This window comes from Castor canadensis, chromosome 2, assembly GCF_047511655.1.
Source record: "Castor canadensis chromosome 2, mCasCan1.hap1v2, whole genome shotgun sequence".
Lineage (NCBI taxonomy): Eukaryota > Metazoa > Chordata > Mammalia > Rodentia > Castoridae > Castor > Castor canadensis.
The window spans coordinates 175,161,248-175,233,336 of NC_133387.1; the positions used below are offsets into that span (position 1 = coordinate 175,161,248).

Here is a 72,089-nt window from a genome sequence, read left to right on the forward strand (position 1 = left end):
CTAGGTAGAACAAAAGTGGGAAATGAAGACTGATTTAACACAGAAAACCATTATTTAGGGGTCTCACATCTTCTCTATCTTCAACCAGAAAAAGAAAAGGCTATCCATTATAGAGACAGAAAATATTTCCAGCTGATTGCTATGCCTCTTGATTTCCTTACCCAGAGTTATGGTTTGGAGAATAATATTATTTCTAGAGTTAATAATGAGGATCAAGGGTTGCTGAGGACAATAACATAGCAAGTCTTATAGGCAAACAAAGTATATTGCTTTCAGATGAAGTATTTTCTAGTATGTGTTACTTATTTAAGAGTAGCAAAAGAGGTGAATATCCAGAGACAATAAATTTTAAATCCATTACAAACTGCATAGTTCATTTCCTAGACAAAAGCCCTGCATTTTGCAATACGCTTTTTCAGAGATCTTTTCACTTCTTTGTTCCTTAAGGAATAGATTAGTGAGTTCAGCATTGGTGAAACAATATTATTTAATATTTGAACCACAGCACCAAACAGGGGGTTGGGTGTGCCCTGCAGATAGATGATGATCACAGGTCCATAGGCACAGAGGATTGCAGTGAGGTGAGCACTGCATGTAGAGAAAGCTTTCTGTCTCCCCTTTGCTGAAGGGATTCTTAAAATGGCAATCCCAATATGAACATAGGAGATACAAACACTGAATAAAAGTATTAGAGCCAGAAAACCAACATTAATGGAACCTACTTTCTGAGCCAAGGAGCTATCAGTGCAAGCCAAGGATAAAACTGCAGGAATGTCACAGAAGAAATAGTCCATGTGGTTGAGGCCACAGTAAGTTAACTGAAAGGTAAAGGTTGTCAGGATGGTGGCTTGAAGACACCCCACCAACCAAGCCACCATGAGCAAGCTGGCACAGACTCCAGGTTTCATGATGAGCATGTATCTCAGTGGGTGACAGATGGCAACAAAGCGATCATAAGACATCACAGAATAGAGGCATCCTTCACTAGATCCCAGAAAATGATAAAAGAAGAGCTGTGCAACACATCCCTTATAAGAGATGGCATGGCTCTGGCCAGAGAGATAAAGTAGCATCTTGGGACAGGTTACTGAAGGAAACGACATGTCAAAAATGGATAGAAGTCCCAAGAAGAAATACATGGGGGTATGAAGGGTAGAAGAAGAAATGATTGCTATAAATATGAGCAAATTTCCAAATAGGGTAAAGCTGTAGATGAATGAGAAGATGACAAAGAGCACAGTCTCCAGTCCTTCTGTCTGAGGTATTCCAAGTAGAATGAACTCATCCAGCAGTGTCTGATTTCTCATGCTGTAACAGTGGTCTGTGTTTTTATAAAGAAAATGAAAATACAAACATGGAAGCTGATCTTGACAGACATAATACCAATACACTTGTTGCCACCAACTTTTGTTTAAATATAAAGGTGAAATTGACAATAACAATTAGTATTTCTTTCAAAAACATTAAGGTGCTAGTTGAGCATACCTATGACTTCACATCTGGAAATGAATTCCTTCACAAATATGATGACAAAGCAAAAGGACACATTAGCAAAGTGAAATATTGGGTAAGATAAGAAAACAATGGAACATTATTTAGTTAATGTCCATAGGCCCATTATAGAGCATGAATTCCATATTATAATACAACTTGGGAGACTCTTTTTACTAATTCTTTTTTCAGAACATTTGAAGTTACTCAAAGATGTCATTGAATACCCTAAATATTCATCAAAGTTCAACTTGGGTACTCACACTTCTGATTAGAACAATGTATTGTTATGCAATATAATGAACAATAGGATTTGTACTGTATTAATATTATTCTATTTAGATATTATTGCTAGTTTGAACATTTTCTTTTTCTTTTTTTGTTTTCTTTAATTTTCTTTATTCATATGTGCATACAATGATTGGGTCATTACTCCCCCCTTTCCCTCACCCCCTCCTTTTCTCCCCACCTCATCCCTCTCGCCCCCACCCCCTTGCTTCCAAGCAGATACCATTTTGCCCTTTCTCTACTGAACATTTTCTTATATGAGAATGTAATATGTGAGCTTAAAATTATGAAAATATAGGGGATAAAAACAGACAGAGCTGCAGTTGGTTGTTGGAAATCATGATAAAGCAAATGAGAAAATATAATTGAAAATGTGAGATGTTCCTATAGTTGTGCTTGGTAAATAGTGGGTATTCACTAAATGCTTGTTATTGATCAAGTAAGGTAATATTTCTCCACCAGAAATATTAAGTAAGATTAAAGACTAAAGATATGACCTTCATGATATACCTTGGATGTGATAGAGAATTCCAATACTATCTGTCTGGGAGAGAGAAGTTAAGGGAGCGTGGTAATTAGAAAAAGAGATAATTTTTATGGTGAGCAGATTTGCTCTAATATTTAGACTGTTTTTGACTACTCATTTTATGCTTTGCTTTGCCTTCACTTAACATATATCTAAAACAAGAGTTAGATTCTATGGCTGCTGCTAGGTAAAACTGGGTAATATTCTATGAGGTATTGCATTTTACAGGTAATTGGTGACTGGTATTCCTTTCACTCCTGGCAAGGGAAAACACTTTTGTGATACTCATGTTAATACAAGCATGAGCACAGCTAACCATAAATAATCAGTTTGGGGACATGTTTAGAAAACATCTTTGGGACCCCATGCGAACTACTAAATATTTCTGAGGTCCAAAAATAACATGTGATTAAGAGTATCGGGCATAATGGCTTAAGTGCTTACTCCATCCTTCACAGTCCACACACAAACATCCTCCAAACCATTCAAAACAGAGTGAATTTTGAATTATGTTAGAGCCTGATAGTGTTACACAAGAAGATACATGAGTCAAATTTCTGCTGATTCTAAAGCAATGTAAGCATGATTTTCAATAAGATTAAAATTCAAAACAAAAAAAGTCTATGATAAAAATCTCACAAAATATTGTTAGAGACTTTGAGATTTTTATTGTATACCATTATAAGTTACTATTTGTCCTTATAATTTTATGTCATTTAAAAATATTAAATATTATCTCATCTTCTATACTCACCATGGAAAAAATATAATTCATATAGTAATTTAACACTGTGTCCTAGTAAAAATGGGAAGAGTTTCTAGAAGATTGAACTGAAATTCAAACATTTGTCTATGAAAGAGACAACATGGCATATACAAGAGAACTCAGAAGTTCAAAAACTCAAGTTCAAATACTGACTTTTGTTTTGGAGTGGTGGGGATGGAACCCAGAGCCTCATGCATGCTAGGCAAATGCTGTACCAGTGAGCAATATTCCCAAACCCCAAATTCTGATTTTTGATGGTGTGACTATGGGTTATAAATTTGAACCTCTAAAGTCAGCTACTTATCTTGAAGAAGCAGGAAGATGTGTATTAATAGCTTCAATCCAAACTCCTCATTTAAAATTTTTCATTCAAACTAGGATTCTTTTGAGAGTAAATAGTAGTTTTATTAATAATAAAAGCAGAAAATAAGGACAAAATAGGAAAGTTCATGCCATTCCACTGAACCGTCTTTATTTGCTCTTGAACTGAACTTCATTGAGTCCCACATGGGTATTTGACACCCAGCACTACAATTGTGCTCCATAAACACGTGGAATGTTCTTATAATTGCATATGGTAAATAGTGAGCACCCAGTAAATATTTTTTGTTAAATGAAATAATGTTTACCTCACAGAATAACTGTAAAGATTTAATATGATGATGTTCTGGAAATATTTTTGATATATAAGATGATGCTACACACTGACTCATAATTATTACATTTATTGTGGGCATCCTATGCCAAAGAATTTGGGAAGTTACCTGAACGGTGATGATAGTTCATGTCCTAAGCTTGGATGAGATCACTACGAAAGACAGGGTAATCTGAGGAAACACAGGACTGGAGGGGATAGCTCAGCTCTGAGCACTTAACATAGTCAAAATGTTCATACTGGCTCAGAAAAGGAAAACATGTTCATTTTCTTCTCTGGAGTTGTAGAGTTCTCCATCCCGAGGGCCTCTCTTCACTAGATTTGGATTTGGGCTTGGGTTCTGTAGCTGCAGAACCCAAGTGGTTATCTTTTGCATTCAGAATCAGAGAGAGAGGATGCCTTAGATTCTAGGTGACAGGATAGTTTGCTTAGATCTAGCAGAAATAAAAGATTCTCTTTTTTTTTTAATGGTCTCACTTCACTATCCCTGTGGAGCCTCATCCATGATATACCCTGAAACTCAGAGATCAGGAGCCCTCTGAGCATAGGGAGCAATTAAATGCTAATTGGGGAAAAAATTTCAGAGTTACAATACAAAACTCAATAATCAATATAATTCTTAAAGGAATTGGGAATCAAATAGTTTGTGACTCTCTCTTGACCACTTCATTTTTCACTTTGGGCTTAATATATCAATGACTCCCTTTGTTCTTTTAAAAATTTTATTATTTTTTCTTTCTTTTTCTCTTTTTTATTATATTATTGTGGTACTGGGGGTACATTGTGACATTTACAAAAATTCTTACAATGTATCGTAGTTGAATTCACCCCTCCCACCATTCTCCTTTAGAGTTTGAAGATTTGGTCTGCCAAATATGTCTTATTTCCTGTTTCTACATATTCCCCTATCTCTTGAAGTTTCCTGTTTCCTTTTGGTTACAACGTATTCCCAAGGTCACACCAGTTTTAAGGAACACTAGAAAATGTCTTTATTCTCTATGTCCATAGACTGAGCTCCACTTGGGTTTCTTATTAATATAAAAAAGTAGGTGAGAACCAACACTGGAGGATATCTAGCAATACAAAGTAACAAGGAGAGACCTTTGGATGAAGATATCTATTGTAAAGTGGCTTCTCTTTGTTCTGTATTACACTACATTACAATCATGGATTCATGCACTGCAGAAAGTTTCTGTGAAAAACCAGAGAGACCACATCTATAATGCAATACCACATTATTATTATTATTGAGCTGAAAGATTCCTTTTCCTAGTGACATCATAGGCATAATAACGACATAGTTTATATTGGGTGCTAATGTATAAATAAACCTATTGCACTGTCAGTCATGTGCAAGTAGATACTACATACAGTCATGACACACATAAAGATGTTTCTATTAACAACTACTAAGTAGGTCACATCCATGATATAGCCCCATAAGATTATTATGCAGCTGAAATATTCCTATTTGCCCAGTACTGTCATGGCCATGATAACCTCAGAGCACAATGCATCGTGTTTTGTGACACTGATACAAACAACCTACTGTGCTGCCAATCCTGCACAAGTATTAGTGAATACAATTACATAAGGTACATAAAACTTGATAATGATAATATTATTGGTTTATATAGGATTATACTGTAATTTTCAATCACTATTTTAGGATGTACTCCTTTACTTATAAAAATAATCTTACTTTAAAACAATATGCCATGCTGGCTAGCAGTAGCTTCACTCATCTTGTATCAATGCATCTTTTCATTGCACTAATATCCCAAATGGAGTGACTGCCATATACAAACTCGGTTTCTGTAGGTACACACTGTGATGTTCTCACCATGAAAATTAATGGGGCTTAATCTGATTAAAGTACAATGTATGAAATACCAAGGCAAACTCCCCAAAGCTATCAATTTACATTTAAAAAAATGAAGGGAATGAAGGTCCTGACTGGGTATGGATATCAGTGGGAGGAAGAAAAGGACATAAGGAAAGGGCAAATAAGTTCCAATATGGTGGATACATTTTGTATCATGTATGAAGACAGAAAAATGAAACCTATTGAAGTCGTTCTAAGAAGGGGAAAGGGGTGATGAGGGTGAACAATGGAGCAGATGAAGCTAATTAAGATATATTGTAAGCACATATGTAAATGTCACAACATATCACCCTTGTATAACTATTATATACTAATAAAATATTTTAAAAAGAAATCACTAAATGATGCATTTTTAGAACATGTCCCATGGTTCAGCAAGACATGATGGTATTTTCCTTACTTTAAGTATTTTCACTACCAAATATTTTCTTATTTACATAATTGTTTTTTTATTGGATATTTCCTCCTCTTACAAGATAAGCTCCTTGGGGGTTATGGTTTTTGTCTGTTTTGCTCATTGCCATAAAGCCAATGTGAAGAACACTGCCTTGTATACAGAAGCCCAATAAATACATGTTGACTGACAAAATGAATAACATGAAGTTTTTGGGGTGAGAAACCATGCCAGTTCTCCTCTTTACCAAGGGAAAAGGATCATTCCCACTCACAGTTAGTTGGTATACATAAAAAACCACATTTCTAGTGCCTAGTAGTGGTAAAATTGAATTTGTGTATATGCAGTGCTTTACTGTATATGTGCATATATGTATGAATATAGTCATGTGTGTATGTTTATATTCATAGATGTACATATGTGTATGCATCTATTAAGATCCTTCAAGCCTTAAAGCAACCCAATGACATAAGTATGCCATTATGTTCTTTTTACAGACCTAAGAACATAGGGATTTGGATGTATTTACCAAAACAAGTCCATTGCAAAGACCAAACCATACCAAGTCTTCCATAGGAAAAGATATATACTTGTATTTGGCAGTACTGGAGTTTGAACTCAGGGTCTCACTCTTGCAAGGCAATTGATCTACCATGTAGCCACACCCTCAGTGCTTGCTTTAATTTTTTTTCAGATAGGGTCTTAAGTTTTTGCAAGGTGCCAGCCTTGGACTGCAATCTTCCTACCTCCACCTCCACAAATCTTGAATTATACACATGTATCACAATGCCTGACTTATTTGTGAGTCATTGCTAACTTTTACCCAGACATAGTTAAAACTGTGATCCTCCTGTCTTCTACTCCCAGCTGGGATTGCAGGCATAGGCACCATACCCTGCCACCATATATATTCTTTACACAGATTCTCAATAGTCATTATGACTTTAAGTATCAGATTTTATTGATCATTTTCATACAGAGAAAATATAGAGAAATTGATCAAGTACAGTGTCTTTCAGCCAAAAAAATGAGGACAGATACTCTTGGCTACTTACACTATTATCTATAACACTTGGTTTTGACATCTTCATGAAATACTCATAAGAGACCCACACCAGTAAGACTGGGTCCTTTGAGACTGGACGTTGTATCATTGAAGCAGAAGTGTGTGCATTGAGTGACTCCCCATACAAACTTGGGAAAGATGACTCAAGTTAGTGATGAGGAGTCAATGATGGAATGCCCATAAAGTTCCTATTAGCAGACTTGAGCACAAAGGAAGCCCTTAGTAATTAAGACTGTTACAGAAGCCTGCAGTTTTTTTGTAACATTGTGGATGCTATTGTTACAACATTTTCACCTAAAAAACAAATCCCTTCAATTTGGCTACTCACAATTACTTGTTTGTGGAAAAAAAGCCACAAATATTCTAAAATTGAACACATTTCATTCTTTCCAGAGAAAAACAGAAATTTGAATATTTGTCCAACAACTTTTAATGAATCCTTTAGCCATATAATTGCTCCTTTATAACTTGTCCCTAGAAGGAGAAAGATCTTCTGGCAAAAATTAAACTGTAACTGGTCTCACTTTATAGCTACTTATAGGACTACGCACTTTCAGAAAAGGTTGGTGGCCAAGCTGTCTTAAGACCAGCACTGGGGCAGGATCCCAGCTGCCCTGTACCGCAGATCTGTTGAGGCTTTGTTATTTGAGCAAGGGGTGGGAAATTAGTCTTGGTGTGTGCTCCCTGAAACTTTCTTAAGGTTTTCCAGTTTAGGATAATCTTGAGGGGGCTGTAGGGGAGAGTAAGCCATGAACCAATAATTTTGAGGATCCTCTTCTTACTATGTTTCTCTTTTACTTTGGTTTCTCTTTCTCTCTCTCTTCCCCCTTTCTCCTATGTTTACTCAATTTAATTCATATAAGTTTCTGTTGTGGAAATGAGGCTTTAGTTAGGTCTTCATCCATCCCAATCAATTTTAGCCCCTAAAAACTTCTAGATAGAAACTTAAGAGTGTAATGCTGTCCTATTGTAAATACCTGGGCACTGAAAATTGGGCATATTCTATTTCAAGCCTCTCTCTGCATCCCAAATCTCTTCTTTACTGGATCTTAGCTCCTCCACTTCTCCCTGCAACACGATGTTGGAGGGTGGCCAGCTGCTCTACCCAGCTCCTTCCCCCTCCATGCCTTTAGTTGAGTTTCTCAAAGCTCTTATTCTACCAATCCTGAGAGTTCCACACCACAGGCAGCTCCCTCATTCAATGAGAACCCTCAGTCCCCAATCTGCCTCAAAGATAAGGCTTTGGCCTTGGTTACCCTTGGGCCTGACTTTACTGTTTGTATAGCTTGGTGGCTTTCTGAACTTCCATCCTGTGAAATAGAATTAATTCTGACTCTAACTAAGGCTGTTTTTACTGGGAAGGGTGGAGGAGAGGGTGCAGTATAGCAAGTTTCTGTCATTGAGGTATTTGTTCTGAGAAAATAAATCTAAACATAAGCAAACTGCCCTGTCATTTTAATAAAATCAAATATTAGTAAAGAAATAAAATGTCTTATCATGAGTAAATTGACTATGCCATCAATTATTGATGTCTCATTATGCAGATACCAAAATAATGTAAGTTAACAGATTGAAATAATTTGTAAGAGGAAAAAAAGGCCTCTAGTGAGTAGTAAGTAAAAGTAAGTCAGACAGATTATCACTAAAAAATAAACCATGTATTACAATTTATCATATAAAACCATTAGAAGGATACAAGTACTAATTGTTATTAGATCAAAACAGTTTAGCTTCTTAATTTAATTTTATTCAATAAATAACTTTTGCTAATTAATTCATTGCCCCTACATGTAATCTCATGTGTAGTTGTTTTCTTATTCTTAATTTTTCTGTGATAAGTACCAAAATGCAACAAATTTTATCCTTTTTCCCCACATCCATGCCAACACCTGTTGTTAGTGGTGTTTTTAATGATGGCTATTCTAACAGGGGTGAGGTAGAATCTTAGTGTGGTTTTGATTTGCATTTCCTTTATGGATAGAGATGGTGAACATTTTTTCATGTGTTTTTTTGGCTATTTGAATTTCTTCCTTTGAGAATGTTTTGTTTAGTTCAATTGCCCATTTCTTTATTGGTTCATTGATTTTTTTGAAGAGTTTAGTTTTTTGAGCTCCCTGTATATTCTGGTTATCAGTCCTTTGTCTGATATGTAGAAAGCAAATATTTTTTAGTCCTCTGTGGGTGGTCTCTTCAATTTAGAGACCATTTCTTTTGTTGTACCAAAACTTTTTAATACCGTGAAGTCCCATCTTTTCTCTAAATTGCAGGGCTGCTGGAGTTCTACTGAGGAAGTCCTTGCCTATACCTATTGTATCCAGAATATTCCCTGCTCTTTGTTATTAAGGTCCTTAATCCACTTTGAGTTGATGTTAGTACAAGGTGACAAGCATGGATCCAGTTTCAGTTTTCTCCAGGCAGATAACCACTTTAACCAGCAACATTTGTTCAAGAGGCTGTCTTTTCTCCATTGCATGTTTTTGGAAACTTTGTCAAAAATTAGGTGGGCATAGCTGTGTAGATTCATATCTGGGTCCTTTATTCTGTTTCACTGCTTATCATATCTGTTTTCATGCCAGCACCATGCTGCTTTTATTGCTATGGTTCTGTAGTATAGTTTCAAGTTGGGTATTGTGATACCTCCAGCTTTGCTCTTTTTGCTCTGTATTGCTTTGTCTATTCAAGGTCTTTTGTATTTCCAAATGAATTTTATGGTAGAATTTTTAATCTCTGTGATGAATATCATTGGGATTTTGATGGGAATTGTGTTGAATATTGAGATTACTTTTGGTAGTAGAGCCATTTTTACTATGTTGATTTTGCACCGATGAGCATGGGAGATCTTTCTACCTTTTGTAGTCTTCTTCGATCACATTCTTCAGTGGTTTGTACTTCTCTATGTAGAGGTCATTTACATCCTTTGTTAAGTTTATTCCTAGGTATTTGATTTTTTTGAGACTATTGTAAGTGAATTGTTTTCCTATATTTTTTCTCAATTTATTCATTGTCGTTGTATGGAAAGGCTGCTGATTTTTGTAAGTTGCTTTTGTATCCTGTTGCATTGCTGAAGCTGTTTATGATGTCTAGGAGTTTTTGAGTGGAGCTTTTTGGGTCTATAAGGTATAAGATCATGTCATTTGCAAATAGGGATACTTTGACTATTTCTTTACCTATTTATATTCCTTTTATTTGTTTTTCTTGCCTTATTGCTCTGGCTCAGAATTCCAGGACTATGTTGAATAGGAGTGGGGAGAGTGGGCATCCTTGTCTCCTTCCTGACTTTAGGGGAGATGGTTTCAGTTTTTCCCCATTAAGTATAATGTTGGCTATAGGTTTTCTATATATAGTCTTTATAATGTTGAGGTACATTCCTTTTATTCCTAGTTTTCTTAGTGCTTTTATCATGAAATGTTGTTGAATCTTATCAAAGGCTTTTTCTCCATCTATCGATCATCTCAATATTTCTATTAAAGTGTTGTATTACATTTACTGATTTTCATATGTTGAACCATCCTTGCATCCCTGGGATGAAGCCAACTTGGCCATGGTGAATGATCTTTCTGATATGTTCTTGGATTTCATTTGCCATTATTTTATTGAGGATTTTTGCATCGATGTTCATTAAGGAGATTGGCCTATAGTTCTCTTTTTTGGGATGTATCCTTGTCCAGTACTGGGATGAATGTAATACTAGCTTCATAGAATGAGTTAGGTAGTGTTCCTTTCCTTTCTATTTTGTGGAAAAGATTAAGGAGTGTTGGTATTAGTTTTTCTTTGAAGGTCTGGTAGAATTCAGCAGAGAATCTGTCAGGTCCTGGACTTTTCTTTTTTTGGGAGACTCATTATTGCTGCTTAAATTTCATTACATGTTATAGATCTGTTTAGGTGGTTAATATCCTCTTGGTTCAGTTTTGGATGGTCATAAGTATCTAGAAATTTGTCCATTTCTTCAAGATTTTCCAATTTGTTGGAATATACATTCTCAAAGTAGTCTCAGATGGTTCCCTGGATGTTCTTCGTATTTGTTGCTATCTCCCCTTTTGGTTTCTGATTTTACTACTTTGGGTCTTTTCCCTCTTCACTTTATTTGGATTTTCCAAGGGCTTGTCAATCTTGTTTATTTTTTCAAAGAACCAGCTTTTTGTTTCATTGATTCTTTGTATGCTTTTTTGTTCTCTATTTCATTAATTTTGGCCTTTATTTCTCTCCTTTGCTTGTTTTGGATTTTGCTTGTGCTTGTTTTTCTAGGAGTTTGAGGTGTAGCATTGGGTCATTGATTTGAGATCTTTCTGTCCTTTTAATATATGCACTCATTGCTATAAACTTTCCTCTTAGGACTGCCTTTGCTGTATCCCATAGGTACAGGTAGGTTGTGTTTTGTTTTCCATTAACTTCCAGGAATCTTTTGATTTATTCTCTTATTTCTTTTATGACCCACTGATCACTGAGGAATGTGTTATCCAGCCTCCAATTATTTGCATATTTTCTGCTGTTGTTGTTGTTGTTGAGTTCTAGTTTTAATACATTATGATCAGGTAGAATGCCGGGGGTTATTTCTATTTTCTTGTATTTGCTAAGGCTTGCTTTGTGCCCTAAGATATTATCTATTTTGGACAAAGTTCCATGGGCTGCTGAGAAGAATGTTTATTGTTTGGATGTTGGTTGAAATATTCTGTACACATCAGTTATGTCCATTTGATCTATGGTGTCATTTAGTTCTAGGATTTCTATGTTAATTTTTGTTTGGATGACCTATATATTGGTGATAGAGGAGTATTAAAGTTTCCTAGTACAACTGTGTTGGAGTCTATATGTGCTTTTAGGTCCTTTAGTGTATGTTTGATGACATTGGGAGCACTAACATTGGATGCATAAAGGTTGATAATTTTTATTTCCTTTTGGTATATTGCCCTTTTTATTAGTATGAAGGATCCTTCTTTGTCACCTTTGAGCAATGTAAGTTTGAAGTCTACTTTGTCTGATATAAGTATTGCTACTCCTGCCTGTTTTCAGGGCCATTGGCTTGGTAAATTTTGTCCCAGTCTTTCACTCTAAACCAGTGTTTATTTCTATCAATCAGATGGGTCCCTTGTAAACAACAGATTATTGGATATTCCTTTTTAATCCAACTTGCCAAACAGTGTCTTATGATAGGGGAGTTAAGTCTATTGACAGTCAGTATTAATATTAATAGGTATGTTGTGATCCCTGCCACTTGGTTGATTTATTGTTTAAGGAATTGATTGTGTGCAGCCAAATCATTGCTACTCTCTGATTCCTTGTCTTTTCTTCTGTGGTTTGATAATTCCCATCATTTTGTCATTTTATTTGCTTCATCATCTGTGCACAGAATTCCTCATAGAATCTTCTGTAGTGGTGACTTGGTGGTCATATACTGTATTAGTTTCTGTTTATTGCGGAAGATTTTTATTGCTCTGTCCATTTTGAATGATAGTTTTGCTGGGTAGAGTATCTTAGATCTGAAATTATTTTCACTCAGTACACAAAATACTTCACTCCATGCCTTCTTGTTTTTAAGGTTTCCATTGAGAAATCTGTTATTTTGATGAATTTGCCTTGATATGTATTAGTATTTTCTCTCTTACAGCCTTCAGTATTCTTTCTCTGTTCTCTGTGCTTGCCATTTTAATGATAATATGCTGTGGGGAGGTTCTATTTTGGTCAAGTCTATTTGGTATTCTGGAAGATTCCTGTACCTGATTGGGTAAAACTTTCTCAAGATTTGGGAAATTTTAAACAAATTATTTATCCCTTTGGCTTGCACCTTTTCTCTTTCATAAATGCCTGTGATTCTCAGGTTTGATCTTTTGATTGAGTCACTGAGTTCTATCATATTCTGTTCACAGCTCTTGAGTTTTTGACTAAAATTTCTTCTGTTTTTTCTTTAATTTCTATTTTAGCTTCAGACTCTGAGATTCTGTCTTCCACTTGTTTTAGTCTGCTGGAGTGGGATTCTACTGTGTTTTTTTATTTGACTAAAGGGTCTTTATATTTCCAGGACTTGCATTTGATTCTTTTTTCTGAGGTTTTCCATATTTTTGTTCAATTCCTCTCTTATATTTTGTGTTGTTCTCTTTAATTCGTATATCTCTTTTCTTATAGTGTCCTTTTTTCACTTTGGTGTTTGTTGAAGTCCTCTCTGAGTTCCATTATTTGATTCTGTATCTTCTCATGTTCTTTATTTTTGGTGTCTTGACATTTCCTGAGTGCATCTTGTACATTCTGGTAAAGCATGTCTAGTATCTTCTCCATGAATTTCTCAGTGATTTCTTCCAAGATTTCTTCTTTGAGTGTTTTTTTGTGGATGCCATTGGGCTCCTTAGTGTCATTTATTGCTGTTTTGTTGGGGTCAGAAACTGGGTATCCATTTTCTTCATTTTCCACTGAGTATTGAATTATTTTTTTGAGAGAGTGGTTTCCATCCCTTCTTCTTTCCATTGCTTCACTTGCTCCTAAGTTCTTGATAAGCAAATTGGTGGTTTTAATTTCCTGTTTTCTTTCCCTTGGTTCAATTTTTATGTTGTGTCTGTCTTTGTTGTTAGCTAGGTTGATGTGCTCTTTCTGTCCCTTGTCTAGAGGTGTAATTTAGCAATAACAAGTCCAGAGGCTCAATGCCAGACCAGTTATTTACATAGTATACAGAAAACTCCTTGGTGATAATATCTATAAACAGTGGGAGTTGGGGGGGGGTAACAGTTATTAGGCTAGATATAGATATTTGGGAAATTGAAGGTGGCAGAAAAAGGAGGAATGGGAAAAGGGGTGGGTGGATGCAGAAGAGGTATGGGGGCTGCTGGGTTTTGTGGCCCCTGTGAGTGTTTGGGCATATTTCTGCTGTTGTAATGGAGGTTGATTTTGTCAGGGATTACAGTGGGCTGGTGTCGTGTATAGTTGGTACAGTAGGCTTATCAGAGAGTGGTGAGTGTGTAGGAGTGAAAGGTGGTGTGGTGATAGGTAGGCGGAGGGATAGGAGGGGCAGGTAAAGACAGAGAGAGAGAGAGTGAATGAGAAGGGACAGAAAGAGTAGATGTTAGGGAGAACAATAGATCATAGCACAGGAAAAGGGTGGAAAGTGAGGGGGTAATAATAGTGATAAGAAACAGTGATGGTGAAGTTAATAATACAGAAAAAATTTTTAAAATCAGGTACAGGAACAACAAAAAGTTCACTCTTTTGGTAAAAGTTCTGGAGTTATTCCTTAGGTGTCCAATCATGGTATTGGCATACAAGCAGGAGCTCACCAGGTGACTGGTTTCTGAATAGGATTTGGTTCCTTCGGTCCACAGGGTTAGTTGTAGTGACATAAGTCTGGCAGTTCATGCAGGGTGGTCAGAGCTGTTGTTTTCACCAGGTGGCAGCTGCATTACCCTTCAGTTGCAACTATGGTCATCCTCCCCCAGAAAGATGGGGCAATTCAGTTTTGAATGCTGCCTTCTGCCCCACAAGATCAGCTCTGGGGTTTACCATTTGTTCTGCTTTGGGAGGGTGGCCTCTGACCCCACCCCTACTCTTAGCCTTTGTGCCTATCCAGACCTCTGCTGTAGTTAGTTTGCCTCATCTGGGAGGTTGGTTTGCTGCCTTGCCCCTGCTCTCAGCCTTTATTGCTTGACCTGTGTTCATTTGCTGAGAGTTCAGCACCGAGACTTTGGTTTCTTTTTTTTTTTTTTTCATTTTTCTTTTATTATTCATTGTGCATACAAGGCTTGGTTCATTTCTCTCCCCTTCCCCCACCCCCTCCCTTAACACCCACTCCACCCCCTCCCTCTCCCCCCCCCCAATACCCAGCAGAAACTATTTTGCCCTTATCTCTAATTTTGTTGTAGAGAGAGTATAAGCAATAATAGGAAGGAACAAGGGGTTTTGCTGGTTGAGATAAGGATAGCTATACAGGGCATTGACTCACATTGATTTCCTGTGCATGGGTGTTACCTTCTAGGTTAATTCTTTTTGATCTAACCTTTTCTCTAGTACCTGTTCCCCTTTTCCTATTGGCCTCAGTTGCTTTAAGAGACTTTGGTTTCTTGTCCCAACCCCATTCTCCAAAGGAGGTTCAGGATTCCACTCCCACCTTCACTATCAGTGTTAGAAAACAGTTCATTGTTTATGATTTTCAGTTTGTTGTGGGGGGGTTCAGTCTGCTCAGAGGCTGTGCTGGATTATGTACCCAGAGGGTGGGTAGGGTAGTTGTGCATAGTGCGAGATGCTTACCTGTTTGTTCTGCAGATTCATGCAAGCAGCTTTGGAGTTGGCGGGCGGGGAGAAATGGTGCAGCTTTTCTCATGTGGCACAGTGTAGGGAGATTTTCCACAGGCTAGGGGTCCAGGATGCCACACAGAACTTATTCTCAAGGTCATACAAGCTTTAAGGAAATTAGAATGTATCTTTATTCTCAATAGCCATAGGTTGGGCTCTACTTGATTTCCTATTAATATGAAAAGCAGGTGAGAATCAATATTGCAGGATACCTAACAATGCAGTCACAAGGAGAGACTTTTGGGTGGAGATATCAATTCTGAAATAGCTTCTCTTTGTTCTGTATTATGCTATAGTTGGGCACTCATGCACTGCACAAGGATGTTTCTGCCACAGAATGAAGAGACCACATATAAGATGTAATCCCAAATTATTAGTGTGGATCTGAGAAATTCCTATTGCATAGTGATGTCATAGCCCTCAAAATATCATAGTATATTTTGGGTGATACTGCTATAAACAGACCTACTGATTTGCAACTCATGTATAAGTAGATATTACATACACCACATAAAGATGTTTCTATTAATAACTAGTGAGTGGACTTCATCTATAATATGGCACCATAAGATTCTTATGCAGCAGAAATATTTTTATTGCCTAATGATGTCATTGCCATCATAACCTCATAGCACAACGCATCATGTTTTGATGATAAACTAAATTACTGTGTAGATGATCGTGTAAAAGTATAGTGCATACAATTATGTGAGGTACATAATTCTTTATAGTGATGAAAAGTGACTATATTATTTGTTCATGTAATACCATATTATACTTTTTAACCACTATTTTAGGATGTACTCCTTTACTTATAACAATAATATTACTTTCAAACAACATGACATGTTGGGCCAGCAGCATCTACATTAATCTTCTATTAATGCATCTTTTCATTGCATTAACATCCCACATGGAATGACTGCCGTGTACAACCTGCGTCTCTGTGAATACACTCTATGATATTCACAGCATGAAGAAATCACCTGACATACATTTTTCAGAACATATCCCATTGTCAAGCAACACATTATGCTCTTTAACCATTTCATCAGCTGATACTTTCTTGTTTACTTACTTGTTTTTTTATTGAACATTTCCTTCCCAAACATGTGAACTCTTGGGGGTTTTGGATTTTTTCTGTCTTGTTTATTGTCATAAAGCCAATGTGCAGAACAGTGTCTTATATACAGAAGTCAAGCAAATATGTGTTCACTGAAAGAATGAATTACATGTTTCTCTTGAAAGGTTGATCATTCCACTCATTAAATATTTTATAAGAAGAGTGAAATTATTCACCATATTCAAGTAAACTATAAATAAAAGCACAAATTGAAATGCATTCAAGATTTAAGGACTATAAAGATCTGTTTAATTGTGTATATTACATATGGTTCAGGGTCATTTCATATAATTGTACTTCAGGAAACACAGAATACAATGTATGTTCCCTGATTCAGCTCCACAAACCCAACTGTGACATCCGTTCTATGGCAGAGGTCAAGTCCTAAGACTTTATCCCAACCAGACTAGAGGGCAAACTCCACTTATGTTTCCAGCATCTCCATATTGCTGCCCAGATACTTAAGGAAACAGAGAGAAGTTATGGGGTGAGAAACAATGCCAGGCATGATTTCTAACCAGAGAAAAGGATCATCTCTCCCACAGTTAGCTTGGCATGTGTAACAGTCGTGTTTCTAATGGCTAGTAGTGATAAAATTGAATTTGTATATACGTTGTGCTTTACTGTATATGTGCATCTGTATGTATGTACACAGATGTGTGTATAGATTTATGTTTTTGTTTGTATATACTTTCATATCTATTAAGAGCATTAACATTATCATAAAATATAACATTTGTGAAGGAAGAGGACATAAGGATATATACTGAAAGTTGTTGAAAAATGGGGGTGGAGGGAGGTAAAAATGGTAAGGGAGAATAATGGACCAAAGTGAAGTACACTCACAGCAAAGATACACTAAGAAACCCCTTTAAACATCAGCTTAAAAATTAATAACAAAAGACAGGACTGTGGAATAGGTACTGTGTGTGTGGGAGGGGGTACTTGTGGGAGGGGAGAGGATGAGTGTAGGAGATTAAAGTGAAGTTATACGGTTGGTGGACTTCATATACTTAGATGAAATAAAACAAATAAATCTCTTGCAACTACTTTAAGTGGGACAGGGAGGAGGTTGAGGGAGGGAGAGACAGTGAGAGTAATCTAACCAATGTTAAATATAAGCTTATTTGGCATTGTCACTATGAATCCACCCTGTACAATGCATATATGCTAATTAATGAAAAAAAAGAAACCTGGGAAAGATGACTCAACTTAGAAATGAGAAATCAAATAGAATGCCCATAAAATTCCTATTAGCAGAGGTAAGCACAAAGGAAACCCTTAGTAATTAAGAATGTTACAGAAGCCTGCAGTTATTTATGCCATTGCAGCATTTTCATCTGAAAAACATCCATTCACTTTGGCTATCCTCTGTTTCTTTGTGAAAAATACTGTGAATGTACTAAAGTTGAAACCATTTTTTTATATACGTGAAAAGAAGATTGAAAAGAAGTTCAAATATCTGCTAAATAATTTTTAATGGATCCCTTAGCCATAACTGTTACCTTATAAGGAGGTAGGTCTTCTAGAAAAATTAAACTGCAGCTGGTTTCAATGTACAGGTACTTTGAGCACTGGGCATTTCAGGAAAAGGTTGGTAGCCAGCTGTCCTCTTCTAGCACAGGGGCAGGATCCCAGCCTCCCTGGACCTGATGACCAAATGTCTCCAATCTACCACCTCAGATCTGTTGTTCTAAGTGCAAGCAAGTGTGGGATATTATTCCTGATGTGTTGATGAAGGTTTGCACAGGTTTGGCAGCTCAGAGAAATCTTTTGTGGCTGTAGGGGAGATTTAGGTATTATCCAATAATCTTAAAGACCTCCTTTACACTATGTTTCTTCTTCACTGTAGTTTTCTCTCTCTCTCTCTCTCTCTCTCTCTCTCTCTCTCTCTCTCTCTCTCTCTCTCTCTCTCTCTTCTCTCTCTCTCTCTCTTTCTCTCCTTTCTCCACTGCTCCCATGCAAAACAATACTGGAGGACAGTTAGCTGCTCCACCCAGCTCTTCCCCCTCTCTGCCTGCAGCTGAACTGCTTTAGAACTCTAGTTGGTCCAATCCTGAGAGTCCACACCAGAGGCAGCTCCCTGGTTCAGTGATAACATTCCATCCTCAGCTGCCTCAGATTCAGACTTTGGGCTTGGTAACCTCTGTGATCTGACTCTACTCTATGAGTTGCTAAGTGACTTTCTGAACTTTTATTCTGAGAAATAGAATTAATTCTGGCTCAACCTAATGCTGTTTGTATTGGGAAGGGTGGGGAGAGGGTGTAACATAGCAATATTTCCTCAAGGAGGGTTTTCTGGGTTTATGATCTGGAACTAAAGACTTTTCCTTGTAGGGGACCATGGTTGCCACTCTCTCTTCTGACTGCCACCGTTGGTGAGTATTGGTCAGCCTCAGAGCTGTTTTCCTGGCACAAACTTCCATCTGCTTTGCTTGTGTGTGGGTCTCCTGCTTTAAACTTCCTACTGGTGTTATTAGAATTATTTCCCCCTTCAGTCTAAACTTCTTCTTCCTGCCCCATTTACAGGTTTCACAGAGGCTCTTTTCCTTAGCATGGTCTCTTCTTCCCTCAGGTGCTACTGCCCTCTGTGCTGCTGTCAAATTTTGAGTAATTTACCATACTCAGTGCTTGTTTAATTGCTCAATATATTAGGTGTAGAATAATCAGTCTGACTGATTGATCTGCATCTGTGAGAGAGGGACTCTGTGTAAAAGAAACACCGTTGATATGAAGCAGGTGATCAGCATGGATATTCATTTGTTTGAGTAAACTGTGTGTGTGTGTGTGTGTGTGTGTGTGTGCATCTGCAGTGATGTGGACAGAACACATGACTTTTTACAAGGGATGTAATCCACCACTGAGCTACATCTTCAGCCCTAATGTGATTTTAGTGGTGATTGGGAAAATTTAGAAGGCCTAGAAGCAGTCCTGGCAAAAGCTGGAATCTCTCTTGTGTATGGTCACTTAGGGAAGGTTGTGGTTCTTGGGGACTAATCTGTCCCTGGGCCTATGAATAAGTATACTAGTGCAATATTGTTTAGCTTGCTCTGTGGCCCAGGAAGTGTCATTTTTGATCCTTAAGGTAGATGTTTAGTGAGAAGTTCCCTTGTTGATGCTAAAGTTTGCCACACAAATCATACTTAGTCAGGATAGGAAGAGGTATGCTAGCATAGGATCCAGTGCATATGGTTCCAGTGCAGCTTGCAATGCATTAGGACTCATGACTAGGGTCCTAACTGACAGTAGAATCTCAAGGTAAATGAATCATCCAATAAATCATGACCTAAACACATAGATGCATCTCTTTGTTTGTTACCTTATCATATACAACGTTTGCTCAAGTTTGTAATAGAATCTGAGAGATATATTTAGAACAGCTCAATTTCAAAAGAGCATAACTTGTGTAGTTAATATATGCATATGTGTGTATATATACATATGTATATACATATGTATACATATTAGAATATCTTAAACACAGAAAACAGTTATATGTTTCAATTTTGAACCCCAAAAGAAAGTCACAAGGAAAACTTACCATGTAAGACTCCATTTTGGATCACATAGCTTCTTATATGCAGGTCTCAGAATACTATGCACAAAGTGACGAACAAAAGAAGTTTTTAAAAATCATCCTAACACATCACTAGGAACAATACTGATGTCTATCTTTATTGACTAACTGCTTACTGGCCAGGACTTCTATGAACTCCATAAGTATTAATATACATGTGAGATGCAGGTATTTTGGTTCTAATTTTAGAAACAGAATGCTGAGTGTCAGAGGGTTAAAATTATGACATCTATCCAGTATCCCTAAGAAGGATCATATTAATAGTTTCTGTTAAAGTAGAATTGGTGCTTGAGGCAGCCTCAAGTTGTTGAGATTTCCTGTTTGGTGGTAACTTAATGACTCTTGTAGCCTCCCCACTTGCAGTTGAGATTTAGTAGGATCCTTACTGTTGAGGCTCCTTGTCACCTTTTAGGCACTTTCCTTCTTCCTAGCTGCAACACTAGTCCTAGGAATATTTTCTTACCAGAGAAGCAAATAAGATCCTAGAATTTTAATGGCTAACTCCCAAATGCCCTACTGCTCATGATGTGTCTTTTCCACAGAAACCCTGTGCCACAATGGAGTGTTCCTGTGGCCTGCACACAGGCCCAGAGAAGCCAGGTAAGCCTGACTCACGACTTCTATTGCCCAGATGGCTTACAAACCTACCATAGTTCCTGGCCTGTGGGAGTCAGTTTATTAAAGGCTGTTGATTTCTTGGATCCTGATGCAGCCCCAGTGGCACTGATGGAGTTCTCAGTGACCTCGTCCATCCATGAGTTTGTGGCTGATGTGTCTATAACCTTGAACTATGAGAATGTGGAGAAAATTCCTTTGGATGTCATCTTTGTGTTCCCCATAAATGAAGACTACACCATCTATGGTTTCGAGGCCTTGGTGGATGGAAAGAAAATTGTGGCAGAATTACAGGATAGGATGAAGGTACTGGGGATGAGGTCATTATCTCTCCTTTCCCATTTCCTTAATGAGTGCTCTTTAGGTCTTTATCAAATGCAACCTTTCATATGTGCTGGTGCTGAATGCTCTTCCCTCTACTACTTCAACTGTCATCTTCCTTAAAATCATTTGGGGTGAAAAGAATGAATCAGAGACATTTGAGGTAGAGCTGTGGAAGTGACAAGTCCCACCACAGTGTCTCCCCAACTGTGCTGGTTTTCTGCACTACTTATTCCTTCATTTGATGTTACAGTTATTTTCCACACCTCATTTTGTTCTTCTCAGGGGTATAAAAACTATGAGGATGTCATTTCCCAGGGCCACCAGGTCTACTTATTGGAAGAGAATGCATGCTCCAGTGATTTTTTCACTGCAATGTGGAGACACTGCAACCTGGGACAAAGGTAGCATTCACCCTGATGTATATGCATGCACAAGAAAGAAGCTGAAATTACCTTGGCAACTTCTATGTGCAGCTAAGCTCCATTCTTGTCACTTAGCGGTTTCCCCATACTTACTGAACAATCCACAAGGAAGACAAATTCTCCACAGGTCACTGATGCCTCAACTTTTCGGAAATCTGGATAGAAATCCCCCATTGCACATGGGGCTTCCATTAAACTATCTACACAGAAAGGATAAGTACCTTGTATGACAAAAAGGAACTCAAGCATCCTAAAGTCCCTAAGAATCAATTTGTAGTGAATTCAATAGTGAGATGGGAAAATTCACCAACTAAAACATTGTGTTTGATACATATGAACTTATCTGCTTGAAAAGGGATAAGTGTAAGTTATAAACATATGAAATATAAATACAGCAGGCATGAAAAGAAAAGAGAGTGGAGATTATTGTATATAAGTAACAATGACAACAGTTTCACTGGATGATTTCCATACAGCTCAGCAAATGAATGAAATACATTAGGTGAAAATTTTCTAGCATTTGTCCACAGAAATGCACAAGTTTATGTGCAGTTTATTTGACCTAGTTCTCAAATCAATGATAAATTTATCACATGGGTGATTGCAAAGTCTTTCATTTTATCTTTGAAAAGATAATCATGTGCATAACTCCTGTTTTGGTTTTTTGAGTCATGGTCTTTTTAACGTAGTCCCTTCAGGCTTGAACTCACCATGTAGCCAATGCTGACATTAAACTCAATATCCTCCTGGCTCAGTTTCCAGAGTGCTGACATTACAAATTTGATCTGCCACTCAGGTTTATGTCTATAAGTCTTAAACTGATGAATCACAAGAGCATTTATTTATAAGCATGGTACTTGCCAGTGTATTTGCAAATCCTCCAAAGCATGCACTCATACTTTCCAAAGAAAGAGAGGGCCTGGAATTCATGTTGAACTCTAAAATTCTCATTCAAACAAAATAGGTAATCTATTATATGAGGATAAGTTGTTATATGTTTGATATGATTTTAGGAAGGAAGCAAATGTGGATACAGACATTGATACACTGGGTGGGGATTGCACCGAAATGACTGAGTTATATCATTCTAGTTTTACAGTTGAGAGAATGTAATAGATCTCAGAGTTAAATTCCATTATCCTACTTTCACAAAAAGTGATTTCAGAATGATTGTTTTAAGTTCTCAGTAGCCCTGGGATTCAGTCTGACCATAGGATGGGGCTCAGGTTAATCCCTTTTCCAGGGGTTAGTTCCAAATTCAAACAAGACAGATAATAAAGTGGGTGACCCCCAGCAAATATTTGATTGTATGCTGGTTGAAAAACAATGTTTATGCAATCCAGGGTTCTATAGGTAAAATTAATTAGTACCATACTTTTCATGTGTAAGTTATATACCTTCCCATGCCTTTAGACAGATGGCACTGAACTGAGAAGTAAAAAACATCACTAAGAGAAAGATTTGAGTTAAATTATCTAACAGTTTAAAATAATGCCAGGTATATTATGAGTACTATTGTGTGGTATGTGCTTCAAAATTTTCAGCCTGACTCAAATTATTTTACTCCCAATTTCTCAGCTTTCTTGTTTTTAAATAATACATTTCCAACTTAGTGCTTATATATGCTACTCTCAGGGTTTTTTTAATTTTTAAAATTATTGGCATATTTTAAATGTACAAAACAATGTATCCTGACAGTTCATACATGTATACAATGTACTTTGATCAGTTTTCTGATCAGAAATTACAAAACAATTCTACGTACCTCAACATTATTTTATATGTAAAGTGATATAATACATTCAAGGAATCAAGATTAGGCTTGATTCCTTATAATAGCTTTCAATCATAATTTTATAAAAGTGACTTCAAATTTTTAGTTTCTTTATTAAATCATATATTTGATTTTAAACAGCATTCTATAAAATTGTAATTTAAATTACATTTTGAAACTAATTTAATGTGATTTATTCATGTTTATAATCATACAGCTCAATACTAGATGGTCTTATTGAGTGTAGCTAACACAAAAGTTGTTATTTGCCTTAGTGTATTATGAGAAAAGCAAGACACCTGGACTAAACACAGGAAATGGGCCTTGAGTGAACAGCTGGAAGGTATTCACAAATGTGATGGAAGCTCCACCTGGTGTCCTCCTATGGCCTGCAGAACTAGTCACAGGGAACAACAGATGAGAAAATCTGCATGGAGCCAAGGGAACCTATCAGAAAGAAAGAGACTGAGACCTCACTTCTTAGTTGATGAGATCTGACTTCATGAAATGTTCTGAAGTGGACTAAAACAACTTTGACTGAAGACCAAGTAAATGTTCATGCATTTAATGAGTGCCAAAGAAAGAAAAGAAAAATGAGACAACTAGTGTATAAAGAGCATGGACCTCTGTGGGAGAGGAGCTGGTTATAGCAAGCCTGGGATTTCCTCAGTTACCTCATAAGGGACAGCTTTCCCTGAGGAGAACTGACTGAACAATAAGGTGAAAGTAGGAGTGCTCACTTATGAGCTCTTGTGTGAAGCCACCATGGCCAATCATTATAATGACAGTCTGGGGTGTCCCATGGAAAATCAAGTTCAGGGAAATGTCTCCACAGCAGACGTAGTTACAGGAGGAAAAGCTTAGTCCCAGCCATCACTGTGAATGCCAATATTCCCATGGATGTTTCCATTTCACTGAGAGAAAAATTCCACAGTGGCAGTCTGCCTCCTGTTTGGCCTTATCTTCCCTGCAACCCAGGTCATAGCAGACCAGGAAGATCCAAGACAGCAACAGATTGACAGGGATTGGGGTAGCTTAATTATAAGGAAAGTTACGTCCATATTCAGGAACATTTAAAACATATGAGTTGTTAAAGAAACCAAGACTAAACTTATGAGGAAAATAAATTCAGAAAATAAGAAAGTAGGGAAAGATGACAATTTTGGAGTTGAATGGTTTTGGGAGTCACACAAGAAGGTAAGTTCATAAATGCCATGAACTTTCACACTTAAAAATTATGAAAATGGTAACTATATCATTTGGTACTTATCACAGTAAAAATGAAGAACAAGAAAAGAACTACAGGTGAGATTACATGTAAGTGTGATGAATCAATCCTAAAAAGTGATTTATAGAATAAAAAGAAATTAGAAAGCAAATTGAGTTAATCACAATTACTACCTGCATACTTCTTACATTTTTAAATGATTTTTGCTAATACATAGTTTATTTTGCAGTGGCTTTCTGTTTTATTTACTTTTGTATTTCCTATCATTCTTTGGATGATTTATGACTCTTTTACAAATAATTTGAATCATCCAGTTTACATTATTTTGGTAGCTGCACAATGAGTCACCTAGTAAATGATGGCCAGTTATCATCAATTTAATTGTTTACTAACATTTGATAGCATTAAAATTGCATGTGATGTGCAGTACAAATTTTTACTTGTGTTTTGATTTATCTTCATATGTACAATTCCCAATATTTGAATTACTAAAATGAGAATTTATTTTGACATATGACCAAACTTCCCATGAAGCAGTTGATGTAAATAATCTTGCAAGAAGACATCTATAAAAGACACAAATTCACATGCCTTTTAAAATAGGATTATTATATTCAGTAATCTTTGATTTTTGAAAGCTACAAATGTCACACAATTAATCACATTTATTTGCATGTATGCCAAGACTCATCATAATCACATGTTGCATGAAGGACTGTGTCTTTTCTTATGAATTATGTGTTCATGTACAATTACCTATGAATCTAGTTAAATTTGCCTGTAAGACAAGACTGAGGGTATCATTAAAACTCATTGTTTTGCATCCTGAAATTTAACTTTTTAAAAATATTTCATGGTGATTTGTTTTACCTGGTTCTGGACAGAGGGAAAGAAAAGTAAGAATTTGAGAGCATTTCCAAGTTAGTGAGAAGCCACCTAAGAAGTGACTACAAAGACAGAATATAAAATACCTGGCTTCATTCTAGGCATCCCCATCTCCACACCTATAGTGGTACTGTGCATATCACTATAATAAATCAGGAGTTCCATATACTGATCAACATTGTGTACTGAAGCCAAGGAAACCTGAGTTAAAGACCAGAGAATAGCCACGTTAGAACTGTCACTATTTGCTTGAGTCTGAAGTCAAGGCTGAATTCTACAGAGTTCTTCCACAAGGAGAATATCAGGAACAGATACAAGACAGAAATTTCTGTACAATAATCAGGTCAGGGAAGGGACACCACATCACATTCTCTGGGTGAACATGGAAAGTTTGGAAGATCTTAGAAGGGATAGATGAGGACCAAGGTAACACCCAAGGATCAGGGTACTGACAACAATGGTACTCTCCTACTGCATACCTTAGCAGTAGTCTTATCATGTCGACGGTAAAAAACAGACCTCACAGGATTGTTGGATAGGACCCTCTCAGTGTTATGCGTGGAGGTAATGGTGGCATGCATGATGAGTATACAGAGCAGGTCCTCCAAAGGCACTATAGGAATCTTCATATCCAGGCCACTGTCTTCATGCCCATCTACAAAATATTACCTTAGCTCTGTTTTCCATGCCAATACATTTTTGCACATCCCTTAACAAAAGGGAATTTCCAAATTTATGCCACCACCAGTATTCAAAGAAGAGAGTTACTCACCAGATAGGCGATATCTAGGTTTTGTGGTGGGTGGGAGCATATGCATGCATATGAATCTAATGGGTTTGGTTAGGGTCCATTTGTAGTTGTATGGCTATTCTCCACATGAGCAACAGCAGGAGTGACCAGTCTGAAGCTAGCCTTGGGATTAAAGGTGACATGAAGCAGGGTAACAAAACATACCCTAAGGGTTAGTTTAGGGGTATGTGTGTCCTCTTACTTTTTCTCCTCATCCTCTCTCAACTTCAGGAAACACTGATTCTGCTTCTGAAGAGTTTGCCTAATGACTGTTATTTCAAATCTTTCTATTTGGACCTTCCTATAAGGAACTCTTTCTGTAAGTTTCTAGAAAGGCCATAAAAAACTCAAAAAGGTTCTTTAAAGAGAGGACCCATGTTTTTAAAGGATTTAGTGCAGAATGGACCTAGGAATAGAGGGTGTCAGTTAGGAATGCTGTGTTATGGGGATTCTCAGAATGGGAAATGTGGAGCCACCATCATGTAACCAGGAATGCTTGTTTTTCTCAGAGACAGTGTGAAGTACAGTCAGAAAATAATGAAGAATGTAATGGAGCGAAATATGCTTATGTCTGCAACATTTTGGGGCTCTAATATTTTGACACCACTAAAGAAAATGTATAGACAATGCCCCATCCCAGGCCACCCCCTTCAGGTAAGAAGCACAGCAGAGCTAATAGAAGGGATATAGAAAGTGCAAACTCAGTTCAAGAATCTATGGCACTGAGCTTTATTGTGTGACTGATATATATGATCTGTAATTCAGTCTTCTATGATACAGAAAAGCAAAATAAACACAATAAGCATTTGTTTTCTTCCTTAAGTACAATGGCAATTCTTTAGTGAAGTGCCACAAAAAACATTAAATGAAGCTAGTGTGGAGAGGGCTTGAAAACTCCCATGTATCTGAACAGACCTGGTGTCAACCCTGTGAAGGTGACAGTGGAACACTAGTATCACACATTTGTTTGAAGAAACCTCACAGCTTCTGTGATAAAACAGTTTTTGGTATCTCACAATGAAGTTGATGAGTGTTTCTTGTTTTTGTACAGCTTTTCATCTTCACAGATAGAGAAGTTGCTTATATGGATCATGTAATCAAAGAAGTTAAGATGTACAGGAAGAAGCACAGGTATGAGGATGCTGCTATTTTGACTGAGGTGACTGGATCACACTAGTGCCACCTATATCTAGGACCACATGATTCCAGGATTGACTTGCTTTCAAAAGTTTGAATGCTTAAAGAATTTTGGTTTTATAATTGACAATATATTTCCTCTGATACTATTTTACAAATACTAACAATAGAGAAAACTCACTGTCTTCTATTTTCTAAACCACAGAACAAAGAATTGAATACTGTTATTTTTTACTACAAAGATCTCTGACAATTGAACCATATGGAAAAGTATACAAATTAAAAATATCTAGTCAGATGAATTATCACAGTGAGCACATTACAACCCCCACACAGGTCTGGAAATAGAATGTTATCACAGATCTATCTCTATCCCTTTCTACCATATCCTATTTCTAGTCATGATAGATTTATGGCGCTCCAGACATTTTTTTCTTTCCATTTATTGTTTTTACAAGTACTTACATGTGTATACATTGTTTGGGCCACCTCCCCCCATTCCCCTCCCTGCTTCCAGGCAGAGCCTGTTCCGCCCTCTTGTTCTCCGATTTTGTTGAAGAGAAAACATAAGAAATAATAAGAAAGACAAAGACGTATTGTTTTTGCTAGTTTGAGATAAAGATAGCTATACAGAGAGATTCTTAACATTGCTTCCATGCACATGTGTATTACAACCCACATTGGTTCTTCTCTACCAGACCTCTTCACTCGTTCTGGTCCCCTTCCCAATGTGGCCTCTGTCAGTTTAAGATTACTTTATTCACTTCTCTACAGTGAACACATCAACCACATTGAAGTTTTAGGTTTCCTTCCCTTCCCCTATTCCTCCTGTGTGCGCTCTCCCCTTAGTGTGTGACCCATGTCCAATAATATTACTGCATTTGTTTTGGGTCTATAGTTCACATATGAGGGAGAACATGCAATTTTTGGCCTTCTGAGCCTGGCTAACTTTATTTAAGATGATGTTCTCCAGATCCATCCATTTACTTATGAATGACAAAATTTCATTCTTCTTTATGGCGAGTAAAATTCCATTGTGTATAAATACCAAATTTTGATCCATTGATCAGTAGTGGGGCATCTTGGCTGCTTCCATAGCTTGGCTGTTGTAAACAGTGCTGCAATAAACATGGATATGAGATGCTTTTTGTAATAACTTGAATCTCATTCCTTCAGGTATATCTCTAGGAGAGGTACTATTGCTGGATCATATGGCAGATCTATATTTAGTTTTTAAAGGAACCTCCATTTTGTTTCCTGAAGTGGTTGTACTAGCTTACATTCCCACCAGCACTACGCTGTATTTGGGCTTGTTTTGTTAATAAAATAAATGAGCTATGAACTATGTGTTTCTTTCTGTGTGCATTGAGCCTTTCCTTGCTTTCAACACTGTGTTCAGATTCAAATGTATTTTACACTTAGCCAGTATAATTTTCAGTAATATATATACATACACATATATATGTGTATGTATATGTATGTATATATCATTCCATGGAATGACTAGACTATAATTTTATTGCTTCTAATGCTGATAGGGTCTGGTTTAGAAAATAATACTGATGGGAGCATGTTTCTTATACCTGTGATTTTTGCTTATGTCTATATAGTAAGCCAACCATTTCAGAGAGTTCTACATCCCTGAATTCAATTTTTATACATCATTTACATTGTAATATGTATTATAATAATTTAAAGATGATTTAAATTATACAAGACAGTATGTGTAAGTCATATGCAAATGTTGCACTGTAATATATAAGGAACTAGAGCATCTGCATTTTACTGTCTACATGACTCTTGGATACATACAGAGAACTTTATATACATATTTATATACATACACATTTTTTAATAATCTTGGGAATGCTACATAGTTTCCTAAGTGCTTAATACACATCAACCTTATAGATGGTTCTAGTGTCTCATTTCCTGTGCAAAATATGGTATCAAGTCTTTTCCAATTTTAGCCAGTTTAGTGCCTGTTAAGTGGTATATCATTATACTTTCTACTGACATTTTCCTGGTAATGCAACTTCATGCACTTTTTATTGGCAATTTGAATGTCCTCTTTTGTCATGCACCTTCCATGCTCTTTCCTGTTTTCAATTTTTTTTCTGTCAGATTTTCTGTTCTTACTGATTTGCTGTTCATTTTATGGTCTACATAAAAGCACGTTGTTGACTCTACTTTCTATAAATAGTTTTTATTAATCTATGGCTAGCTTTTTTTCCCCTTAAACTAAAAGATTTTAAGGAATAGTTATTCTTCATTTTAATGTTATTCAAGTTTTTCATCTTTTTTTAATGATAAGGCTATTGCATGCTGTCAAGATCTTTCTCCACACAAATTCATAAGTATATTCTTTTTTCTTTGATTCAAGAAGTGTTATTATTTTTCTTTTATATTAGGAATATAATATACTATGACTTATTTTTGTGGTGTGTGAAAAATCAACTGAAATATCTAAGCTCTGGTTTCTTCACTTGAAAATGCTGATATTAATGGTACTTATTTGCAGCAATGAGAGTTAAAAGAATAAAAGTACATAAAATATCAGAAATTGCTTGATACAATATTAGTGTTATTTAAAATTCTGTTATTATTGGTTTTTGTTTGGTGGCATTGGGGTTTGAACTCAGAGCCTCACACCTGTTAAGTAGGCTCTCCTCTAAAGTTCTGCTATTATTATAATTATTTTATTATTATCATGCACATGAAGTACTTTAGAGAGTTCTGTGCATAGAACCCATCAGTAAAATTTGGTTTAATACATTAAAAATCTTTCCAAAACATATATGCAAGCTATAGTTGAAAGATCACTTGAAATTTAAAAGTTCCTGTATCAAGATATTGGCAAGCTGTGTCTTTAGAGAGAATGACTCCAGTAAGACCACATCAGTTCAATTCTGGTTCTTATCCCTAAAAGTCTAGAGCATGAATCCTGACAATTATGTCATTACACTTGGACATTATGACTCATACTAATACAAATCAAAAGATACTGATCCATGGCCAAGATAAAGGAATATCAATTTACATTGGAAACTGTCTCTGTCATGCTTTCTGAAATGCTTGTGTTAGTATTTCCAATGAATTCTGTGAACAGACAGTTCTATCTGGGAAACTAAATGGTGGTTGAGAAGCTATTGGTACACTTGTTCTGTGGTTAGGTAAGACAAACATCCTCACCTTGAGAATAGCTTTCCAGGACAGATATGTGTAGGACAATGTCCAGCAAGTACTGAGTCTGAGGTATCATTTACAAAATGAAACTTGAAACTTCTTTTTAAGAAATTTATATAATTATTTTATTATGTATCATAAAATATAGAATATGCTTTATAACTGATGGATAATATTACATCTTTAGTCAAGAATATGGACAATTTTCATATATTTTTATTATTCTGTGATAATTTGCCTCTTCCACTTTTAAGTACCAATCTCTAATCTTCATTTCTTTACAATTACAGATGTTTCTCATTTGGTGTTGGAGGAAGTACCTTCATAAGTGTTATAAAAAATATTGCCTAAATATCAGAGGGCACCTCAGATTTTGCCACAGGCAAGAACAGGATGCAAACCAAGGTGACGGTCAGGACATGTGTCCAGTGGTAGAAAAATCCAGTCCAAGTAGAAAAGAGCATGGGGACACTGCTTCTAAGGATGGAATTCATTTGCCTTTAGGATACATTCCTCCATGGCAGCAAGACTTGGAATATACACATAGTGGGGCTACTCTTCAAATAATAACAGAGGGATCCACTGTAATATTTGAATAATGACATTTGGCCTTACAATTGTGAAGCCCAAAGAAGAGAAGCAGCTGCACCTTTTTAAGAACACAGACAGAGAAAGTAAGAGCTTTGGCTGTCACAGTTGAGACTCCAGGTCGCTGTTTGGGATTTGCTACTGGTATTGCAAACTATCCTCCATGGGAAAGATACAAATCAAAGAAGAAGGAATATTGTATTACATACCTAATATGGTAAATTGATATGCCATTTTATTAGTATACACAAGGAGAAGAAATCTTTGTTTATTTCTAACCCTTTTTTTTCCCAGTCAGTGCTGTCTGTTTTCTAATTTCGTCCTCTAGGGGTCTCATTTCCAAATAGTTGCTTCTATCACATTTGTGTTGTAAGATCTCTCAGATTTGTCTTCAACATGTGAAAGGAGGAAAAATAATGGCTATCTCCAGTATAACATTAAGTATTAGGCCCATCATATATTGTGTCATATAGGCCCTGATACATAATACCTATTCTGTTATTAGTAACTGTCATTCTCATCTGTTTATGATTTTTCTGCTCCGTATCCTCCATCAGGCTCTTAGGTCCCTGAAGAGTTCACTGCAGTCTGTAGTTGATGACATTAATCTCAACTGGCATTTGCCTCCTGGTCTGTCTGCTCGCATGCTTTCCCCAGAGCACACTGCCATCTTTAAGGGTCAGAAGTTAATCATCTATGCCCAGCTGACTGGGATTATGCCAGTGAGTTCCCTTTCTTGTTCGCTTTTCTTCTCAGTGTAGGTAGAGTCCTCACAATTTCATTAGAGCTGATAAGTGGCAATAGATTTCAGCAAAAGATTGCAATTGCCAGGTAGAGCCAGCCTACACTCTTCCCATAATTTTGGGTCTCTTGTTTCAGATGATAATTGATTCTAAGTCAGAAATTTTAATGTGTTGAAACTGTCTCATGTTCTCACCCTTTTCCTGGCAATCTCTCCTTTTTATTCCTTCTGCTCTTGTCTAATTTATAGGCAGCTAAGGCTTTACAAGTATTTTTCCTTTCTAAATCTCTCTAGTCTTAATGCTCCCTTTATGTGATGTTTTCACTTTTCTGATATCATTAACTTTTTAACAGCACCATTAACTGGCACGTGGTTTTTTTTTCACTAACTGTCAGGAATTTTGATTTTTTCCTTTTAGCAACATCACTCACCATCTTGCTGCAAAATCTTTTATCCAGACAAAGACTTTGGCTCCAAGGAAACCCCAGAAAAAGATAAACAAGATATGTTCAGTATTAGCATTGAGTCTGAATCACAAGCTCCTTTATGGCTTTCTTTGCCATAAATGATATGATCAACCAACCAGTTTAGGAGCCCCTAGCTCTGAGAGAAACTCCAATGACAATTTTTTTGGGTCCTATGTGTTTGGTGTCAAGAATGGGGGAAGGAGGTGACTTATCCCATTTAACACCGCAATGATTAGGGATCCTGATTTACTGAACACATTATTGAAAAGATTGTGAAAGTTTCTTTATTTGTTTTGTTTTCCATGTTCCTTCATATCTAGATTTTCTGGCTTGTTTTAGATATCTTGTCCCTTGGAGTGGAATATGTCCCTTTTTCAGAGATATTTCATATAAAAGAGTTTAGAGGAAATAAGGAAATAATAAAATGTAGAAAGTACATTTAAATATTGAATATTTAAACAATTCAAATCTGAATCCAATTTCTACTTGATAATTAGATAGTTCATGACCACACATGGCTGATCAATGGAATGCCTGAGACTGGAAATGGTAGAAGAGTGGATTTGGGGAAAAGGCAAAAATTCCAAAGAGTCATTGGGGCATGTTGAAAGAAGAATATCCAGAGAGAAATAGAATCATTTCAAAAGGAGTGCTGAGGGTCCTGTTTAGTTTGGGTCCCTTCACTTCTCAGTAGGACCAAACTACTAACCTTGGCTTATGTACTTTAGTCACAATTAGCAGTTTTAGTATAAGAATGCTCAGGTAGTGTGTTGGCTTAATTTTAGTGATGTGATGTTGCCTGATGAGTATGATTAATAGAAATTAGGGATACGATTTTAGTACATTGGTGAGTGTGCAAAACAGTAGACTTGAGATGTAGACTGAACATAGAATAAAGTAAAGATGTAAGGAAAATAATATAAGGAAAATAGAGACACTGATGACAATTTTTGATAAGGTCAAAGATCATCTAAAACAACAATGTCTGAGTCAGAATTGTGGAAAAAACTGGATTCTGTATTTGAAAAGTAAGATTTTCTCCAATTAACTTTTTATAAGTGGAACACTTCTACATTATAACAAGCTTGGTGTGACTTGGGAGGGTGTGACTGAAGTAAAATAGAGCCAATGTCATTGAATTCCAGGAAGTCAAGATTTTCATAAGGATGTTGGCTACATTACCTAGATGGGCCCAAAATCTGTCAAGTTGAAGGCAGACCTGGAAAGGGAGTGCAAGTCTGTGGTCTATCTTTCAAATACTTCACTGTATCACAGACATAATGTAGAGGTTAAGGGCTGACAATAAGTGAACACACAGGAATCTAACCCAAATGAGGTTGAAAGAATATTGATCTTTGTCCAAGGTGGTTTCCTATTCCACCTCCCAAACCTGGTACTTGGAGTGAAATATATTGATCAATAAACGATTGAGAGAAAAAATAGTTTGGGGGGAGGGTAAATTTGTTTTAAAACTTAATTGGAAAGGACCTCAGATGGAGCTAAAGATGTTGGGCAGGTAGTTTAATATGTTTGAGCAATATCAAAGGACATAACAAAAAGTAGAAAGGGAACACAGAGGGTGAGTACATGTGTGGGAGGGAGGCTTATGGGAGAAGTATGGTATGATATGGGTAGTGACTGAAATCAGTACGGACAGGAGAGTTTGTGACTTAAATCATCAGACTATCATTTTTGTTGTTGCAGAGAGAAATGATTTTTCAGTCTCAATGTGTGTCCTCCTGTTTTTCAGGGCATAATGGGTACTCCTACAGGCCAGATCCTAGGCCTGGAGCTCCAACCACTGTGAATGTGCCTCCTAATGGAGCCATGACATCACAGCAGAATGGTTAGGATCAGCATAGTTTGATGAATCACAGTGGTCTTCATAGTCTAAAAGAGAATCATGCCAAGAATACTTTCTCAACAATATTTATGTGTCACACATACAGGAGGAGGCATATTTAAAGTTGCTTTTGATGGCCTGAAAAAAAAATTCACTTCTCCCAAAAAGACCACCTGTGAAATAGAAAAGACAGATTCTAACAGCAGTACATCCAGCTTGCAAAGTTCCCAAAAAGGTGAGATGAGAGGGAAGTTTGCTTTTCTGATTCATAGGTCCTGAAGAAATAATCTTCAGTGTTCTGCTGCTTTGTATATTTCTATGCCTAGGAGCTAAATGACTTAAAAGGCATCAGGCTGAAGGTGAGATTTGTCCAGTTCCTGTGTTTACCAGGCTCAACTCAGCTTCCTTAGTTTACAATTTATGACCTTGAAATCCTCTACTCCATGGACTCTGGGATAATCCCCAGTTGAACAAATTCCTCTTGCCATCTCTGCCTGGAAATATTTCTTCTAGGCAGGTGCTTTTCCATTCAGAGCTATGCTGCCATCCTATTTGCTCAACTGATCATCCTTTCACAAATTGGCTATGTAGATCTGGAGTCTGTCTGATGGCTTCTCTCTGCATCACTTTTGCTGAATTAATCAACATATTTCAAGAATGCTAAGAGGCCAGCAGCCCTGTAAAATCTTATCCTTTCACTCTTGTTCTTTTTTTCATCTCTCCCTTCTCCTGTTCCCTTTCCTCTTCTTGTTTCTCCTACACTGCTTCCTCCTTATTCTTCTTTTTCTCCTCCTCCTTCTCCCCTTCTTCCTACTCCTCCCTCTCCTCCTGTCTCCCCCTCCTCCTCCTCCTTTTTCTTCTTCTTTTTCTTTTCTCTCTCTCTCTCTCTCTCTCTCTCTCTCTCTCTCTCTCTCTCTCTCTCTCTCTTTATCTTCAATCTCCACATACGCAAAGATTTTCAAGAGGAAGACCTTGTGTAGCTGATTCACCTTCAAAAACCAAATGGTTCCTGGGACCTAAATGAAGATTTAGCCAAAGTTCTGGAAATGACACTGGAAGAAACTGAGGCTGAGTGCCCTGTCAAGGTGAGATTAAAAGAAAATCAAATGATTTTTTTGCTGGTTTTGAGGTATTGTGGTTGATAATGAGAATTTGACTATATCATGGCCTTTCTGGGGAATGAAAATATAGGAAATCATAGACAAAATTGATTTCTAATAAACAGAAGTTCAAATTGTGGGTATATAGGTGCAGAAAAATAAAGAATGAATTGGCTAGCTAGGAGATTATGAGGTGAATGTTGATGACAACAAAGGGAAATAAAAAATCCTCTGCTGCTTTGAATATATCCTTATTAGCCATCTTTAAACTAGAGGTAAAGATTAGTAGCTCTTACTCTGCCAGGCCCTATGTTAAGCACTTAGGATTCATGATCTTATTAATTCCTCATTGCAGATAAATAAGTTATGTCCTGTTCATGTTTCTGTACATAAGTAAAATGAAAAATTGCACAAGCATAATAATGTGTCTGAGATTGTCAGTGGCGGAATTGGAGTCAAGAACAAACCAATTAACAAGACAAGGATGTCCGCTCTTCCCACTCCTGTTCAAAATAGTCCTGGAATTCCTATCCAGAGCAGTAAGGCAAGAAGAAGAAATAAAAGGAATACAAATGAGGAAAGAAACTGTCAAAATATCCCTATTTGCAGATGACATGATCCTGTACCTCAAAGATCCAAAAAACTCTACCCCAAAACTCCTAGTCACCATAAACATCTTCAGCAATGTGGCAGAATACAAAAATCAATGTACAAAAATCAGTATCTTTGCTATACACCAACAATGAAAAAATTAAGAAAAATATATAAAAACAATTACATTTACAAGCCTCAAAAAAAAATCAAATATCTAGGGGTAAACTTAACAAAGGATGTGAATGATGTCTACAAGGAGAACTACAAACCTCTGAAGAAAGAGACTGAGGAAGACTAAAGGTAGAAAGATTTCCCATGCTCATGGATTGGTAGAATCAAAATATTAAAAATGGCTGTACTACCAAAAGCAATCTACATGTTTAATGCAATTACCATCAAATCCCAATGACTTTCCACAGAGACATTGAAAAATCTACCATAAAGTTCATTTGGAAACACAAGAGACCGCAAATAGCCAAGGCAGTACTCAGCAAAAAGAGCAATGCTGGAGGTATCACAATACCTGACTTCAAACTATATTACAAAGCAATAGCAATAAAAACAGCATGGTACTGGCACAAAAACAGACATGAAGACCAGTGGAACAGAATAGCGGACCCAGATATGAACCCACACAACTATAACCAACCTATCTTTGACAAAGGAGCTAAAAATATACGATGGAGAAATAGAAGCCTCTTCAACAAAAACTGCTGGGAAAACTGGTTAGCAGTCCCGTGGTTTTAACTGCATTTCCTTTATTGCTAGAGATGGTGAGCATTTTTTCATGTGTTTTTTGGCCATTTGAATTTCTTCTTTTGAGAAACTTCTGTTTAGTTCACTTGCCCATTTCTTTATTGGTTCATTAGTTTTGGGAGAATTTAGTTTTTTAAGTTCACTATATATTATGGTTATCAGTCCTTTGTCTGATGTATAGCTGGCAAATATTTTCTCCCACTCTGTGGGTGTTCTCTTCAGTTTAGAGACCATTTCTTTTGATGAACAGAAGCTTTTTAGTTTTATTAGGTCCCATTTATCTATGCTATCTCTTAGTTGCTGTGCTGCTGGGGTTTCATTGAGAAAGTTCTTACCTATACCTACTAACTCCAGAGTATTTCCTACTCTTTCCTGTATCAACTTTAGAGTTTGTGGTCTGATATTAAGATCCTTGATCCATTTTGAGTTAATCTTGGTATAGGGTGATATACATGGATCTAGTTTCAGTTTTTTGCAGACTGATAACCAGCTTGTAATAAAAACAATGGTAGTATTTAGAATGGAAGGGTGAGCTGAGATGGAAAGCAAGAAGTTAAAGAAATGGGAAAAACAAATACACAGACTGGAGAAAACAGAACAAGGTGTCAGACAAAGGTATAAACAGGGATCTTTAGTGTAATAATCGACAGTAAGCTGAACAGACATTAGAGAGACAGAGAGAGGATTGAAAATCAAAAATAAAAAAAAAGATAAGAATAAAAATAAAAAATAAGTATTAAAATAAAATGAAAAAATAGAAAATTTAAAAAAAACAAAAAACCATAAAACCAAAAAACCTCCAAGTTCAAATGCAGTGAAGTCTCAGTCTCCAATCCTGGAGATGGTGCCTCAGATGTTGTTCTGTAGTTGTCTCATCAAAGGGGATGCATAAAGAAGAACAAAACTACACATACACGCACAAAAAAAAAAAAAACCCCACCAAGTGTCCCAAGTTCAAATGAAATACAGTTTCAGTAAGTTTTTCAGCTTGCAGGTGTAATTCGGTTGTTCTCCCATCAAAGGTAGGGAGAAAAAGAAAAAAAAAAAAGAGTCTGGAGACAGTTCTGAGAATGGTATCTGCAACTGTGGCTTGCCTACCTGCTGATGTCAGCCTGCTGTTGCTGGAAGCATTATTTATGCAGATCTCTGGGGTGAGCTTAGCACTCACCTGGCCCTGCAGGCTTTGTTTGCTCAGATTTCTCCTGTGTGTGAGCCTCTGCTACAAGCTTTCCCCTTTCCAAGCACTGAGAAAGGTGACACTGCACCCTCGTTCTCAGGCGTGCATGTTTATTTACAGTTCATGTGGGAGGTGGGTCTTCCCCCCTCTCCTGTGCAGTTCTCCTCCCACCTCCGCTTTCACAAGCTTTCCTGCTCCTGATTACTGGGTGGTGCTGCTGCTCCTGCCAGCTGCCATGTTTGTTTACAGCTCACATGGGAAGTGGGTCTTCACTCCTCTCCTGTGGAGTTTTCCTCCCTCCGCCACTCTCACGAGCTTTCCTGCTCCTGGTTGCTGGGCGCGCGCCCCCCACTCCTGCCAGAGGCTCTCCGGCCTGCCCAGCTTGTTTATTTACAGTCCCGGGAAGGATTCCCTTCCCCCAATCTTTGGCGCTCAGTGCACCCCACCCTCTTTCCTGCGTGTCTTATTTGTTCTTATTGCTTATTACTCAGTTTCTCTTTTTTTTCCCCGGATGGAGGTCAGTCTGTCCAGGTGGCTATGCTGCTCTGGCCCAGGCTTGTCTGTGGGAGTACCATGGTACTGCAAAGCTCACCTGGTCCCCGTCTTCCCAAGCTGTCTGGGCGCTGGCGACTGGCGGCCCGGGGGCCCTCCTTGTTTCTCCATTTAACGTGAAGTGGAGATTCTCTGTGCCGGCTGGAGATGTGGAGGGGTCAAAGTTATGCCTTTTCTCAGTGATTATGCCTACAAAGTGTGTCTCTGGCGTCTCTCCAAGATTTCACTATAGGAGGCTCTCTTTCTGCTTCCTTCTTCTAGCCGCCATCTTGGAAAATCCCCATAAATTGACTTTTCTTCAAACGGTGACATTAACCAAGTATAATGTTGAAAACCCACAGCCCTGATTGCAAAATTGAAATATACTTTGAAACCAACCAAGCTCAGAAATTTTGTATAAGTCAGTATTTTCAATGAAAATTTTGATCATGATATAGAGGAAATTTTTAAAAATTTTAGATGACAAAATTGGGAAAAAAAGTATTAGACAAGAGAGTCGGGATCCCAAAAGACCTCAGAATTATGAGTTGCAACATACTTTAAAAGCCATAACAACAAATATAGGAAGAATAAAAGTTAAGTGCTGTTTTTCATTCTATAGTCTCTCACAAGTAGAGAGGAAATCATACTGACTTAAACTCAGATGAATGTGAAAATCAGAGGTTTTCAGGAGGCTATAGATAATGTAAGACAGCATATTTGAAACAAAATTAATGGAATCATAACATTACTGAAACAGCAAATGTAACCTGGTGCTATGATCCTAGAACTTCAAAAATACATTTACCTCTAGATGTGACCAATTCAGGAGCTATATTTCACAGCTCATTGTGACCTTTGATTATTGACTAGGAAAATCAATATGGGGTTCTTAATGCTCTTACTTAGCAGTCATCTTATGAAAGAAATGAGGGAAATAGATATTTTTATATGAAATGAAACCATCAATAGAGGGCATTACAACTGTTTCCAAATGTAAAAATTCATAAGGATATGAGATGTAGCCCAGTGATATGTCATTTGCCAAACATGCATTATGTGTAGAATTAGATCCTTATTACAACAAAAGAAAAAGAGTAAGGAAAGAAAGAAATTAAGAAAGAAGAAAAAAGAGAGAGGAAGGAAGGAAGAAAGGAAGGATGGAAGGAAGCAAGGAAGGAAGGTCTAAATAAAATAGGAATTATCCTTGATCTTCTGACATCAAACACATTAGGCAGTGCTGGTGAAAACTCAAGGAAATAGTTCATGAATCTAAGTTGGAAATTTTTCTTGTGAGCAATACAAATAGAGTGAGAATATGTGGCTTTCATTTCCTGCTCAGTGGTTTGTTAGAAGGCTAATTTGGACAATTCATTCAACTTCTGTATTAACTGCTTTTAAAAAATGTAGCAATTGATCTTATGTTCTTTCCAGAGAAAGGTAAGGAATAAATTTTTTAAAATGAATATGCTTTTAAAATATAAAACAACAATCTGGTGAGAGGTTCTCCTACCATGTTTGGGTAATCTTTGTATTGGTGTTTAGGAGTTTGTAGCACTGAACTGCGAGTTACCTGAATTTCAAATATAAGACCTTTCTACACTAAGATTCAGTGGATTCAAGCATTGAGTTTCATGGCTGGGCATTATGCCTTGCAAGGAGTAAATGGATATAGAGATACCAGATTCCTTATAATTTGGGAATGGCAAGGGAAGAGGGAGTAAAGCAATTTGCATATACTTGAGGGACTTTTGCCCGTGCCTGGGGCATTTAGGGATGTCTCTCTTTATTGTGCAGAATCTAGACTCTTCAGGTTGGGCCACAGTCCTGGCTGTACTCTGGCTGCATACCAATGGTAAGAACTGGAAGTGTGAGTGAGAGCTTCTGAAAAGGAAGGCTGTGACCTGGATTCATGACCACGCAGGTAGGAGCATAATCCCTGGACTGTTCCCTCATAGCAAGACAGCTGTCTCTCCAGATGCTGTGCCCCAGGTCAGGAAAGGGTGACAAAAAGAAAGTCCCTGTAGCCACATCCTACACTGTCCTGGTTCAGACATTTAGTGGTATTCCAGGTGGACCTTTCTTTGTTAGCATGAGGCTGAAGAGAGGAGGTAAGTAAAGAGAGAAAAGGACATGGATAGGGAGTATGAACTACAGAAACAAAATGGCAATTATTCTTTTTGGGCTGTCAGTAGTAGGCTATTTAAGAATGAGACAGGACTTGGAGCACTTACTCCTTGGGGGGTTTCATGTCACTGCTGTTGAGTGTTTCAGGGAACATAGAACATCAAAGGAGAATCAGAGCAGGAAGAAGAGAAAACCAGGGATACTAAAGAAAAGTAAAGCAGGCATTATGGAAATGGCTAGGAAGCTGGAGGAGACCTGAGAGCCTATCTTTCATATGCTGTATCACAGCCATGATTCTTGTTTCCCCTCCTCACAGGCTCCACCATATACATACTTGTGAAAGTTGGTAATACTTTGCTGAATTCAACTTTGGCTCCTGCTGCGTTTTTTTCCTGAGGAGATGAACTAAAAGATGTACCTATCTTTGACTATTGTCATGTCCTTCACCTTCTCTTCTGTTGTAATAGGTTTTTGTATTTACTTATTGGATTTGTGTCTAGTTATACAAGTAAAAGATGCCCACCAAACCTTGCCTCTCTGTTCCAGGTAATTTGCATGTGATCATCTTTCCTTCAGTATGTCTCCTTCACCAAAGTGATGGTAATTTCAGAACCTATCCTCATTCTTGGAGGGGTTCAAAACATTCCTACTTAACAGTATTCCTGCAAGGTTTCCTAAATGATGACAAAATCTGGTGGCATGGACTCCTGATGAACCACTGTAGCATTGATGCTACAAAATGCCTGAGTTACTGAATAATTTATCTTCACTTTATCTATTCAGTATAATCTTATAGACTTTCCAGAGTCATGCTGGTATACTTCTTTTTCAATGTTTGTATAATTTTTATTCTTGTGCTGGGTTGGGATACATTGTGGCATTTACAAAAGTTCTTACAATATATCAAATATATCATACTTAAATTCACTCCCTACACTATTCTCCTTATCCTTCTGTGCCCCATTCCTGGAATAGTTTCAATAGATATTGTTTTTTTCATTTATATATGTGTGTCCACAGTATTTGCACTATATTCACCCTCCCACACCCTTTTCCTACTTCCTTCCCCCTTCCACTGGTACTAATCCCCCTAAGCAGGACCTATTCCACTCTCCTGTTCTTTAATTTTGTAAAAAAAAAAAATGAAATTTTTGCTTGTTTAAGATAGCTATGCAGGGAGTTTCCTTGTGACACTTCCATGTATATAGGTATTATAGCCCAAATAGGTTTATCACCTCTATTTTTCTTCTTTCCACCTTAGTCTCTTTCTTATGGTGATTTCAACAGGTGTCAGTTTTCCATTCATAGTGATGAAACTGGAGGAAAGATGAAAGACAACAACAGAGACAATGGAGCTTCAAGATCACAAAAAGATAGGCTCAAGATATCCACTATGAACAGTGGCATGCTGAGCCTTTCTTGATTAACTGTGCTTGGGATTTGCTATCCTATATGATATGCTTTTTTGCCACTGCTAAGTAGACTTACTTTGAGTTGTATTTGGACCCAGATGTTTCTCCTTCATCAATAAACCCTCTATGAGGGCTATAATGCAATACTTAGACCTAGTTAGACCTCATGAGGATACTAGGTCAGTATCTGATCAAGTTTAATAAAAGGAAAAGTAAAGTTAAAGGCAGTTTCTTTAACCTGAGTCTCTATTGCTCACTGTATTAGCAAGAATGGAGCTCCCCATGATTGCTTTAGACACAGACAACAAACACACCTAGTTCTACTGGAAATGACCCAAATGAGATGTATTTTTCCCTAAAATCTCTATTCTATCAATACTAAAATGACTATTGCTGTACTTACTTTATTGTACCTGGTCTTTCATGGGTTGATTCATTGAAACCTCTTTGACATTAGTGTACCTTAATTCTTCCCCAATTTTTCTCATGCTTCCACTGTTCATTATGTGTCATGGTCTGATACTCTTGATTATCAATGGATTTACTATTACAAGAAGCAAGCAAAAGACATTGGTCCAAAAACCACTGGTACACTTAGTTTTCTGATTGTCAACAAACACTTAACCCCTTAGGAGATTAATATCCCTACTTGTAAAACTAAGGAATTAAACTAGTACTCTTATTAATTTCAGTTTGAATTCTCAAGAAGCTTAAGCAGGACCTCAGTACCTTTCACTAGGTTAGTAAACAGTGTAGTGCTGAGTTCATTATAGCTGTTATATAAACAGACCTTAGAAAGGCTTGTGTGACATGTATCATGTAGTCTAATCTCCTACAAGTTTATTCTTAGTTTGCTGTTGACTGAGAGTGACCTGAGGAAAAAGACTGTAACATCACTTGGATCCTCATTTAGAATGTCAAGTTTGAGGCACAATAACAACTACAGTATTGAAGACAGCAATTTTAACAAAGTCACCAAATAACTTATATGCACATTAAAGTTTGAAAACTGAGCTCTAATATTTTCATGAAATTGGCTTTTATCTAAGTCTACCATCTAGATAGCGCCTATCTGTGTAGTATCTGATGAGACAGTTTCCTGATGATCAGAAAACTATAAAACTCCCCTCCACATACAAAAATATATCATTTACATTTATGAGGCACACAATTATTATTGCATATATTGCCTAACTCGCCGTCTTTTCTTGTCACCTCTTCTTTTCTCACATTTCATCTTTCAGACTAAGGTAACACATGGTTACTTAGTGAAGTGCCTTCTAAAGGAGAAAAGAAAAGAATGTAAAACAAAATATAAATCCATCTTTTGGCTTTCTACTTTAAAATCTACATTTTGAGCAATAACAGCTTTAAAGGGGCTGGAGTTGTGAACTCCCATATGTTGAAATATTATTCAAAGTATTTATTTTACTTTAGTTTTATGTTTAAAGCTTCATGAACTGTAACTTATGCAACATGGAATTCATTCACTCACTTTCAGGGTTTTTCCTGAGGTGTTATAGCTAACAGTTTAATATTCAATAGGTGTATTTAGGTAAAGTTATTTAAGCTTATATAGAATTTTTCCAGCTTTTCTGAGATACAACTGACAGATAAAATCAGTCAGTCTGGGTCTTTTGCATGGAGAATTTGTTTGATTTATAAGTAAAGTAATTACTGAAAGGTGAAAACATACTACTGCCATTTTAAAAATTGTTTTCCATGTGTTTGTCAGTTGTTTTCTTCCACTCTTGCTGTCTTCCTTTGTTATGAGTTGATGTTTCAGGAGTTATTTGCTTTCATTTTTTGATGTCTTCAATATCAATTAATAGTTTTCTCTGTATAGTTATTTCCAGTCTTTCATAAAAAATCTTACAGTTATACTATATATTTTAAATTTATAACATGTGCAAAAATTGTGAAATTAAAAAATATGATTTTTTACTTTGAAAAATAAAAATTCTGGAGGCTCCAAGATGGTGACCAGGGTGCAGAAGCAGACAGCATGAACTCCGTTAATCAAAAATTTTGCTAAGATGCTGGAGCCATGCTTGGTGGAAACAAAGCACAAAGGAAATCAAAACTTCAATACCCTGAATGCCTAGCCTGCAGAAAGCTTCTCCACACCATGTTAACAGAGAAAATAAGAGTGCTCCCTCCACAGCCAGATGCCAGCTCCAAACCCACTTGGGAGACATTCGGCAGACCAAACAGTTTTACTATTGTGAGTTAGCTAATACTAAATTGCACCCAGACCAAGGACAGAAATAGCACACACACACACACACACACTTAGCTACAAACCCCAAACAGCCACAAAACAAAATTAAACCAAGAGAAAGAAAACAAGTCACTGAAACCACCAACAACCTATCAAGAATGTAGTTGCACAGTACCAAGTTGAGCGATGGGAAGATGAAAAATGGATGGAGACCATTCTCCCCCCAAAAATAATTTAACACAGGATTCAGAGGGAAATGAAGAAAATGGATGCCCAGTTCTGGACTCCAACAAAACAAAGATAAACAATGCCAAGCAACCCAATGATGACCACAAGAACATACTCAAAGAAGAAATCCTGCAAGTAATAACTGAGAAGTTCATGGAGATATTAGTACACATGGTTAACCAAAATGAGCAAGAGGCACTCAAGAAATCTCAAGACACAAAAATAAAGAATAGAAGAAGACACAGAAACAAATAAATGAACTCATAGGAGCCCTAAATAAACATCAAAGTGAAACAGAGAACACTGTAAATAGGAGATAAATGAATTAAAGATAAAAATAGACAATAATAAAAAGGAAGTGACTTGTGATATGGAAAACCTCAGAAAAAAGAATGAAACAGAAATACAAAACACAATGGAAGACCACTCCAGTGGACTAGAACAAGAAGAAGACAGTATCAGAACTTGCAGATAAAATGGAAATTACAAAAAAACTAAAGAGCTATTAGTTAAACAACTCTAGACCTGCAAATAGAATGTGCAAGAACTCAGTGACTTCATCAAAATACCAAACATGATAATCATGAACATTGAAAGAGAAGAAGTGCAAGCAAAAGGGATTTGCAGTATAGTCAACAAAATAATAACAGAAAATGTCCCAAACCTAGAGAAAGCTATGCTCATTCAGGTACAGGAAGCCTTCAGGACACCACACAGACTTGACCAAAACAGAACTACCCCACAACACATTGTCATTAATATAACAAGCACAAAGAATAGAGAAAGAATATTGAAGTCCAGAAGAGAGAAAAAAAAAAACCATACAAAGGTAAGCCTGTCAAAATCACAGCAGATTTCCCAATGGAAATCTTAAAAGCAAGAAGGGCATGCAGTGAGGTATTCCAAGAACTGAATGAAAACAACTTCAACCCTAGGATACTCTACCCAGAAACACCAACAACAAAAAATTATAAAGAATCAATGAAACAAAAAGCTGGTTGTTTGAAAAACAACCTGGCAAATGTGACTAAAATGAGGAGAGAAAAAACCCCAATCAGTAAAATCAGAAATGCAAAAGGGGAGATAACAACAAACACCATGGAAACCCAGAGAATCAGCAGAGACTATTTTGAGAACTTATATTCTAATAAATTTGAAATATTTGAAGAAATGGACAAATTTCTAGATATTTCTGACCACATAAAATTGAACCAAAAGGATATTAATCACCTGAAAAGATCTATAACACAATGTGAAATTGAAGTACTAATAGTCTTCCAAAAAAGAAAAGTCCAGGACCTGATGGATTCTCTGCTGAAATCTATCAGACCTTTAAAGAAGAACTAATACCAACTCTCCTTAAACTTAACCACAAAGAAATGGAAGGAATACTGCCTAACTCATTTTATGAAGCTAGTATTGCACTCATTCAAAAACCAGACCAAGACACCCCCAAAATGGAGAACTATAGGCTAATCTCCTTAATGAGCATCAATGCAAAAATCCTTAATAATGGTAAACAGAATCCAACAACATATCAGAAAGATCATTCACATGACAAAGTCAGCTCATCCCAGGGATGCATGGGTCTTTCAACATACACAAATCTATCAATATAATATAGCACATTAAGAGAGGCAAAGACAAAAACCACTTGATCATCTCAATAGATGCAGAAAAAGTCTTTGACAAGATCCAACACCACTTCATGATAAAGGGCCAAAGAAAACTAGGAATAGAAAGACTGTACCTCAACATTGTAAAGGCTATATTTGACAAACCTATAGCCAACATCATAATTAATGGAGAAAAACTGAAACATTTTCACCTAAAATCAGGAACAAGACAAGGATGCTCAGTAGCCCCGCTCCTATTCAACATAGTCCTGGAATTCCTAGCCAGTGCAATTAGGCAAGAAGAAGAAATAAAAGGAGCACAAATAGGTAAAGAAACTGTCAAAATATCCCTGTTAGCAGACTACATGATCTTATATCTTAAAAACCCAAAAAACTCTACCCAAAAACTCCTAGACACCATGAACAGCTACAGCAAGGTGGCAGGATTCAAAATCAGCTTACAAAAATCATTAGCTTTTCTATACACCAACAACAAACAAATTGAGAAAGAATGTATAGAAACAATTCCATTTTCAATAGCCTCAAAAAAAAAAAAAATCAAATACCTAGGAGTAAACTTAACAAAGGATGTGAATGACCTCTACAAGGAGAACTCCAAACCTCTGAAGAAAGAGATTGAGGAAGACTAAAGGTGGAATGATTTCCCATGCTCATGGATTGGTAGAATCAACATATTAAAAATGGTTATACTACCAAAAGCAATCTAAATGTTTTATGCAATTACCATCAATATCCCAATGACTTTCCACACAGACACTGAAAAATCTACCATAAAGTTCATTTGGAAACACAAGAGACTGCGAATAGCTAAGGAAGTACTCAGCAAAAGGAGAAATGCTGGAGGTATCACAATACCCGACTTCAAACTATATTACAAAGCAAAAGCAATAAAAACAGCATGGTACTGGCACAAAAATAGACATGAAGACCAGTGGAACAGAATAGAGGTCCTGGATATGAACTCCACCCAGCTATGCCCACCTTATTTTTGACAAAGGCACCAAAGACATTCAATGGAGAAAAGACAGCCTCTTCAACAAATGTTCTGGGAAAAATGGTTATCTGCCTGCAAAAAACTGAATGTAGATCCATGATTATTACCCTATGCTAGTATCAACTCAAAATGGATCAAGGAACTTAATATCGGACCCAAAACCCTGAAGTTAGTACAATAAAGAGCAGGGAATACTCTGGAAGCAATAGGTATAGGCAAGGACTTCCTCAACAGAACACCAGCAGCTCAGCAACTAAGAGAAAGGATGGACAAATGGGGCTACATAAAATTAAATAGCTTCTGCACAACAAAAGAAATGATTACTGCACTGAAGAGACCACCCACAGAGTGGGAGAAAATATTTGCTAGCTATACATCAGACAAAGGACTGATAACCAGAATATACAGGGAGCTCAAAAAACTAAACTCTCCTAAAATCAATGAACCAATAAAGAAATGGGCAACTGAACTAAACAGAACTTTTTCAAAAGAAGAAATTCAAATGGACAAAAAACACATAAAAAAATGCTCACCATCTCTAGCCATAAAGGAAATGCACATCAAAACCACATTAAGATTCTACCTCACCCCTGTTAGAATAGCCATCATTAAAAACACCACTAATAAAAGGTGTTGGTGAGGATTTGGGGGAAAAGGAACCCTCATACACTGCTGGTGGGAATGCAAGCTAATGTAACCACTCTGGAAAAAAATTTGCTGGCTTCTTAAAAATCTAAACATAGATCTGCCATATGATCAAGCAATCCTACTTCTATGTGTATACCCAAAGTGATGTGACTCAGGTTACTCCAGAGACACCTGCACACACACGTTTATTGATGGTATTCACAATAGCCAAGTTATGGAAACAGCCAAGATGCCCCACTACTCTCAAATGGATTAAGAAAATGTATTATACACAATGGAATTTTACTCAGACATGAAGAAGAATGAAATCTTATCATTCTCAAGTAAATGGATGGAACTGGAGAACACCATCCTGAGTGAGGTTAGCCAAGCTCAGAAGACCAGAAATCGTATGTTCTCCATTATATGTGGACTTTAGATGTAGAGCAAAGGCAGTAATGTTGTTTGACTTGGGTCACATGCTAAGGGGACACCACATATGGGAGGAATGGTTATAGGTAGTAAACCCAAAACTTAAAATGTTTAATGTCCCCACTGCAGAGGAGTTAATACAGTAACCTTAAAGGAACAGATGTCAATATGGGAAAGTGACCAGGAGGTAGTGAAGAGGTCAGGTAGAGATGAATCAGTTCAGGTTGTAAACACTTGTGCATGGAAGCAATGCTGGGAATCTCTCTGTATAGCTATCCTCTCAGCTAGCAAATATGCTTTGTCTTTCTTATTATTGCTTGTCTTTTCTTCAACAAAATTGGAGAAAAGGGCAGAACAGGTTCTATTTGGAAGTGAGGAGGTAGTGGAGGGAGAAGGAGGGTAGGGGGCCAGTGGGGAGAAATGACCCAAATGATGTATGCACATAGGAATATATGAATAAAGAAAAAAAAATAAAAATAAAAATTCTGTCTACTTGCTTTGGAGGTAAGGATAAAACCATAACTGAGATAATTTATATCTATCATGAGAAAAAAACAACACAAATGAAAGTGAGAAGTATAATTAATGCACAGCAATGTTTTCTACTTTATAATTCTCTATCTTTAAAACAATTATCATTTAAGTACTTCTAATGTCCATAGATAAGTCAATACTACCCATCCCTCACCCAAGATACAGTCCTGTCATGATCAAAACAGATCTATCATAATGTATGAAAATCAGAAAAACCAGTGCTTTTGTCATCTTAATGTCCATTGCTATGCAGACTCCCATTAGACAAAGCAGATTATATATGAACTAAAGTTAGTGCAGGAAAATCAGTTTCATCTTGGGAAGAGATACAATATTCTTTTATAACAATCTACTACAATGCATCTTCAAATACAAATATCCTGTATTTCAATTAGCAAAGTGACTCAAATAAAGTAATGTCTGCATAAAAATCTGACAGCTATTCTGTGAACTGTTAGCAATAATGGCGCCGATAGGTTTCAGTTCTTACTGCATCTTTAAGCTTCTGTTTTCCAGGGTCACGGTCCTGCCTCCCAGGGTCACAGTCCAGCCTCAAGTCTAGCTTGAACCCTCCTTCTGCCCCAACCTCCAATCAGCATGAACCATAAGATCCTAACCAATCAGATCATGCTGAGTCCCACTGAGGTGTATTTAAGCCCCTGCCCCTCTCTCCCTCTCTCTCTTGGCTCTCTGCTCTCTCCCTCTCCCACCCGGCAATAAAGAATCTCTTGGCCAGATTACTCCTTTCCACATGGTCATTTTGGAGCCCATATTTCCTTACATGAACAACGAACTGCTCTCAGCCTCAATTTGAGCTGTGGTTTTTGACTAATTATCTTCCTGTCGTGCTGGAGGCACTTGGAAGTAGTGCTGATTTTCAGACAAAACTGAGATTCAAAAATGAGAAATTAATGGATGGAAGACCTGAAATAATAGTTCAGTTTTGGGGAAGGAGGACAAAATAAAGTGGATGATGTATACTTTGTATATATGTATGAAAGTAGAACAATGAAGCCTGTTGAAATTTTTTTAAGAAGGTCTGATGGGGGATGAAGGGAAATGATGGAGGAGGTGAGTCTAATTAAGATATATCATAAGCCCATATATAAATGTCACAATGAATCACCCCTTTTTCAAATATATGCTAATAAATAAAAAAGTAAGGAAGGAAGCTGCATGATGACATTAGCCTACATGCATAAGAGCTTGGATAACAAAGAGAAGAGTAATACAGAAAAAAAAAGAAGAGAAAAGCAAGAGAGAAACATAAAATAAAAATTGAATAACTGAACAATATGCTGAATCAAAAAGTCTACACAAAATTTGCAGCACCCACCTATCCCTGCTCCTCATGTGGGGAGGGGAAGACTACCTGAAAGTAAGTCAAGCAGTGGCCAAGGCAGACTAGCAAAACTAGCTCTAAAAAAAATATTTAAGTCACCACAAATCCAAACCCAGCATGAGGATATCATGATACAGTAATTTCTCCTTATTTGGCAGGCCAGCAACAAAACAGGATAATCTCACATTTCTCATACCTCAGAGAGCTGTGGCAAAGCAATATCTTGGGAGAGCCAGAAGAATGAATCTAACTTCTTAAGACACCTAGCTTGAACTTGCAGTGAACTGAGAAGTTAAAAGGTGCGGGGGTAGAAAACTGGTGACTCTGCCTAACTGCCAGAGGGAATTTATCAAAACAAAACAGCAAACATTCCATGGCTGAGAGTTCAGCTATCTGAAGTTCATTGCCTATAGACCAGTTTGGAGACTGAGTAATTGCAGAGATATGGAAAATCACAGGTTACAGATTTCTGAATCTCCCAGCCACATTATCTGTGTAGAATCCTGCTACCAAAACATCCCTGGCAGGAAACACCCTGAGGTCTGCAATTCCACACAAACTTGCTACAAAAGCCCCATTGAATAAGGTCAATTTAAAAAACAAACACCCAACCCCTACTTGCGAACTTCAGTTAGTGCAGCTGCTTAATAGCAAATAAAAACAAGCATCGACTATCTAAGTTAGCAAAGCTGGGACTTAAAATGTCACACCCTGGGATGGTCCAGATCTCCAAACCAAGTGTCTGCCTGGAAGTTCACCACCAGAGGCAGACATAGAGAGGGGCAAGTTTGGACTGGATCCAAGTGGGAAAAGCAGTCAGTGGAACAGACCCTCTCAAGACACCTACCCCCACCTCACAGAAGGAGTGGCCCCTCCAGCTCTGAGCTTTCTATATATCAACAAGAAGTCTCAACCCCTTATTTATGGAGGTCACCCACACCCAAAGCAACTCAGAGGGCAAAGCTCTTTAAGAGAATTGACTGTCTCAACTGTCCTTCCCTGAGGCCCCAGCTAGAGTGCAACTCTGCCTTTCTGATGCTGTATCCATACCAACCAGGGCAAGAAGGACAAAGAAATGGGCTTCTCATTGACAAGAAATATAAGCATTTTTGTTTGTTTTTTTTTTTATCTGTTTTTTGCTTTGTCCTATTTATTTGTTGTTGCTATTGTTGATCTTATCTTGGTTTTTTTTTGGTACTTTATTTCTTCTCAATCAGTTTATTCATGTTTGACTGTTTTTTGCCTTTTTTCTTTCATTTTCTATTTCCAAGTTACTAATATCTAGAGACTCCCATATTACTACCTCCTACAGCTCCTTCCTCTGCCTACCATTTTCCACCTCCGTTCCCCACACACATTCCCCACAATACTCAATTTTCAGTTCTTATACCCTTCAACCAGTGTTGAGTTCCAAGATCATCCCCCTAGAAATAAGAATTTTTCTCCCATAAAACCTTACTGCAGAGACAGATTAAGGTTTATTTGTTCTTTACACACTCAAATACTTGATTTATTGCTGAGTTGTTTACCTTACTTCTGCAGTAGCTTCTCCACTCACCCAAGGAAGCAAAAGGAATATTAGACCAACAGATGTGGAAAACACAGTGTAGAACTTTGAAATTGCAAAACCAAGGCAATGTCTTACGTCCAAACTCCCAACACAATAACTCAACATCTGAATCCAAAGATAGTGAGTTGGCCAAAATGTCAGAGAGAGAATTTAGAAGCATACCATTAAAAATGATCAGGGACCTTAAAGAGGACTCAAATAAATAAATAAATAAATGAAGTTAGGTAATCAATCCAAGACCTAGACAAGAGAGTCAGCATTATGGATGAGAAATTCAGCAAAGAAATGGAAATAATGAAAAAAATCAAGTGGAAATGTTAGAAATGAAAACCTCAATAAACCAAATGCAAACCACAATAAATAATATTATCACCAGACAAGAACAAACAGAAGAAAGAATATCAGAGATGGAGGACGACGTTGAGTGGCAATTGCATATAAGCAATCATAAAGAAAAAAATGTAATACACATGAATGTGACATACAGGATCTCCAGGATATGATCAAAAGAGCAAACCTAAGAATTCAGAGTGGAAGAAGGAGTTGAAAGGCAAGCTAAAGTCATACAAAAATATATTCAATGAAATCATAGCAGAAAAATCTTCAAATCTATGTAACAATGTAGACACCCATGTACAGAGAGCATTTCAAACTCCAAATAGACATGATCAGAAAAGGACAACCCCATTACACATCATAATTAAAATGCCAAATCTAGAAAACAAAGAAAGGATACTGAAATCTTCAAGACAAAACCACATGCTCACATACAAAGGAAAACACATAAGAATCACCTCAGACCTTTCAGCATAAACCCTAAAAGCCAGAAAAGCTTGGAGCAATTTAATTCAAACTCTGAGAGAGAATAATTACCAACCAAAAACACTTTATCCAGAAAAGCTGTCCTTCAACTTCAATGGAGAAATAAAGGCCATCTAAGACAAGAACAGACTACAGCAGTTCATATCCACCCAGCCTACATTACAAAGAATACTCAAAGGAGCAATGCACATGGAAAAGAACAAAAAGCTATTGCAAAAATGAGAGGCTAGGAAAGAATAAAAGTCAAAGGCAATTGATAAACCTACAAGAGCTAGGAAATCAAGCATGATCAATTCAGAAACTTTTGAACAAAGTCAAAAGTAAAGATCATTACAAGTCTTAATCTGGAAAAAACAAAACAAAACAGAGGAATCCTTAACACCTCTCAATCTTAACCATAAATGCAAATGGACTTAACTCTCCACATCAAAAGATACAGATTGTCAGCGTGAATCACAAAGCAAGATCCAACAATCTCTTATCTATAAGAAACATGCCTAGCAACCAAAGATACAAACAAACTAGAAGTAAAAGGCTGGAAAAAGATTTACAAGGATGCAGAAACTAAAAGCAATCAGGAGAAGCTATTCTCATATCAGACAGCAGATTTCACACAAAAATCAGTCATAAGAGATAAAGAAATTCACTACATACTAATAAAGGGAACAATCCAGCTAGAACAATTCTAGCACAGAGGATGAGAGGCCAAACATTCATAACCAAACACTTCTGATCTTAATGGAACAGATAGGACCAGTTACAGTAATTGGGGGTGATCTCAACACTCTATTCTCTTCAATAGACAGAACATTCAGACAAAAAAATCAATAGATATCCTAGAACTAAATAATACCATGGTTGAAATGGATTTAACAGACATCTATAGAGCACTTCATCCTATGATAGTAGATTACACATTTTTCTCAGGAACCCATGGAACTTTTTCCAAAATAGACCATATCCTAGGTCATAAAGCAAACCTGAACAAATACAAAAGAATTGAAATAATCCCCTGTATCCTACTGAACCATAATGGAATAACATTGGAAATCAATAGCAAGGAAAACCACAAAAGACATTCAAACTCATGGAGGTTGAACAACACACTTTTGAATGATCAAGGTCATTGAAGTAATTAAGAAGTTCCTAGATTCACATGAAAATGAGGACACAAATTACCAGATGTGTGGGACACAGCAAGGCAGTCTTCCAAGAGACTTTTATAGCCATGAGCTCCTACATTAGAAAACTAGAGAGCTCTCAGATGAATAATCTGATGATACGTCTCAAACATTTAGAAAAACAATAGAAAACCAAAAAAAGAGAAATAGACAGAGATTATAAAAATCAGGGCAGAAATCAATGAATTGGAGACCAAAAAACAATACAAGGAATCAACAAAAGAAAAGCTGGTTCTTTGAAACAATACATAAGAATGACAAATGTCTAGTCAAATTAACTAAAAGAAGAAAGCAGAAGATTCAAAATAATTAAATCAGAGATGAAAAGGGAATATTACAACAGACACAAATGGAATTCAGATGATTATATTGGAATACTTTCAAAACCTATACTCCTGCAAACTGAAAAATGAAAAAGAAATAGATAACTTTTTAAAATGTATGACTCACCAATATTGAGTCAAGAGGTCATTAAAAACTTAAGCAGTTCTATTACAAGTAATGAGATTGAGAAACTAGTAAAGAACCTCCCCCAAAAGAAAACCCCAGGTCTGATGATTCACTCCTGAATCCTACCAGACCTTTAACAAAGAAGTAGCACAAATGCTCCTCAAATTATTCCATAAAGCACAAAGGAAGCAATACTACCAAACACATTCTATGGAACCAGTATTACACTCATGCCATAAAGCCAGGTAAACATGCATCAAAAAAAAAGTTATTGGCCAATATCCTGTTGAACATAAGATTAAAAAATCCTCAATAAAATACTTGCTAACAGAATCCAACAACAAATTAAAAATATCATACACCATGACCCAGTAGGTTTCATTCTAAGGATGCAAGGATGGTACAACATTTGCAAATCAATAAATGTATAAAACACATAAACAGAATCAAAGACAAAAAACACATCATCAAATCAATAGATACAGAAAAAGCCTTCATAAAATTCAGCATCTTTTCATGATAAAAACTGAAGTAACTAGGAATAGAAGGTACATTCCTCAACATTATAAAGGATAATATATGTCTACCTAGGCCAACATCATACTAAATGGGGAAAAACTGAAATTATTTTCTTTAATATCAGGAATGAGGCATGGGTGTCCACTTTCTTCACTCTTGTTCCACATGGTGCTGGAATTCCTAGCCAGAGAAATAAGACAGGAGAAAAATACAAAGGGTTTAAATAGGGAAGAACAAGTCAAATTGTTCCTGTTTGCAGATGATATGATCTTGTATCTGAAAGACTGTAAAAACTCAACCAAAAAATTCTTAGATCTCATAAATACTTTCAGCAAAGTAGCAGGATACAAAATCAATACACAAAAATCAATAGAATTTCTATACTCATACAATGAACAGACTGAGACAGAAATCAGAAGATAGAAGGACATTCAATTCTTATTGATCTGCAGAATCAATATTTTGAAAATGACTATACTACTAAAAATACTACTAAAAGCAATGTGGACTATACTACCAAATAGCAAATTGCATATGTTCAACTCAATTCCTGATATGTGTGTGTGTGTGTGTGTGTGTGTGTGTGTGTATGTGATTATATTAAGATAAATATCAAAATATCAGTTCACATTGATTTTTTCTATTCTCATTCAGTACCATATGGTTTACTTTAGAAATCCCCTATGGCTTATTTGTAACCTATCATTTCAAGAAACCCAATTGCCATTTATTTATTTGCTCATTCCTGTTATATGGTTGTACAAATTTCTGAATTTTCTACCTGTAACCTTCTGGGAAACAACTGTATCAACAAATTTATCAAATACAGTACAGTGATGGTACAGTTTATTTGATCTTAAAGTCTGAAATTTCTACTTAATTGCATACTTACTAAGGTAAACATTTTCAACCCCACTGCTTCTCAGAAGTTATTGATTAAAGCACGGTTAAAAAATACAGATGAACATAAGAAGCAAATTGAAATAATTGCCAATAAAGTATTTAAAAGGAAATCTTAATTGCTATTACATCCCAAGAGCTCATCCCTGGTGAAAGGAAATAAGGAGGGAGCTTCCTTCTATATACTTCTATGACATCTGTCATGTATCGAAACTCTACATAAACATGACATCATTCTGGTATGGAGCTTTGGAAGCTATGAGGAGAATCATAGCATTTGATTCATAATACTTTATATGAAGTTTTCAGAATGTGAGATCTGGATTCTGATCCCTTACTTCATGAAGATCCTTCAACATTATGAGGTTGAAGTTTCTAGAACAAATGGAATTCAGGTAGTCACTTTTTTTCTACTTGAAAGCATTATTCCAGGTTATATGTGAGCTTTAGGCAAGGTGCCTCCTGATTGGAATAGGGATAGTGTGCACCCTTTGTCTCATTCCTGATTTTAGGGGAAATGGTTTCAGTTTTTCACCATTAATTATGGCACTGGCTGTAGGTTTGTCATATATAGCCTTTACAATGTTGAGGTACTTTCCTTCTATTCCTAGTTTTCTTAGAGCTTTTATCATGAAGTGGTCTTGGATCTTATCAAATGCTTTTCCTACATCTATTGGGATGATCAAGTCATTTTTGTCATTGCTTCTATTAATGTGCTGTATTACATTTATAGATTTGCCTATGTTGAACCACCCCTGCATCCCAGGGATGAAGCTGACTTGGTCATGGTGTATGATCTTTCTGATATGTTTTTGGATTCAGTTTGCCGTTATTTTTTTTTTTTTGAGGATTTTTGCATTGATATTCATTAAGGAAATTGGCCTATAGTTCTTCTTTTTGGAGGTGTCTTTTCTGGTTTTGGGATGAGAGTAATGTTGACTTCATAAAATGAGTTAGGCAGTGTTCCTTCCCCTTCTATTTTATGGAACAGTTTAAGGAAGATTGGTATTAGTTCTTCTTTAAAGGTTTGATAGAATTCAGCAGAGAATCCATCAGGTCCTAGACTTTTCTTTTTTGGGAGACTCTTAATTGCTTCAATTTCATTTTGTGTTATACATCTATTCAGGTGATTAATGTCCTTTTGGTTCAATTTTGGATGGTTGTAAGTATCTAGAAATCTGTTCATTTCTTCAAAATTTTCAAATTTATTAGAGTATAGGCTTTCAAAGTAGTCTCTGGTGATTTCCTGTATTTCCATAGTGTTTGTTGTTATCTCCCCTTTTGCATTTCTGATTTTACTGATTTGAGTTTTTCTTTCCTCATTTTAGTTAGGTTTGCCAGGATTCTGTCAAACTCATTTATTTTTTCAAAGAACCAGCTTTTTGTTTCATTAATTCTTTGAATTTTTTTTGTTTGTTTCTATTTTGTTTCTTTCAGCCCTTATTTTTATTATTTCTCTCCTTCTGCTTGTTTTGGGGTTTGCTTGTTCTTGTTTTTCTAGGAGTTTGAGCTGTAGTAGTAGATCATTAATTTAAGATCTTTCTGACCTTTTAATATATGCACTCATGACTATAAACTTTCCTATTTGGACAGCCTTTTCTATGTCCCATAGGTTCTGGTAGGTAGTGTTTTCATTTTCATTAACTTCCAGGAATGTTTTAATTTCCTCTTTTATTTCATCAATGAGCCATTGATCATTGATCAATGTTTTGTTCAGTTTCTAATTGTTTGCATGATTTTTACTATTGTTTTTGTTGTTGATTTCTACTTTTAATGCATTGTGGTCAGATAGAATGCTTGGGATTATTTCTATTTTCTTAAATTTCCTGAGGCTTGCTTTGTGTCCTAAGATGTGATCAATTTTGGAGAAGGTTCCATGAGCTGATGAGAAGAATGTATTGTGTAGCAGTTGGGTGAAATATTCTGTAGACATCAGCTAGGTCCATTTGGTCTATGGTGTGATTTAGTTCTAGAATTTCTTTATTGATTTTTTGTTTGGATGACCTATCTGTGATAGGAGGGTATTATGGTCTCTCACTATCACTGTGTTGGAGTTTATATTTGTTTTTAGGTCCTTCAAAGTATATTGATGAAATTGGGTGGGTTGAGGTTGGGTGCATATAGACTGAAAATTGTTATGTCCTTTTGGTGTATTTCCCCTTTTATTAGTGTATAGTCTTTCTTTATCTCTTTTGATCAATGTAAGTTTGAAGACTACTTTTCCAAGATAATTATTGCTATCCCTGCCTGTTTTGGGGGGCCATTGGCTTGTAGATCTTCTTCTAGCCTTTCAACTTCAGCCAAGGCTTAGGTGTGGGATTTTCCTTTTTAATCTGGTGTCTTGTGTTGGGGGAAGTAAGTTCATTAACGTTTACTGTTAGTATAGATGGATATGTGGTGATCCCTGTCATTTAGTTGTCTTTGTTGTTTAAGGGTTTGATTGTGTGTAGATGACTCAGTGCTATTCTCTACTTTCTTACCTTTTCTTCTCCTGTGGTTTGGTATTGCCTGCCCTTTCATGGTTTTGTTTCCTTTCATTTTCTGTGTACAGAATTCCTTGGAGAATCTTTTGTAGTGGTGGCTTGATGGTCATATATTATTTCAGATTCTGCTTATCATGGAAGACTTTTATTGCTCCATCTATTTTGAATGATAGTTTTGCTGGGTTGAGTATCTTAGGGTTGAAGTTATTTTCATTTAGTGCCTGGAAGACCTCACTCCATGCTCTTCTTGCTTTGAAGGTTTCCATGGAGAAATCTGCTGTGATTTTGATGGGTTTACCTTTGTATGTTATTGTTTTTCTCTCTTATAGCATTCAATATTCTTTCTCGAGTCTCTGTGCTTGTTGTTTTAATAATAATATTTTGTGGGGTAATTCTATTTTGATTATGTCTGTTTGGTGTTCTGCAGGATTCCTGTACCTGGATGGACACAGTTTTATCTAGATTTGGGAAATTTTCTGTTTTTATTTTGTTGAGTATTTTATGCATTACTTTTGCTTGCACCTCTTCTCCTTCTTCAATGCTCATGATTCTCAGGTTTGGTCTTTTAATAGAGTCAGTGTGTTCTTACATTTTCCTTTCACAGGTCTTGAGTTGTTTGACTAACAGTTATCAGTTTATCCTTAAATTACCATTTCATCTTAAAGTTTGAGATTCTGTCTTCTGTTTGTTCTTTTTTTTATTTTATTATTCATAAGTGCATACAAGGCTTGGGTCATTTCTCCCCCCTGCCCCCACCCCCTCCCTTACCACCCATTCTGCCTCCTCAGTTTACCCCTACCCCCTCAATACCCAGCAGAAACTATTTTGCCCTTATTTCTAATTTTGTTGTAGAGAGAGTATAAGCCATAATAAGAAGGAACAAGGGTTTTTGCTGGTTGAGATAAGGATAGCTATACAAGGAGTTGACTCACATTAATTTCCTGTGCGTGTGTGTTACCTTCTAGGTTAATTCTTTTTGATCTAACCTTTTTCCTAGTTCCTGGTCCGCTTTTCCTATTGGACTCAGTTGCTTTTAAGGTATCTGCTTTAGTTTCTCTTCATTAAGGGCAACAAATGCTAACTAATTTTTTAGGTGTCTTACCTATGCTCACCCCTCCCTTGTGTGCTCTCACTTTTATCATGTGCTCAAAGTCCAATCCCATTGTTGTGTTTGCCCTTGATCTAATGTCCACATAAGAGGGAGATCATACGATTTTTGGTCTTTTGGGCCAGGCTAACCTCACTCAGAATGATGCTCTCCAATTCCATCCATTTACCAGCGAATGATAACATTTCGTTCTTCTTCATGGCTGCATAGAATTCCATTGTGTATAGATACCACATTTTCTTAATCCATTCGTCAGTGGTGGGGCATCTTGGCTGTTTCCATAACTTGGCTATTGTGAGTAGTGCTGCAATAAACATGGGTGTGCAGGTGCCTCTGGAGTAACCTGTGTCAGTCTTTTGGGTATATCCCCAAGAGTGGTATTGCTGGATAAAATGGTAGATCAATGTCTAGCTTTTTAAGGAGCGTCCAAATTTTTTTCCAGAGTGGTTGTACTAGTCTACATTCCCACCAACAGTGTAAGAGGGTTCCTTTCTCCCCTCCTCCTCGCCAACACCTGTTGTTGGTGTTGTTGCTAATGATGGCTATTCTAACGGGGGTGAGGTGGAATCTTAGCGTGGTTTTAATTTGCATTTCCTTTATTGCTAGAGATGGTGAACATTTTTTCATGTGTTTTTTGGCCACTTGAATTTCTTCTTTTGAGAAACTTCTGTTTAGTTCACTTGCCCATTTCTTTATTGGTTCATTAGTTTTGGGAGAATTTAGTTTTTTAAGTTCCCTATATATTCTGGTTATCAGTCCTTTGTCTGATGTGTAGCTGGCAAATATTTTCTCCCACTCTGTGGGTATTCTCTTCAGTTTAGAGACCATTTCTTTTGATGAACAGAAGCTTTTTAGTTTTATGAGGTCCCATTTATCTATGCTATCTCTTAGTTGCTGTGCTGCTGGGGTTTCGTTGAGAAAGTTCTCTACTAACTCCAGAATATTTCCTACTCTTTCTTGTGTCAACTTTAGAGTTTGGGGTCTGATATTAAGATCCTTGATCCATTTTGAGTTAATCTTGGTATAGGGTGATAGACATGGATCTAGTTTCAGTTTTCTGCAGACTACTAACCACTTTTCCCAGCAGTTTTTGTTGAAGAGGCTGCTTTTTCTCCATTGTATATTTTTAGCTCCTTTGTCAAAGACAGGTTGGTTATAGTTGTTTGGCTTCATATCTGGGACCTCTATTCTGTTCCACTGGTCTTCATATCTGTTTTTGTGCCAGTACCATGCTGTTTTTATCGTTATTGGTTTGTAATATAGTTTGAAGTCAGGTATTGTGATACCTCCAGCATTGTTCTTTTGACTGAGTATTGCCTTTGCTATTCATGGCCTCTTGTGTTTCCATATAAATTTCATGGTAGATTTTTCAATCTCTTTAAAGAATGTCATTGGAATTTTTATGGGAATTGCATTAAACATGTAGATTACTTTAGGGGGTATCGACATTTTTACTATGTTGATTCTACCAATCCATGAGCATGGGAGATCTCTCCACTTTCTATAGTCTTCCTCAATCTCTTTCTTCAGAAGTGTATAGTTTTCCTTGTAGAGGACTTTCTCATCTTTTGTTAGGTTTACACCTAGGTATTTGATTTTTTTGGAGGCTATTGTAAATGGAATTATTTTCATATTTTCTTTTTCAGTTTGCTCATTGTTAGTGTACAGAAATACTAATGATTTTTCTATTTGATTTTATATCCTGCTACCTTGCTATAGCTATTGATGATGTCTAGAAGCTTCTGAGTAGAGTTTTTTTGGTCTTTAAGGTAAAAGATCATGTCATCTGCAAATAGGGATATTTTGACAGTTTCTTTACCTATTTGTATACCTTTTATTCCTTTTTCTTGCATAATTGCTCTGGCTAGGAATTCCAGTAGTGGAGATAGTGGGTATCCTTGTCTGGTTCCTGACTTTAGAGGGAATGGTTTCAGTTTTTCTCTGTTAAGTATAATGCTGGCTATAGGTTTGTCATATATAGCTTTTATAATGTTGAGGTACTTTCCTTCTATTCCTAGTTTTCTTAGAGCTTTTTTCATGAAATGGTGTTGGATCTTATCAAAGGCTTTTTCTGTATCTATTGAGACAATCAAGTGATTTTTGTCTTTGCTTCTGTTAATGTGGTTTATTACGTTTATTGATTTTCATATGTTGAACCACCCCTACATCCCTGGGATGAAGCCTACTTGGTCGTGGTGAATAATCTTTTTGATGTATTGTTGAATTCGGTTTGCCATTATTTTGTTGAGGATTTTTGCATCAATGTTCATTAAGGAGATTGGCCTATAGTTCTCCTTTTTGGAGGTGTCTTTGCCTGGTTTTGGTATAAGTGTAATACTGACCTCATAAAATGTGTTTGGCAGTTTCCTTCCCTTTCTATTTCATGGAACAGTTTAAGGAGGGTTGGTATCAGTTCTTCTTTAAAGGTCTGATAGAATTCAGCAGAGAATCCATCAGGTCCTGGACTTTTCTTTTCGGGGAGACTCTTGATTGCTGCTTCAATTCATTTTGTGTTATAGATCTATTCAGGTGATTAATTTCCTCTTGGTTCAGTTTTGGATGATCATATGTATCTAGAAATCTGTCCATTTCTTTAAGATTTTCAAATTTATTTGAAATTAGGTTCTCAAAGTAGTCTCTGATGATTTCCTGGACCTCCATGGTGTTTGTTGTTATCTCCCCTTTTGCATTCCTGATTCTACTAATTTTGGTTTTTTTCTCTCCTCATTTTAGTCATGTTTGCCAGGGGTCTATCAATCTTGTTTATTTTTGCAATGAACCAACTTTTTGTTTCATTAATTCTTTGTATTTTTTTTTGTTTCTATGTCAGTGATTTCAGCTCTTATTTTTATTATTTCTCTCCTTCTTTTTGTTTTGAGAATTGCCTGTTGTTGTTTTTCTAGGAGTTTGAGAAGTATCATTAGGACATTGATATGTGATCTTTCAGTCTTTTAATATATGCACTCATGGCTATAAACTTTCCTCTCAGGACTGCCTTAGCTGGGTCCCATAGGTTCCAGTAGGTTGTGTTTTCATTTTCATTGACTTCCAGGAACTTTTTAATTTCCTCTTTTATTTCATCGATGATCCATTCTTCATTAAGTAATGAATTATTTAGTTTCCAGCTGTTTGCATGTTTTTTGTCTTTACTTTTGTTGTTGAGTTCTACTTTTACTGCATTGTGATCAGATAGTATGCACGGTATAATTTCTATTTTCTTATATTTGCTGAGACTTGCTTTGTGCCCTAGGATATGATCTATTTTGGAGAAGGTTCCATGGGCTACTGAGAAGAATGTATATTGTGTACATGTTGGATGAAATGTTCTGTAGACATCAACTAGGTCCATTTGATCTCTTGCATATTTTAGATGGATTTCTTTATTGATTTTTTGTTTGGATGACCTATCCATTGATGATAATGGGGTGTTAAAGTCTCCCACAACCACTGTGTTGGCGTTTATATATGCTTTTATGTCTTTCAGGGTATATTTGATGAAATTGGGTGCGTTGACATTGGATGCATACAGGTCGATAATTATTATTTCCTTTTGGTCTTTTTCCCCTTTTGTTAGTATGGAATGTCTTCTTTATCTCATTTGATCAATGTAGGTTTGAAGTCTACTTTGTCAGAGATAAGTGTTGCTACTCCTGCCTGTTTTCGGGGGCCATTGGCTTGGTAAATCTTCTTCCAGCCTTTCATCCTTAGCCTATGCTTATTTCTGTCAGTGAGATGGGTCTCCTGTAAGCAACCAATTGTTGGATCTTCCTTTTTAATCCATTTTGTCAAGCAGTGCCTTTTGATATGGGAATTAAGTCCATTAGCATTAAGTGTTAGTACTGATAGGTATGTGGTGATTCCTGTCATTTAGTTATCTTAGTTGTTTGAAGGTTTGATTGTGTGTACCTAAGTTGAGGTTACTCTCTATTGTCTTGGTTTTTCTTTTCCTGTGGTTTGATGCTGCCTGTCTTTTCATGGTTAAGTTGGGTTTCACTTTCTGTGTACAGAATCCCTTGCAGAATCTTTTGTAGTGGTGGCTTTGTGGTCACGTTTTGTTTTAGTTTCTGCTTATCATGGGAGACATCTATTTTGAATGATAGTTTTGCTGGGTAGAGTATCCTGGGGTTGAAGTTATTTTCATTCAGTGCCCAGAAGATCTCACTCCATGGTCTTCTTGCTTTTAATGTTTCTGTTGAGAAGTCTGCTGTGATTTTGATGGGTTTACCTTTGTATGTTACTTGTTTTTTCTCTCTTACAGCCTTCAATATTCTTTCCTTAGTTTCTGAACTTGTTGTTTTAATGATGATATGTTGTGGGGTAGTTCTATTTTGATCTGGTCTGTTTGGTCTCCTGGAGGCTTCTTGCATCTGTATGGGAATATCTTTCTCTAGATTTGGGAAATTTTCCGTTATTATTTTGTTGAATATATTACGCAATGCCTTCGCTTGCACCTCTTCTCCTTCTTCGATGCCCATGATTCTCAAGTTTGGTCTTTTGATGGTGTCAGTGAGTTCTTGCATTTTCTTTTCACAGGTCTTGAGTTGTTTAATTAATAGTTCTTCGGTTTTTCCTTTAATTACCATTTCATCTTCAAGTTCTGAGATTCTGTCTTCTGTTTATTCTATTCTGCTGGATTGGCCTTCGGTTTTGTTTTGCAGCTCTGTTTCGTTCTTTTTTCTGAGGTTTTCCATATCCTGGCAGTTTTCTTCTTTAATGTTGTCTATTTTTTCCTGAGTTCATTTATCTGTTTATTCATCGTGTCCTCTGTTTCACTTTGGTGTTTCTACAGTGCTTCTATGGTTTCCTTTATTTCTTCTTTTGCTTTTTCAAATTCTCTATTTTTGTTGTCTTGGAATTTCTTGAGTGTCTTCTGTACATTTTGGTTGACCCTATCCAGTATCATCTCTATAAAATTCTCATTGAGTACCTTTAGTATGTCTTCTTTTAAATTATTCTTGTGGGCTCCATTGGGTTCAGTTTATCTTCATTTTATTGGAGTCTGAATCTGAGTATCTGTTTTCTTCATTCCTCTCTGGTTCCTGTACTAATTTTTTGCTGTGGGGAAACTGGTTTCCCTGTTTTTTCTGTCTTCCTATCATTGTCTTTGGTGTTTTTGCTGTCCCTGTAGTGTGTGCAATTAAGTATTTTCTAGCTTGTTATAAAAACAATGGTAGTATTTAGAATGGAAGGGTGAGCTGAGATGGAATGCAAGAAGGTAAAGAAAAGGGAAAAACAAATACACAGACAAGAAGGAGAAAACAGAACAGGGTATCAGACAAGAAAGTTTCAAAGTTATAAAAAGGGAGCTTTAGTGTAATAATCAACAGTAAGCTGAACAGACATTAGAGAGACAGAGGATTGAAAATCAAAATTAAGAAAAAAGATAGAGATAAAAATAAAAATAAGTAAATGAAAGAAATATCTAGATATAAAATGGAATTAAAAGAAAGTGAAAAATAGAAATTTAAAAAAAAACCCAAAAAACCAAAAAGCCTCCAAGTTCAAATGCAATGAAGTTTCAGTCTTAATAATTTGGGTGTCTGTCTCAGTCTCCAATCCTGGAGATGGTGCCTCAGATGTTGTTCTGTAGTTGTCTCATCAAAGTGGGTACATAAAGTAGAACAAAACTACACACACACACACACACACAAATAATCCCACCAAGTGTCCCCAGTTCAAATGCAATACAGTTTCAGTAAGTTTTCAGCATGCAGGTGTAATTCGGTTGTTCTCTCATCAAAAGTAGGGAGAAAAAGGAAAAAAAAGAGTCTGGAGACAGTTCTGTGAATGGTATCTGCGGCTGTGGCTTGCCTGCCCGCTGCTGTCAGCCTGCTGTTGCTGGCAGCGTTATTTATGCAGATCTCTGTGGTGAGCTTAGCACTCACCTGGCCCTGCAGGCTTTGTTTGCTCAGAGTTCTCCTGTGGGGGAGCCTCTGCTACTTTCCCCTTTCCACACACACTGGAAAAGGTGACACTGCACCTGCCTTCTCAGGCCTGTGCATTTATTTACAGTTCATGTGGGTGTTCCACCGTCTCCCGTGGAGTTTTTCTCCCACCACTACTTTCACAAGCTTTCCTGTTCCTAATTACTGGGCAGTGCTGCTGCTCCTGACAGCCACCATGTTTGTTTACAGTTCACGTGAGATGTGGGTCTTCCCTCCTCTCCCGTGGAGTTTTCCTCCCTCTGCCACTCTCACAAGCTTTCCTGCTCCTGGTTGCTGGGCACGCGCCCCCCGCTCCCGCCAGAGCCTCTCCAGCCCACCCAGCTTGTTTGTTTACACTCCTGTTAAGGATTCCCTTCCTCCAATCTTTGGCGCTCAGTGCACCCCACCCTCTTTCCCACGTGTCTTTATTGTTCTTATTGCTTATTAGTCAGTTTCTCTTTTTTCCCCAGGTGGAGGTCAGTCTGTCCAGGGGGCTATGCTGCTCTGGCCCAGGCTTGTCTGTGGGAGTACCACAGTACCGCGAAGCTCACCTGGTCTGTGTCTTCCCAAGCCGTCTGGGCGTGGGTGACTGGTGGCCCGAGGGCCCTCCTTGTTTCTCCCTTTAACGTGAAGTGGAGATTCTCTGTGCCGGCTGGAGGTGTGGAGGGGTCAAAGTTATGCCTCTTCTCACATTTCAATATTCTTTAACAAAGTCTTCCCGGCCTGTTTAGCTGGTCTGGGTCAATTTTTCTTTAACACTTCTGTTTGTTCTATTCTGCTAGAATGTCTTTCCATTTTGTTTTGTATTTCTGTTTCAGTCTTTTTTCTGAGGTTTTTTTATGTCATGGTTACTTCCTCTTTAATGTCAATTTTCGTCCTGAATTCATTTATCTCTCTATTTGTGGTATTTCTGTTTCATTTTGGTTTTTATTTAGGACTACTATGATTTCATTTATTCATTTTTGTGTTTTCTCATATTCTTTATTTTTATTGTTTTGGAATTTCTTGAGTGCCCCTTGCATGTTGTGGTTTACCATGTCTAGTAACATCTCTATGAAATTCTCAGTGATTACTTGCAAGATTTCTTCTTTCATTTTTGTGTTCTTGTGAGCTTCCTTCGGTTATTTGGCATAGTTTATCTTTATTTTGCTGGAGTCTGGATCTTGGTATCTGTTTTCTTCATTTCCCTCTGAATCCTGTATTAAATTATTTTTGGGGGGAGAATGGTTTCCATCCCTTTTTTGTCTTCCCATATTTCCACTTATTACCACTTCTGTCCCTGGACTATGTGTAATTTAATTTTAGCTGAGTTACAATAGTGAAACTAACAAAATCAAGGAAGAAGGAGAATATCAGAAAGCAAGAGAAGTAGAAGGAAAAAAGGAAAAAGAAAAAAAGGAGAGTATTAAGGAAAACAGCAGGGAGAACTGGTGGATGATCAAAGAGCAAACCAACAGCCAAACCTTTAAAGAAAGGCAAACAAAGAAAAAAATAAAATAAATAAATTTTATAAAAGAAAAGAAAAAGAAATCACTGGTTCAGAAAAGTGAAATTTCAGTCTTAGTAGTTCTGCTGTTACTCCTTTATCATCTAGACCTGTCTGTGTCTCCTAGGCAGGTTTGGAGCCCTCCAGTGGTGGGTGGCAGGTGGGTGAGGTCCCATGGGCCTGAGGGCAGAGGTCCTGTTGTTGTGGCGATCTAGAAGGCCTTTGGTGCATGGGCCTGTGGTGCTTGAAGGGCACAGACCTGGTAGCATGGAGATTGTGCATGTCTGTGGATCTCCGGCTTGGCAGTGTTTAGGGGCATGGTCCCGGCAGAGATCGTGCTATGCCTGTGGGTTGCCAGCCTGGCAGGCCTGAGGGGTGCTGCCTAGCAGAGATCATGCAGTGCCTGTGGATCACCAGCTTGGCAGGCCTTAGGGGCATGGAGCAGTGGAGCAGAGATTGTACAGGCTTGTGCAGGCCTTAAGGGTGCAGGCCCCTTTGGAGTAGAGATTGTGAATGCCTGTGGATCGCTGGATTGGCAGGCCTAAGGGCACTGCCTGGCAGAGATTGTAAGGGTCTGAGGGGTGGGAATTTGGGAGAGCGTGGCCCTGGTGGGGCTGAGGAGAGGGCCCATGTATCAGAGATCCCATGGCCTATGGAGCAGCATCTCCATGGGCCCACAGGGCAGGGCTTGGCATGCAGCACTGTCTGTTCTTTTAGTAAATCATGGCATGGAGAAGCTTTCCACAAGCTAGGGGTTCAGAGTGCTGATGTTTCAGCTCTCCCTGGTGCTTTCCCTCAGCCAAGCATGTCTCCAGCATCTCAGCTCAGTCCCTGGTTCACAGAGCTCATGCAGTCTGCAGCTGTATCTCAGTCACCATCTTGGATCAAGACCAAAATTTCTTAAAGCTACCAGAAAATGATTACTAGTATTTTGCTATAACACACCAAAAGGTAGAAAATTATCTGTGTCATTTTTTTTCAACACATATTTCTTCTAGGCATATTTAAGAGTTAGAGGAATTTTCATTTCAAGACAAAATGTATCTCATTGGCTGTACCTATGCCCTCTGTGTAGCATAAATTAAGTTCAACCTGATTGGTGATATTAGTCTTGTGACACTAGGTGTAATTTACTTTTATATATCTTCAATTTTTCTGGATGATTCTAAATTATAACTCTACCACCCAGAGTTAAACAAAATTCTCTGGTTGATTTTATATAGTATACTCTCATGATTCCTCCTTTGATGTACACTGGTCCTTTTAATGAGTCCTTTGATATTGTTAGTATTGTTTGGGCTTTTTTGCATCCATATGTTTGAACACAAAAAACTTATGCAGGTGCTTCTTAATGTTTGAGTATTGTGTAGATTTAGCAAATTTATACTTATGTTTCCAGATTCAGGATTTTCTTAAAAAGCCTTCATGGAACACATTCTGGACTAGGAACATAATAGCTGTGTTCCTGTAGGACCTGCCCTATTTTGATGCATATGCCATTGTCTAGTCAGCCTTCCTTATCACCGCTAGGGTGTTTCATTCTAATAAGCAAAGATTTTGTATCATTTATCTTTCTATCCTAAACATCCACAGTAAATGATTTTGCATATCACTATGAAATTTATTTTAATATCAGTCCACATTCACTTCATGAAAATATTTTTTGAACTGTTATTATGACATAAGTATTCATTATTTTCTATACATTTAATAATAAATTCTTATTTAGTATTGTCTAAGTTATTGATATAAAGCTTTTTTCAAGACAAGACAACATATAAGGTCAAATGGAAACACAGCTCAAGATTTTTCACCTTGTGACTTGACTTAGATGTACCTGTGTTCCCATAACTGAGATATTGTTCTGTTTTCAGCTACTACACATTATAGTATTATATGCATAAGATGACTGCAAGAGATTTAGCAATGATTTTATCAGTATAATACAGGACTATCCCATTCTTTTACTCTATCAGTATAATAAAGAAAGAATAAAACAATATCAGTATAATAAAAATAGAATAAAACAAAAATTCTTGGTGTATTTTAGCAAACTTATAGCAGTTCTGAATCATCAATACTTGTAAAAGGTCACATTATTTTTCTTCTCCAAAGGAAATGTTGCTATTTAAAATAATATGGATGAACCTACAGGACACTATGCAAAGTAAAGGAAGAAAGTCACAAAAATACTAATACGGCATGATTCCACTTATGTAAGGTACATACAACAGTCAAATTTAAAGTTTACTTATGGTTTGAGGTTATACAATACTATACAACACAACACAAGAAAAAAACAATACAATACAGTAGAATGCAATGCAGTTCAATATACCAACACAATGATTACCAGGGACTGAAAGGTGGAGACAAGAAATAATTATTCAATGTATATGTTACAAAATTGTTCTGTATAGTATAGCTCCTGTAATCAACAATATGGTATTGTTTACTCAATATTTAGGTAGATCGTATATTAATTATACTCAATCACACAAAAATAACAGATAAACCAAACAAACAAACTGAAACTAGACACTCAGGAAGTCACAGAGTCATCTGATACCTTGATTGTGGTGATGGGTCACATAAGTGTCTGTGTTTGCCCAAATTCATCAAATTGTGTGCATTGTATGTGTAGTGCATTGGATATCAATTCTCATTTAATAAAACTGAAGAAACAAACAAATCTTTCATCCCTTAAACCATTCTCATCTCTTGGGTTCCTTCACCTTGTACTTGGTTCTTGGCTGCTGAAACTAGCCACAAGAAGTGTGGTACATGCATTGTCTCAATGTTCTTCCACTTGAAATGAGTCCAAGGGATCCAACAGAGGGATCCTATTCTACATAGACTTCATTCAATCAGTTTCTATGTTGCCCATCTCTAACAGCTGCACTAGAGATTGCTGAGCATCTGATGCTCCTCTTCCAACTCAGCCATGGTCCAAGTGCTTTGTATGTATATATGAAGTAAAACAATGAGATCTTTTGCAATTATTGTAGGTATGGGGGAGGTAAATGTGGGGGAGAGATGATGGGGGTGAACCTAGCCAATGCACAATGTGAACATATTCAGAGAAGTCACAATAAATCCCTCTTTGTACAACTAATGAATGCTGATAAGAATGACTTGAGGGTAAAAAAATCAGACATACAAACAAAGGATAGTTGTTTTCTTGAATATAAAAATAGTCCATCTCTTTCTGAAATAGCTGATTGACCAGAAGAAACCAAGAAAAGCCCCACACAATGAACTAACCCCATTTATTCCCACTCTCCTCTCAGTTCTGTTTCTGTTAGTTTTTGCTTCATATATTTAGGTGTTAGGTACATACCATTTAGGATTATTATGCCTTCTTGTAAAATTCATTCTTGTATCATTAGGGAATTTGCACCATTTTCTTTGTTGGTTTTCTTTGTGCTGATGTTGGCTTTGTTTGAGATTAACATTGCTATTCCGAATTTCTGTTGATTGATATTAGCTGATATATTTCTCTCCATTCCTATAACCTGTCTTTAAATTTAAAGAAGGTTTCTGATGGACAACATATGTCTATTTGTTTAACTCACTCTGACAAGTGCTTTTGTAAAAAATAGCATACTTAGCACATTCATATTTAAAGTAGTTATTGGTATAACTTAAATATCTACCATGCTTCATAACTATTTTCTATTTGTTGCAGTTTTGTGTTTAATTTGTTTTCCATTTTGTTTTCACCTTCTTTATTTTTAATTAAGCATTTCATATGATTTCATTTTATGTCAACTCATATCAATTTTCTGTGTTGAAAGCATTCTTGTCTCATTGAACTAACACCAAATACTCATCACATTAGATTTCCTTGAGCTGATACTCATCATTAGAAGTCACACTCATGCCTTGTGCATCTGTTTCAGCTGCCCTGCATGAGTGCCTGTCACTTGGGTATTCACATGTTGCCCATATACCTTATGATTCATCCAAATGAAGTTCATTCTCATAAAAGTTCATATCTTGGGAAAAATACCTCAGACTCCTCCCATCCAAGTACTAACCAGGCTCGACCATGCTTAGCTTCTGAGATCAGACGAGATCAGGAGTGTTCAGGGTGGTATGGCCATAGACCAGACTCCTCCAAACAAGCTGAATATCCCAATACACACCATTCCATCCCATGTTCTCTTTATAATCATTCTACCCCACTCATCTAGAAGTAATTTCTGCTGGTAGCTGATATTAACTTTCACATTCCCTCCTCTGACTTCTAAAGCATGTAATAAATGCTTAATGGACTGTCATTTCAATTCTGTCTCATTTTTACAATTCCTTGCATTGTTTCCTATTTTCTGAAGAGTTTTACGGTGGATTTCTAACTGACTTGCATGAAGACATAGAGCATGACTTACTTCAAACCTGCAATGTTATCTCATTTTAATTGTCTAGCACTAGTAATTTTATTGAAAGGTTATAAGATTTCTGTAAGTAGAGAACTGCAGGTAAAAAAATGAGTAGGAATGAATCACTTAATTTTATATCAAGGGATCACCATATTCATAATTTTTATTTTGGTGATTGAATCCAATGGTCTTCAGGGGCCTGACTCTTACTACCGGGTCTAGAATAATTTATATTGGTATTTTATGAAATATCATTATTTTTACTTTTTCAAGTATTAACAGAAACGAATATCTTGCATTACAATTATCAAAGTGATTCTAATCAAGTAATATCTGCATAAAAATCTGACAGTTGTTCTGTGAGCAATAACCTGCTCTCAGCAGTTCACAGTTCATCCTGAACTGTTGTTATTGACTAAAGAGCCTCCTATCATGCTGGAAGCGCTTGGAAGTACTGCTGATTTTCAGACACTACTGAGATGCAAAAATATAAAACCAAAATAGATGGAAGACTTGAAATAGTAGTTCAATTTGAAAAAAAGAAACTACAGTCTGAAATATGATGAGGACAGATTTCGGAAATATATAAATAGGTTGAGGGAAAATGTATGAAAATGTACGTTTTCTTTCTGTTTTTCTTTTTTGTTTTCTTTTTTGAGAAAACAGGCAGATTTTTTGAACACTCAATTATGATTTCAGAATAGTTTTAAATTCTGAATAGTTTACAAGATCCTCACAGAGATTTCCCATATATCTTGGATTTTGTTTTTCTTATTGTTAGCAGTGCACTGGCACACTACTCAAAACTTAAGAACCAATAGTGACACATTATCTACAGTCCATACTTATTCAGATTTTCTCAGGTTTTACGTACTGTCCTCTTCCTTGAGAATTCCATCTGAGATATCACATTACAGTTAAATCTCATGTCACCTTAGGCTCCTCTAGACTGTTACAATGTCTATTTTTCTCACTTAAAATGATTTTGTTAGTTTTGAGGATACTGCTTAGGTATTTTGTAGAATATTCCTCCAGGTAGACCTCACTGTTTAATCATGAGTAGATTAACATTATTGTTTTTTCAAAGGAAGAACACAGAAGTAAAGTACAGTCCCACATTATATCAAGGGTTATTTTGTGCAACCCACGCTTCAGGTATGAGTGATTATACTCCACTTATTGAGAGGAGAACAGTTACAGAAATTTGGAATCATTTTATTGTAGATTCCTCTCTTATTGCCTCATTATTTATATAATAATTTTTTAAATCAGTGAAGGAACATTATGATAATTTTGTACTTTAACTTTTATTCTACTTTTGTTGCTCAACTTGTTCCAGATGAGCAATTGCAAGCTCTTTCTTTGATATCCATACTCTTTGACATACTCCATCAAGATTTTTTAACATTTCCTTGCTTCCTTGCACTAAAAGATCATTCAAACATCTTGTATATTACTTGTCTAGATGTAATATTAGCCATTTATACAGAAGCTCTGCTTATTTATGTT

At 36.8% G+C, this 72,089-nt stretch overlaps 1 protein-coding gene and 1 pseudogene across 1 annotated transcript; one reads left to right on the top strand and one right to left on the bottom strand.

The window, feature by feature from the left end:
* Nucleotides 1–380: 380 nt before the first annotated feature.
* On the bottom strand, nt 381–1,307 carry LOC109674785 (olfactory receptor 10N1-like). Its single transcript, XM_020151671.1, has one exon. It carries the CDS (start codon nt 1,305–1,307, stop codon nt 381–383), a length of 927 nt encoding a protein of 308 aa, XP_020007260.1.
* A 25,310-nt stretch (nt 1,308–26,617) lies between these two features.
* Nucleotides 26,618–32,298, top strand: LOC109674784 (von Willebrand factor A domain-containing protein 5A-like; annotated as a pseudogene).
* The last annotated feature ends 39,791 nt before the right edge of the window (nt 32,299–72,089 follow it).

Bases quoted from the DNA above. Each gene is read 5' to 3' on its own strand.
- LOC109674785 (XM_020151671.1), bottom strand. From the start codon at position 1,307: ATGAGAAATCAGACACTGCTGGATGAGTTCATTCTACTTGGAATACCT.